Raw genomic sequence first — 72,089 nt, forward strand, 5'->3', positions numbered from 1 at the left:
AAACCCAATAGGAAAAAGTATTTTGTTAATGATCTTCACGATGCAATCAAACAGGCATGAAGTGAGCAAGTGACACCAGATGTCTATTTGATTCTATGCCCAGCCGGATCCAGCAGGTTTCGAAGAATAAAGGACATCATGGTAAATATTGATTGTTATAAAGCAAAAAAAAAAAAAAATATCTGAAATTGTCATTAAAACAGTACGTTTAATTTTCGTCTCAATACTTTTGGCCACCTCTATTTAGTGGTGGACAAATAATAACTATATTAGCTCGCGCACAGGACAAGCTTCAGTATAGAGGCTTAATTAGCTAGACTGAGTTTAAGATATACGTAGAATACATTACAGTAATTATGTGCATGGATATAGACAATATTATAAGAGGATACATGCAACATCATTATCCAACCCTGATGATGGTTTCTCTGATGAAGCAATGTTTGCCAACCTTGGGAAAAAATCTTTAAAAGATGTAATCTTTGGATTTATTTTGGCTAAGAGCTATGAATGTTCTTGCCTCACCAGCATCTAGCAATTTTCCAGATACAGTACAAGGTTATTTCAAAATAGACAAATGGATATTTGAACAGAATAATTACTGTAGATTATAAACACTTTTTATTTAGTTAATGTGTGGATTGCAGCAGGTAGTAAGAGTTTTTTAAAAGTTGTATGTGCAACAGCAAAGAGTTGCTTCACACCACTGAGAAATACTGTAGCTGAACATCACATCCATATGTATGTTGCCACAAAGCTACAAACACTTTATTGTATAGGATGTAGTATGTTGTATACTGTAGCGGTACATTATTCCTTCCGTTCAACTACTTGGCTCAAACATTTAGGCATGACAACACCATTGTGTAGGAAGTAAACTCCATGAAGACTTGGTTTGCCAGTGCTGAAGAGCTCACATCCCGCTATTAAAGACAGTGAACTCAAAGCCTCCTCACTCAACATCAGTGACTGATCTCAGTAATGCTCTGAAATTAAGTGTTTAAAGTCTTTCAAAATGAATGAAATGGTGGAATAACTCTGTGACATTTTGAAAGATGATTGAAACAGGTACACAGAGGAAGGCTGGTTAGTTAGCATTAATATTGAATTGTTTAATGATTCGGGCGACAGCCTGCATTCAACAATTTGTTTAGATAATTAGAAACATTAAGCCCTGTGACATAGCAAATCTGTTACCATGACTGATACACTTTCCATTCAGGCGGACCCGCTTATGATTTAGGAGGCTTTTCCCCAGAGTTTGAATTTTCCCTTCAATCACCACACTGCAGTTGGCCCAAACCAAACAAACTGTCCAAGTATTTACATAAAAGGCTTCATTAGAAGAGAATAACATTTGGAGGGCTTTTGTGAGCGTCTGTCAAGAGCGTGCAAGGATTTATGAGGCCGGGTAATGAAAAAGATAGCATGAGTGTCATCCAGTCCGCGATGAGCCAATAACACAGTATGAGTTAAGCAGCCCGACGGAAAGCTGCTTCTAATAGCCATGATCGCACTGAAGGGCCATTATGGGGTTATCGACACTGCATTAATTCCCCACATGGCCGATGAGATTTATGCTCATCCACAAGAGCAGTGTCTGGTTCTTTTCCTGAGTTGAAACATTTGGATGACGATGAATTAGCTAGCTCTTCATGGTTTGGATCAGTTTGGAGAGGACACAATATTTTGTGATTGATTTTTATTTTTTTTTCCTCATACATTTTTAAGATGTCGATGGTAGCCAGTTCTTAAACTTGTCTTCGCATTTCCAATCAACAGGACTGTACTACCGGCAAAACTGCAGCGAAAGGCACATTGATGGTCACAGAACAATCCCTTATACTTAAGCAATGGGCTGGAAATAACAGCATGCACTCAACAAGTACAATAATAATGAGATCCAGCTAGCTGGTGACACGAAAGAGAGACAGAGTCACATACCAAACAGAGAGAAAGAAAGATTGTGGCAAAGACAAAGAAATGCAATGAAAGTTGCAACCATGTGGAAAGAAAGAGGTAGATGAAGACAAAGCAAGAGACAGACAGAAAGAGACAGAAGAAAGTGATCAACAGAGAGAAAGAGAATGCAAAGGACTGAGACAAAGGCAGACAGGGAGGAAGACGGAGAAGCAAGAAACAGAAAGAGAGTAAGATGGAGCAAGATGCATAAGAAAAGCAGGGAGACGGGTAAAGCAAGAAGGAAAGCGAGAGAGAAACACAAATCAAGATTTTTTTTTCTCCTGTGCTGTTGATCATATCAGGCAACGGGTTCCATCGTTTCTATAGCAATGGCAGTTTTTACAAGACTGGGTTGCTATCCAGATGCCCAACCCTCCTACTTTTGGGCATCTGTGACAGAGCGATTTTTGTATGGGCGTTGACTTAAGGGCCTTGTCCAAGAGCCCAACAGTGGCAACCTGGTGGTGTTGGGGCTCGAACCCCTGACCATCTGATTAGCAACCCTGAGCCCCCCAACTGCCTGAGCCACCACTGCCCCATAGCACAAAAAAGGGGGAGATGAATAAAAAAGGAAGTTAAAACAGAGCAAGGGACAAAGCAAGCAGCAGAATGACAGGGAGACAATGAAATGAAAGAAAAAGCAAGAAATTGAGAGACAGTGACAATGACACAAAGGGAGCACAGAGAAACAGACAAAGCAAGGAATAGAGCAGGACAGGTAAATGAGGAGCAGAGACAAAATGTGAATGAGACAAATAAAGCAGCAGAGAGACAGACAAAACAAAAAGCAGAGAGAGAGAGATAAAGCAAGCAATCGTTGAAGAGAAAAAATAGAAAAAAACTTGTTCGATTTTTTTTTTGTCATTTGAATCAGTGGCTATACTGTTGGCCTGTGCACTTTGTACTGTACATACAAAGTTACAAACTGTAGCTCCTCTATTCTTTCCTCCAATACAAAGAGACATTGGACATTGACGCAGTCATGTGTCATTAACATGTGTAAGGTTTCTGCACTGGTGCATCAGTTGTAGCCATTTTAGTGGGAATCGCCAAAAGGAAATCTTTAGCCAGCAGGTTAGTGATTATACTTTATCTTACATTCATTTATAGAAGGTCCAACAAACCTGCACAATCTAGTGTGACATTCGGTTGATCAACCGAAGCAGAACAATCTTGTGATACACACATACACTCTCTTTTCTGATTGGATCTCCATTTTCCACCCAGTCAGCTGCAGCTTTCTGAACACCTGCTCATTCTACGTGATAGAAAATGGTAAAAGACATGGTGCTATCTGCCCTCTTCAGCACACATGATTTCACAGATGCCTACAAATGGCTAGTGTCTTTGTGATTGACTGGGAAAGAACAGAGAGAGAAAGGTAAAGAAAAGCCAGGGGTTTTGGACTCATAGCCACGAATGGCTGTCATCATCATCAATCTCATCAGACAAAACATCAAACTCATAATCTACACTTGGCAGGGCAAATCCTTTTCATTGTGTCGTGTTGTAGCCCCTACTATTTCTTCCATGCATTCTTTGATTTTCTTTCTGCTTTTCTGACATATTCCTACAGAATTAAGCTCTTTTTGGACATTAGCAAGCTACCTGTAAGGTATACTAATGGGTACTGGAGGTACTTCCCAGTCGGACATACCTAAAACAGCTTTTAGGAGGAGCCGACCAGGGGGGCGTCCTCGTAAGATGTCCAAACCTTCTCAATTGATTTCTTTTCATTAAAAGGATCACCAGCTCTACTTTGAGCCTTTGCCAGATCATTGATTTCCATCCATCCATCCATCCATCCATTACACATACAAATTATCCTGTGTAGGGTCACAGGGACTTGCAGTCTATCCCAGGGCACAAACAGGAATAGACCCTGAATAGAGTGCCAAAACAGCATATGTCACAAGCCCACACAATCAAGAATTATGGGTAAATTGGAAATATCAGTAAGCCCACTGTCTTTAGAAGTGGAACTGTAGAAGAAAAATCCTACCACATCCATGGAAAAAATCCACCAAGAATGGGAGAATATGCAAAATCCATACACACACAGATCAGAGGTGTGATTAAAGCCTATAACCCTAGGGGTGTGAGGCAATGGCTTGGCACCCTGACCGGGTTGTGTCCTGCCTTGTGCACTAGGTTCCCTGGTATAGGCTCTAAGCCTGTCTTGGGGCAAGCTATCTTGCGGCTAGAAATGTTGGACCCCTTGATGTAAATCGTAACAGCATTATTATTATGAAATGTGGACAAAATTAAGCATTTTCCTCTTGTGTTAAATTGAATGCAAACTCAAATTGTCCTCTATAGTTTCTATTTATTTTACCTTTCATAGAAAACACCTCTATGCTAAGTGAATTTACATCTATTTTAGCTATGTAAGTAATGAATGTTCACTTTAAACAAATGGATCTAAACTGGGTCAGACAGAAGTATTTTACGCTTTACATGTTACAAAAAAAATCCTTAATCATAAAACATGCTTTACTTAAACTTGAAAAAACAAACAAACACATCCTGCCATCTGTCGAGTTAGTATAGAAACACAATCTTTTCTGGTCGTGCAAGACGTTTGTCTCAAATGTCATTGACATCAAACCCAGCAAGACTAGAAGAATGTATTCCCTGTTCTTATGTCTTTCAACTCAGAACTGTAGGCCTAAAAACAGGCTTGTTGTCTCAGGATGTGGTTATCTTAGACAGAAGATGGACAGGTTTGGCTTTCTTCAAAATGTCAAACCCCAGGGCGGGAAAACGCAGGTCTTCTTTATTCATCTCCTGAGGAAGAAAAAAATCAAGGCCAAGTACTCTTTCACAAGCAGCCGCAATTTAAGGGGAGAGCTGAAAGCAATTCATGGCCATTAAAAAAAGCCGTACTCAGTTTGAATCCACATTATCAAAAGAGAACAGTAAAGCTGACAACAGGAGAGCAAAACTTAATTTGTTTCTAAATCAGTGCATTACTTTCCTCTTTATATGTTAAGGGCCTTCACGAGAGTGTGCTCTTAAATCAACCAGCATCAGCTGCTATATGCAACAGTAGATTGGATTAGCATTCCTTAAAAAAATAAAAAAAAAAAAAAAACTACATTCTTTTTTCATTTTTATCTGGTCTGTGTGTATGTGGTTCTCCCTTTGTGAGTTTCCTTTAAATACTTCCCACTGGTCCCAAACAATCAGGTGACAGCTGAAGTGAATACAATTACCTTATCACAATGGCACCTGGAAAAGGGTGAAATATATATTAGGCAGCAGGTGAAGATTCAGTTCTAAGTTGATATGTTGTAAAGATCTGGATCTGAGTGATCTTGACACAGGCCAAATTGTTATAGCTGCAGATTGGGTCAGAGCATCTCTAAAATAACAAGTCTTATGGTGTCTTCCCAATATGCAGTGGTTACAGTGGTCAAGAAAGTACATATGGTAACATGGTGACAGAATCATGAGTAATTAATGCACTTGGGAGCAATGACTAGCCCATCTGGTCCAAACCTACAAAAGAGCTACTGTAGCACAAATTTGTGAAAAGGCTAATGCTGGTTATGTAAAAAAAAGAGAGAGAGAGAGCAGGGATACCTTGCTGGTTAAAGTGTTGAAATTTGGATCAGGATTTTCCTGGTTCCAGCTCCAGTACTACTGTACTGCCACTGTAAGCCTCAACTTCTCAGATACAATCAGGTGTCAAGCTATTAAAGTATCCCTTTAAGAAACTTAAAAAAATTGTCACCTAATTTGTCTGATGGAAATGGACAGACCCTTAATCTCAATTATTTTGGCCCTGTGGCCTCACACCTCCAGGATCGAGGGTAGAAGGGTCCTCTAGTATCGAGGGTAGAAGGGTCCTCTAGTATCGAGGGTAGAAGGGTCCTCCAGGATCGAGGGTAGAAGGGTCCTCCAGGATCGAGGGTCCTGCTATTGGGCCTATGTGCATGGGGTTTGACTGTTCTTAGTCACGTTCCTCTGGGTACTCCGGTTTCCCTCCACAGTCCAATGACATGCAGATTAGGCTAATGGGCTTATTCAAATTGTCAGTAATGGGTGTACTTCTGGTCTGGTGCCGAGTCCCCTGGGATAGGCTCCAGGGCTCCCGCAACCTAGTTCAACGTAACTAGTATGTGTGAGTGAGTGAGATGATCGAAAGGTCTCACAACACACAGTTCATTACAGCCTGATACTGTACTTATGGGACTGCACAGCCATCACAGGTTCTATGCTAAGCCCTGTCTACTGCCAATAACACCTACAGTGGGCAAAGGAGCTTTATACCCAGAGCAGTAGAAGAAGTCCTGGTCTAATGAATCATTTTTTATACATCATGTGAATGGCTAGGTGTTACTTACTTGGGGAAGAGATGCCTTTATGGTGCACTATGGGAAGTATGCGAGCTGGCATTTGTTACTTTGACTTGTACTATATACATAAACATTGTTGTTTCATGTTAACAGTATTCCTTAAAAGCAATGGCCTCTATTAGTAGAATAAAGACGCTGTCACACTCTCATGTTCCTCCAATCATTTCTACACAATTTTTACATGGTGCTAATTTGGCCTCTGAAATGTCCGGATTTCGATCCACTTGTGCTGGACAAACAATTCTTGTGAAGACCATGCCGTGATGGGTCAGAGTTGTTTAGGTGGCAAAAGAGGAAACCTGGATACAATACAATATTAGGTAGGTGGCTTTAAATGTTATGGCTGATCGGTGTATAAAAAAAACAAAAACATGTTCATTATGAACTAGAACTACAGCATTATCTAAATATTATCTAAATATATCAGTAAAACAATCACATCATATCAATTTCCACATTCTTTCTTTTCCTGTTAAAAAGCATAAAGAGAGTGTATACTATATATGACAACAGTCGTATGAGCTGTATGATTATTGCAACTTTATTAGGACTAGCTAGTCTAAGTTCTGCGTATTCGAAACGTTATCACAGTTATTTGCACATTGCAGCCACGTATTCATTATAAATTCCATGGAACGGAGACCAGCACAGATGGCCTACAGATCCTACTTCTCTACTGTAGGAGCTGCAGCACATGTGGAGACGTGTCTCATCCAATATCACATGCACAATGTCAGCGAAAGTAAGGGAAATGAGGTCAGAGCCCAGACCATGACTTTCTGGAACAGTGATGAAATCCTGTCTCCATCGCTGTATGGAACCAAAGATGCTTCTGTGGTGATGTTGACAGCTGGGCACACAAGAGCTCTACGCAGCACACATTTAAAGCTCACATTATTTAAGTTTAATCTATATACAGTAGGAACAAAAAGTGTGGAGGAAAAGTAATTGTTTGGTGCTGATGGAGTATAGAGCTGTAGCTGAACAGCACATGAATGCATTATTGACATCATGTGTTCTAAACACATATAGGAGAAAAAAATAATAATAAAAAATAAAAAACTTGACAAAAAGGTTCAGGTTGTTAATACTAGGGGAGTGCACTGGGATTGGAATTTCAGCAGGACGAAATCAAAATTGTCTGAGACAATAAAAAGTGAAAATAAATGTGAACGTGCATCACCACATGATGTATGAACAGCATTCATTTATTCATTATTAGCAACTACCTGTTAAGCATCACTGATTTTAAACTACGCTACACGATTTAAAGTCACACCGCATGCTGAGGGTACCACCACCGTTTTACCCTTTAGGTTTATTTTCCCCCAGTGTTCATATTATCCCTGAGGGGAAAACAAAACTTTCTAATTTAGGCCACACCCACTTAGGGGTTAAAACATATACAGATGCATTACAGAGGAACAGTTGCATTTCTATTACACCCCTAACACAACAGTATTAAAAGGACAGAGTTATTTCGTGTACATTTTGGAGACTAAGATAAATAAACTAAGAGAAATCACAAAAGTTTAGTTCATCACCTCGTCAAACCATTTAAAATTACTTATGTATTTTCAAGTAGTGTCAAATACATTAATATTTATTCACCTAAGGAGCAAGATTGAACAATAACTGATTTTTTTTTATTGCCACTATATTTATCATGTACACAACCATACACAGTATGATATGTAGTGAAATGCTTATTGGACTGTTCAGAAGGATAGAACAAAAAGAAATATTTCACTACAATAAAAAAAAATTATTAGTAGAATACAATTAAACTAAAGAAAGAATTTCCAATTTAAAAAAATAATAAAAAGATAAATCTACAGATCTACTAAGTTTATCATTGGGGATGAAAATTGAATACAACCTGGACCTAAACAAACTAAAAATAGTCCTGTGCGCAAAATGAAAACATGGCTTGAAATGATTGGAGTAAAAATCTCAAGTTTTCTTGGGAAGCTTTGATCTTAACCCCACCCAAGACCTTTGTGCTTTAACTAGAAGACTGACTTCACCCCAGGACTCCGGATCAAATCATCTATGCCTGATCTCACTAATGGTTTCGTGGCTGAATGATCACAAATCCCCAGAGCCATGCTCCAAAATCTAGTCTACAACCATTCCAGAAGAGTGGAGGTCAAAAAGCATGAGTGTCATGGTCAGGTGACCAAAAACCTTTGGGAATATGATGTTTTTGGGTGGTAGGAGGAAACATCACATATACAGGTGTTTTTCTTTGCCACAGTCGCCCTTGGCTTGCTTATCATTATGATTCATATACACATTTTTACAAACTTTCATTTTTTTTTTTTTTTTTGTGTAAAGGTGCTTTCCTACAATGACAATTGTTAAAAGTGCTATACAAATAAAATTAAACTGAATTGAATACGGTAACCAGGAAAAGAAGAAGAAGAAAAAAACGAACTGGTATGCTGGTGCTACCCCTAAACACTACTGTGTAGAAATATGTTATAACATGAAGACAGTTATCCTTCGGTTAAGAATCTGTATAAGTGACCAAAGGGCTCAAAGATTAGACCCTTATCCAAGCACAGATTAAGTTCACCCATGTCTTGCAAAGTCAATATTTTAAGTAGGAATAAGGACACAACTTTTGGTGAGAACAATTTTAATACATGAGTCCAGCATACAGTGTCTAGTGACAAATTAAATCAGCGCTATTAAACACAGAAAGAAACAAATCGTCTCTGCACTCAGGCATTTTTTACACCCCTTAGTCTCGAATATAAAATTTAGTAAATTAGCCAGGTTTCAGAAAGTGTGAGCAATCTTCCTTAATTCTGCTTAACTTATTGTTAGCTATTCAAGCCTTGATTCAAGGCTCTCATATACCAAGTCCCAAGTCTCATGTGTTTCAATTAAATTTTTAGGAAAAAATGAATGAAATAAATCACGCTTATTAGGACAGGCCAAAAAACGAGTGTCACAGCAAAAAACTGCAGCTTATGTAACACACCCAGGACAAAGGAAAAGTATAAAAAGCAGGAGGGAGAAATAAATATACAGCTAGACTTTTCCACTAGATGCACTTTGTCTAAGGATACGGGTTAGAAGTTGTTGATTTTGAGCGCTAATCAGCAAGCGCAAGGTTTTTCTAATGCAGGACAATATTACTAAGGTAAAAACAAAATAAAAATGAACAAGACAATTTCTTATGTACTGTATTTAGGAGCTTGGACTTGGTACATGAAAACAATCAAAAATGCTGATAAATACAATCAAAATAAATGTCAGATAATTAGGCATAATTAGGACTGACAATATGCTTAAACATTTGCTTCTTTGGTTTTGAAGAATTTTGACCAGTGAGGTTACGTTTTATGTGAATGGAAAACCAGAAAGGCTAAAACACAAGACTAAACAATAAATTGTTAATAATTACTACAATTTTAAATTCCCCTTAGCTTAAAAACAAACCACAAAAAAAAAAAACCTTCACACAGCTTAATCTTAAATGCTTTAAAAGTTATTAGGTTAACTTAATTAGCATCTTTCCATTGTTGCTTAATACATGTGTAAAGTGTAAATCATAAATATGTTGTCTTAAATGTGCAAAATCTGAATAAGAATCGCAATTTGGTGTCATGATTAAAGTAAACATGCAAAAAATCTAAGAAATCTCATACTTCAGCAGGACGTGCTGGTAAGTCTTCGCAAAAAAAAAAAAAAAACACGTTAAACAGGTAATACAAACAAGTTAAATATATGATTATTTAAAAAAAATTAAAAATTTATAAAACCTAGCGTATGTAGGCATACAAGGGGTTTTACGAGAAATCAATACTGTGGTACCTGATCCTGCAATCTCCAAACAGATATATGATCAGATATGATCATTTTAAAGATGATTAAAAAAAAAGTACTGTTTTGTGAACAAAATCACTACAGAAATGTTTATTTGGTAATTTGATTATATACTTACCCCTTTTCTACAAAAAATTTGAACAAGCATTTTTTCCCCATTGCATCTGCCATATCTGATGTACACACCTCTGGACTATGAAAACAGTTCTATCCGAAGGCAAAGGATTATTTACAAAAGACGACTGCTGCATTACTGCCAAGGCAAAATATATAATATATATTAAAAATATATAAAAAATAATATACAAAATAAAACCCTGACATTCAGCTGCAAATACAGTATCATAGTTACATTTAATAAATGATGCCATTGTTTAGAGAATGATTCTTTATTAAAATATTCAGTCTTTATTTTCAGTTATTTTGAATCAAGGCATACACTCGATAATCATTATTGAAAAGTAAAAAAAAAGAAAGAAAAAAAAAAAAGACCAAAAACCATAAAACATGATCAAATCATTTGAAAACATATACTATGCTGTGAGTCTTTCAAATCATTTAATCAAAATCATGACGGTGACTTTTAAACCTTTGAAGGGGGAAACAAGTAGCGGATGCCTTCTGTGAGATGTAGGCATTATGATTTTGGCCATTTATGTGTCCTTGAAAGGGCAGCAGCTACATCATGCCGTATATCCTTACTATAAACCATGACGGACATAAAAACTGAATAATGTCAGAGTTTTGAGCATAAAAAAGATCAAAATCAGTATGACATAATAATACCTCCATGTCTAGGTCTGGCATGAATCTCTATAGATACTGAAACACTTCCTTGAAACTATCTCAAGAACATATCCATAGCCTCTTAACTCATTTCCATTACGTAGGGATACAAAAAGTTGTTCGGTTTTTCTTTGACGTCCACCGAATAAAAAGAAAAACAAGAGAAAGAAAAAGAACTCTATCAACCCTCAAATATACAGTGGATTAAACAAACAAACAAACAAACAATCAAACAAAAAAGTTCTATCCCTCTCAAGGTTTTTGGCTACCTCTTATGCTCATCTTGACTAGACATGTGAATAAGGGTAAAAACATTACAATTAATGTTAAAAGGCAAACCTTATTGAATTAAACAAGCCCATAATTGTTTGCACAACTGTACCTCTAGAATCATGTTTTTTTCTTTCTTATTTGTAGAATGTCACTATGAAACATTTGCACCTGCAGTCACTTTACTTATTGTCTTTATGTACTGTATTATTCAAAGAGTTCAGAAGATAAAAAGAGTGCTGTTAGGCAAGTAGTTTGATTTTGAAATAGGTCAAAAAGAAATATAAATGATGAACAAAAAACAAAATAAATCAAAACAGCCCATCTAGACACAAAAGCGCTAGGATCGAGGGTGCATCTTACAACTCATCTGCAGCCAGACAGCCAGAGGCTGAGGTTGTTGTTGCTGTCTTTGAGGATTATATAATTACACCCCTGCCATCACCACTCCAAAACAAAAAAACAAACAAACAAAAAGTCCAGTTTTACCAAAATCCACCCAACCCTACCAATTCAATGTCTTGAATTGTAATGCCCCTCCGTTTTTCCAAAAAATGCAAAGAGACAACACTGGTGTTGGAACTACACAGGTTCCCTGTCCTCCACACTGGAGGGATCTATAAACATTAGGGTGGAACGTATGGGGGTGGTGATCTGTAGGGGGTCATGTTCTTGGGACGGGACCCTTTACCCTCCATCGGAACGGAAAACGGGGGTGGAGGTTGGTAAGGAGGTGCGTTAGGGTCCTCATCTTGTAGGCCTGAATACTCTCCCAAAATGTCTTGGTTCAGCGGTGTTGTCTCTGGACTAGCCATGTTGGGATACTCGGGGGGTGGCAGAGGAGGTTTTTCCTCTTGAAGGATAAGGGGCATGCTAGACGACGGAGGCGGCTTAGAGTCGTCAAGTTCATCAGCAAAAATGATTGGGACTCCTTTTTTAATGAAGGTTGCCTGGTCTTCGATGGTAAGCTTGCCCTTGCGTTTCTTGCGGTAGCAAATCATAGCAATGATTCCTGCAATCAAGAGGATTGCTGCAACCACTACAGCTGGTATGACTGTGTGAAGATACACATCATCGTTGCTCTGTCGTCCTGCTCCCACAGCTGGTGTAACAGCAGGAGGAATGGGGTCCGGGATCTCAGCTGGTGGTACAAACATGTAGTTGCGGCAGCTGGCGGTTCCTTTGACTGTGATATTTATGGGTTTGAACTCGGGTTCCATGGCGTTGTTGAAGAATGGCGAAGGTTTACCTTCAGCATCAGAGATCCTTCGACTCATGGCCTGAATTTGCTCCTTGGGACATGGATGTTGTTGAAGGCTACTGTTGGTCCACTCAATTACAATGGATCCCTTAGTAATGTTTTTCAGGGTGATTGAACTCGAATTGCGATCACCGAAGGAATATGCCAATTTCTTAACCAGAAGGATTTTCTTATGGATATCGTTTGTAACAGAACGAGGGTCCCCATGGAATCGAGCAGCAAACAGGACTGGATGCTTAACGTTGTTTCCAAAGCGGCTTACACGAACCTCAAAGGCATCGGTCGTGTAAAGGCCACCTTTGTCAGTTGCCTGCATAAAGTATTCATGCTTGCCCTCGTGCTGCCAGTCTGGTAATCCATAAAGCAACTGGCTGGTGCTATTGAACTGAATCCAGGAGTCTTCTCCTACAATGTCGTTATCCTTTCTCAAAGTAAGTCTTAACTTGTCCGTTGTACCATCTTCTCGATCAAAGAACGTGTCAGATGGGATTTTCACCTCAAAGTATGTGCCGATGAATGACTTGACTTGGTCAATTGGGTTGCGTAGCTCTGGTTTCGTATTGCCATCAGGTAAAACAACTGAGGGTGTAGTACGCCTGGGTGGCTTGGTAGTGGTTGTCTTAGGTTCCTTCGGGACTGGGGTGGTCTTGGGTTTCTTGGGCCTTTTTGTTGGTTTCTTGGTGGTTGGTGTCGGGGGTGTTACAGAAGGCCCAACATACACTGGCCTTGTCATGGTGGGCTGTATTGTAATAGTGCTGGTAGTGTCCATAATTTTTGTGGGCTGAGGGGGTCCTATTGTGGGAGTATGAGCAATTGGATCTCTTGTGCGAATAGTCGGTTTCACAGGCAGAGGTACAGGGCCCCGCACAGGTTGCGAGGAACTGTCTGATGTTGGTCCAATGACTCGGGACGTTGGTGTGGGCACAATGCGGCTTGATGGCTCAGGGTATGTTGTTGGAGGAAGCAAGGAGGGCACAGGGGTAGGGGTATTAATCTGCCGCCGTACTCGTTTAGGTACATGTGGCTTTTTGTTAGCAATGTACCATCCCACCACCGGATATCCCAAATGGGCTGACATTGTCCCTTCCTTTGCTGGAACTTGAACACTGCTAATGTTGGGAATGTTGCTTTGATCCAGGGCACAGCCAAGTTTCCAAGACAATAAAGCACCATTTTCTACAACCTTTTTGGCATTTCCTGGCCCAGCCATAAAAGCAGACATATCAAACAAGCGATTGTTGACAACAGGCAGCACCTTCATATGCTGAAGCCCTACTCCTGAGAATTTCTTCATGCTGGACAAAAGCTCTACTCTCTGTTTGGAGCTCATCTTAGTGAGATCTGCATCCAGAATTACCGTTAGCACAGTAACTGGCTCTTCATTGCTACAGACAAAATGTTGAGAATCATTGTCTGTTAACTGGACTGCCAACTGCACAGGATCTGTGTCAGCATGTTCCTCCGGGTGGACCTCAATGGAAAATACTTCAGGATTCTGGGACATGTTGCTTTCAGTGGAATTAGAGACAGATATGTAGTGGACACCCTTGTCTATCTCCAAAGGAAGGCCTCGAAGGGTGCTGCTCAATGGATCCCAGTGCAACCATGATGGCAGTTTATCTTTGCCTGTCTCTGTAATCTAAAAAAAAAACAAAAAAAAAACAAAAAAAGATTAAAAAACATGTTCATTACTCCTGATTGGAGTGAAGGTACACTGAAATCACACATCTAATCATACATAAATACATAAACAACAGAAAAGGCTAGATCATGCAGCAATTAAATGTGTGATGTTAGGGCATGAATTTATAAGTCCATAAAATAAAGAACAAAACTTTTTATTTCACATTTCTATTTTGTAAAATAATGTTGAAAAACAGCAGATACTGTAAAAACAATTAAAATGTATATAAAATATACAAAGCATATGGCTTGAAACCCTAAACAGTTTAGCCGGCACAAAACCACGGACTATGATTAGGCTGTAGTAAGGCATCACCAACACATAACATGTTACGCATGCTATTCAACTGACAGACTAGTGGACTGCAATTGTTTACTGCGGCAGAAAGGTGCAACAATTTGACATTTAAACAAACGAATGTTTGTTTAAGTGTTTGTTTAAAGGTCCTTTGCCATACCTTTTCTAATTACTAGAGCAAATCGACTTGATACGATACAAGTTTTGAATTAATACAATTTACTAATGTTATTAAATAAGCATTTAAAATGCTATGTACCATGGTTTGGTTTAAATGTCGTGTTTGATACAAAACAATTATCTTTTTCCTGACAAAACGTCAACCCCCGACTCCAGTTCAATAGGTGGCGGCAAAGCACCAACTGGTCATAAACTCCAAAAAAGAAAACAAGTGATTATCTTGCAAAGCAGTTCATATTTTCTACAGATGGTATGTTCTATTTTTTAGGGTTAAATTTTAGACCATTTAACCTGTGCAAGTTTATGAAAAAAAAGCGTGAATCTAAACTAACAAAAGATTGATTTAAATTGCATAACAGATTAAATCGCACAGCTCTGCTAATTACAGTTAATCCATAACCCCATTTGGGAATTTTGTGAGCTTAAAACATCAACCCTGCTGCATTCAAAAAGGCTGGTGTCAAGTACAAACGTTGTGGCACATAACATGCTGTATGTAGAAAAAATAATTTCAGCTGATCAAACGATTTCTAAAATGGTATGGCGCTGAGATCAGTTTTACAGTTGCAAATCACAGGCCATATTTGTGGGAAAAGTTATAAGATGAATGATGACAACTTGAATAACTACCTCTAACATTTGTGTGTCTCCAGTATCTGTGCATGGTAACAGTCATAGGTAAAGTTGTAAGATCTGAACAGAAAACTTTTGAGGGTCGAGGGCTACAAACATTCCTCCCTCACCAGGGTCTTTTTTTCTCCTTATAATAAAAAAAAAACATTCGCGGCAAACCTCTGTGGTCTAAGATGAGCAAAATACTATAAAGAATAAAGTTACTGTAAAGGAGAAAACTGCAGAGTGGGGTGGTAAAAATAGCTTTATTGTGTATAAAATGACATCTGGCCACCTTTTCATTGGTTATTTTCCTACAACAGCATGGCTGGTCATTACATACTTTCAGTATTTAATATGGTAGGATTACAAAGTGTTATTGCTTCTTAGAGATGGTAATCATCGGGGACCTCCTGATACAATATCAACACAATACCTAGGTATTGCGATTCCGGCAGTATCGAACTTTTATAAATGTTCCGATTAATTTCTTTTTGTTGATTGTGTTACAATTTTAAACTAAATTTGCAAAAAAAAATCCTTGTACCACACAAGTGGTGTGCCGCGTCAATAGTTTAAAGCACACCACCTGTAGTATAATAGAGAAATGGCAACACTTTACCACATCAAATGTAAACGTAAATAAATTTTAAAAGTTTGATTGTGGAGACAGTGTGATGTATGAATTGCCACACAAAATAATCATGATACATAACTAAACAGATTATCCCCCCCCCCCCTTCTCTTTTGCTCATGGTGTTTTACAAAGTATTAAAATAGTAATTGTCAGAATTTGTATAAATTCAGTGATATTTGGTTTGGGCAAGATAAATAATACTAAGATTACTTTCAAGAGTATGAAACATTGCAAGTTCAATATGTTTTCAGGTATAAAAAGGTTTGGAATTGACTCACTGTATCTCTTAAATACAAAATATTGGCAACAAAACCAGAGCCCAAACCACAAACCCACTAACATTTAGGCTACCACAGTTTCCAAACTGATGATTCATGCAAGCCGCAAGAAGTCATTGCCAAAAAGCGAGTATTTTTGAATCAAAAGGGGCAAGAAAAAAAAATGTGAGAGGAGAGAAACATGTCCATATAACATAAACATATGGGTTCCCCTACACTATCACATTTTTGTGCTTAGCACCAGGGACTTAAAGATGCTGTGTTGACGAAGAAGGTAATGTATACACACGTTAATGACAAGTCTGTGATCTCCTGAGACAACTCTAAGTGAAGGCAGAGGAAAAAAAAAATACTCTAGTTGCCCTGACATGAAGGAATTAAAAGGAAAGAAATGAAAACTCAGCAGTCAAAGATGAAGAAAGGGGTCTATTGTTAGAATGCACGTGTGGGGGAGCTGCAGGGGGAAAAAAATACAGGGCTCCATTGTTATGGTGTGAAGACAGCTGAAAAGATAAGATTCATAGTTTTGAAGGAGTAGGCTATGGCATGTCTTTGAGATATGAGGGTGAAATGGAGACTGCGAAGGCACAGGGGGAATTGGCGGAGCGAAGGCTTTTCACCGGAAAATTTCAGGAGGCGGAACCTTTTGCTGTCAGCCGAGTAAATGTTTTAAAGGAGCCGAATCTAAATTTTATGTTAAACATTCACTCAGTATGAAGTTACAAAAAAGAGATAAACATAACATGCTCTTAGAGTGAACTACACATTATTCTGTGCAAGTGCCTTTTTCTGTATCAAATAATATAAAGGTAAATAAAACGTCCTTGAATCCTTTACTGAAAAATTCATCAAGAAGGCTGTGAAGCGCTGAAGAAGTAGTGACATTTATATTCCGTTAAAATATTAAATTAGTAATACTTTTGCTGCTAAAATTAGGACTCGAATATGATAGTAAAATATTAAATTACATTAAATTATTAAATTCCTTAAGGGAGGAATGTCATCCTTTCTTCCAAGTTGCGAAGTGAGGTTAAAGTTGAGGAAAAGAAAGCATAAGCGAAAAAGGACACACAAAACACATACCCTGGCTGCAGCGGGAGGGAAAGCTGAACAAAGTGCACTTAACCTATTAACTAATGCAGAATTTACACACCTTATATATCAAAAGGACAAGGACTAGAAGACTAGATGCCATTAAAGTCTTACATCATCCCAAATAGCTCACAATTGTACTGGGGGGGGAGTAAAAAAAGGAGCGATAGGGTTTTAGCTATAGAACTATTTAAAAGAAAGAGCAGCCAGTGAACACTGTAGTGAAGCCTGTTTTAATCTGTAAACTCTCGGCAGTGCACTCTTGTGGACACAAAGAATAATGGAGCAAATAAGCTGGCAGGCTCACATGCACACTGCAAGTTATTTTCCTCTTCCCTTGCCATTTCAAGACAAGCAAGACTAAAAGGCTGTGTGTGAATTAAATCAGTTCTAAAAACGACCATTCTGGTTTACTGAAATACTCTTCAAAGGCCACTGTAACATGACTGTAATCCTACGCTTTCATACAACACCGCACCGCAAAGCTGGTTGCTATGCGAAAGACATCACAACAAAAACACAAGGCATAACCCCTTGATACAAATGGTCTGACTTGGCAAGATTTGTATTTAACCATAAACATGGAATGAGTCACATTCCCAAGGCTTTTTTTTTTTTTTTTTTGTTAATGTGGTAGCTGCTGGAATACAAAGCTTTCTGCTACTGCACAGCCAAGGCTAATTAGATTTCAGTGCCAGTCTTTGTGTGGAAAAAAGGAGGGGCTAGGGAAAGTAGGATCCTGGTGTCGCAGGCGAATACGACAGTGCTGTAGAGAGTAGAGTATAGATGCAAAGAAATGTGCAAGAAAAGCGTAAAAAAATTCAGTATTTCAAAACGTGATAAACAGGGCAATGACAAAAACAACAAAAGCATCTGTTAATATTTATCATGTCCCAAGAGATTAAGGCACTTGTCAACTGACATGCTGTTTGGTTTTTATTTGAAATATGTGTGAAAATACAAACAGGGCTTTTCTAGCGTTTCTAGTGTTTATATGCTCTGTTTCACTCAGTCAAGGTGTTTATTTCAATCCTGGAAATCAATCAGGTGCATTTAGAGACTCGAACAGCTCAGTTCGCTCAGATTTTTTTTAACCCTTTTATGCTAGGAAACAAATAGTTTTGGCGTAAACAGTTGCACACTTAGTTCACTTAAGACAACAGAAATAAAACGATGCAAGGGTGGACAAATTATAACAATTCAATGCATTAATGCAGATTAAAATAAGGCAATAAATATATGGTCATATTAACTGGTTAATGACTGGTCCATAAACACTAGACACAAAATCTGAAGCCATACCAACACCAAAACATGCACGTGGATTTTTACATGTTCTCCCTGTGCCTGTAGTGTGTATATGTGTGTGCCCTGCGATGTATTGTCATCCTATCCAGGGTGTACCCCACCTCGTTCCCAAAGTCTCCTGGGATAGGCTCCAGGCCCCCACAACCTTACAGGATAAGCGGTATAAAAGATGAATTAATGTTTGCATTTGAAGTGGTAAATGTTGCCGTTCCTTTATAATCCTGTTGGCGGTGTGCTTTAAACTCTTGAAATATATTGGCAGACAGCACAACATCCTGTGTAGTATGAGAATTTTCTTTGGATATTGAGATATATTAGAAAACGCTGATGCTTATAGAATCGCAATCCAGATCAGATCGGAAGCTAAGTGTCGTGATATCATCGTATCGGGTGTGTGCATAATTGCTTGCGTATCTTATTACATAACACTGGACAGCACATCAGAGTCAGGACATCTCTGTACGTCTGGTTTCTATAGTGACCTGTAATGTTTGGTGATTTCACTTAACATCCTTTTTTCTTTTTTCCCCTAGCCGATACTTTAAACCGATGCGTTACTTATAGTTCTGTTCACCACCAAATTTATTTTAACAAGGTGAGGGTGGAGAAACGAGCCAGTCTCTCGGTTAAGGTGGCAGACTGAAAACAACAGCTGTACCCAACACAAACTGTTGAGTCGTAACATTCTTCAGTGCAGCTGTCAGGGGAGGTTTTTAAAACGTGCAACAAAAGTACTTGAGGTTCCAAACTTTAAAAATGCTCTTGACTGGGACAAATTATCCTATGAATATAGGATTACAACACATTCCATGGGAAAAGTTTATATGGGACAGGGAAACACAATGACATGTTATTTGCTGGGGGTCACGGTTTTACAGGAAGTGACACGGAACCAGGGAGCAGGGGGTGGGAGTGCCACCTGTTGGGTGGCAGCTAGGAAAATAAAACGACAGTATGAGCTGGATACAGAATGATTGTAATGACTGCTACGTAACCTTATGTTTAAAAATTGCAGCTAGCCATATTGTAGCCCTGATTATTATATCTATTTTAAAGCAAAAAGAACAGCACGTCCTTTCACCAGCCTAAACAGCATTTGCACATGGTACATGAGCTATAAAAAGGAGATGGAGCTGGTATTACCAAGACTGATCAGCATGCAGGGTGTGTGCATCCTCTGAATTCTGAGAGAGCGCTGGGCCTTAATGTGTGATGCACTCATGGGGTTCATAAGTTGTGTTCTGTTATTAGAGCGATTGCTGCCTTTTATGGGTCGCTACTCAGAAGGGAAGCATGGAATAAGTTTTCGAGAAGCGACGCTAGAGGCAATGTCACTTCTCCCGCTGACTAAGTTTACTGGTTGAATGATGAATACAAACGTGTCAGATATGCAAAATACGGAACAGCTGATGAAAGGCGCGGATAAATGATCTGGCTCACCTTAACTGCGCTCCCAGAATCCTTGGCTTTTGTGAGAATATGCATCTGGAACATCCTTCCCACTACTGCAGAGGAATCTGGGAAGCCGCTTGGTTGCGCCGCAGCAGACACTACGGCTTGCGCCTCCTGGAGGTCAGAGAGCACTGACGAGTGCATGGAGGCTTCCAGTTGTGCCATGTCCCCCAGGACCTCCAGTGTCCCCTGGGGTGATGAAGCCCGAGCTTCTGTCAGCAGCATAAGTGTCAGCAGGAGCAGCGTTATAGTCCTGCTCCCCAGCATCAGCTTGCAGCGACAGCCTGCGTCCCGGAACTTGGTCAGTTTATTGCGCATACTTGCTTTTGTTGTCTCGCTCTGGCACAAAGAAGAATGTCCAGTTGAGGGGGCAGCATGCACACCCCCCTGCAGAGCCCCAAAGAACTGATCCTTTTCTTTTTTTTTTTCTTCTTTTTTTTTTTTAAGAAGCCTCCCCAGCTCCCTGGCAAGCCTCTTCTTTTGTTCTCGCTGCTTTCCCCTCTTCCCGTGTCTTTTGTCAGAATCTCTTCAGTACTCCTCAAATCCCATTGTTAAAGGTTGCCTCTGAGACCTGGTGAAAGAGAAGAGAATTCATTAGCATGCATTTCAATACCAAAGAAGACACAGTGATGTCTAGTTAAGAAATCTAAAGCACGGACAAAAATAATGCGCTCCCACCCCCCAAACCCCACCTCAACATTATAACCAATTCTCAGTATGATGCTTCTTTTCCACCTCACATTCCTTTGGCTCCATAGATGCACAGTGCTCACACAGGTGGATAAGTCTAATCTTATTAACATTCACAGCTTTCTCTATCCTGGCACAGAAAACTCGCTCAGCCATTACCAAACATGTCTCTGAAAAACACTCAGCATCAAGCAGGTTGTGGAAAAAAAAAAAAAAAAAAAAAAAACGCGTTAAGACGGGGGGTCAGTCTACTGACCAACCAACCCAAGAATTTCTGTGGGGGAGGCAGGATAAATGCATGGCTTTTCCCCTATTGTTGGATGGGAAGGGAAAGACAAAACAACTGAACTCTGGGGGTTTATTATTCATACCGGTCTTTTCATTTTTAGCTCACAGCAAGAGAACAAGTGGTCTAACGGAAGGCGGTGGGCATCGGGGTTTATACGTTTGAAGAGGGGGTTGCAATTTTAAACAATACAAATGATTTCCCCAGAGGCCCTCTTCTCTCTTAGTGCCACTCTGGCCAGGATTCAGGGTACGAGGGGAGAAGTGCTAGAAGAGCCGGCTCTCACGCTCTCGAGTCATCCGGGCCCCAGCGAGAACAAACCAGAGCTCCTTTAGTACATTCATTAAAAAAAAAAAAATCCAATAAATAAATAAAAATAAATAAAACAAAACATATGGCCTTGTACAGTGATAGCTTGTAGGATTTTTTTCCCCTCTCAAGCCCTTCATGTAACCAAGACAAAAATAATCAATTTGTCTGTTTTTGAAGTCTGGTTCGTGTTAGCCAGCAGACACCTGCATCGTGGAATCAAAGAGATATAAACAGAAAAATACAGATTTACTACTGGGAATCTGTACTGAATAACATCAGTGTTTTTCAGGTTAGGATCCCCTTTGTGAATCCAGACTAAGAGACGGTGGAACATGATTGAAGCGATGTAACAGCCATCGGAGCCAAGAACCGTCCGGCCGGTCATCATCGACTACCCCTGCAGCTTGTTCCTGTTAGGATTTTAAATAAACTTACTGCTTGCCAAACCGTTTGTTTCCATGTCAGTCAACACAGACTCAATTATCGTTGGTGAATAACTAGCACTCTCTACTCATTGTCTATCAACAAGGTTTATCATTGTGATACTAGACAGACTCAGTGTGCAGCATGCCAGTTATTTCTAGATAAATAAAATCATCATCCGCGATTAATGAGGAAATCTGTGTCAAAAAAAAAAAAAAAAAAAAGGATTTCTAAAAACAATGTGCGGTTACAACAACAGATCAAAGTGACAGGACATATAGCTGGGGTTCATTCTTTTTTTCAAAACAAGCAGCTAAAAGCAATAAAACATGATATCAACTGTACCGCATGGACAGAGTTATTATCCTGGAGCTCTGATCGAGAGGCTTGGCAGTGGAAAATAGAACATTAGAGTCAAAAACACCCCACACCAAAGAAAACAAGACAGTCCAGGCAGCTTGTAAAAGCTGCAAACACTTTTCTCCAGTCACTTTAAATGCCTGAGGGTGCTTGACTGAAAAACAGCCTGCTAAAGCTATTGATTAACAAATAACACACTTAATTCAGGCACTACAGATGGTGGTAGTAGCAGTTGAAGGCGGGCTCGTCTGATAAACCTGAAAACTCAACTTTCTATCTTTTCATGCTCCGTCGTGAAATCTGCCAAATGCAAATTCTTGAAGAGCATCGCTGTGATGGACAAGGATGGGTCATGGTTTAGTTTTCCTGCCTCTTCAGGCTGATGAAATTATGGGCACATGAAAGAAAGGGTTTTAAACCCATCTCCAGTTGCAGATAAAGATTTCCTTTCAATGTGAAGGTATATATATATATTATATATGTAAAAAATTATAATGCACCACTAAATTCCTTAGAACAAATGCCTATAGTCAGTCAGCTGAGCAGAGTGGAAAGGAGTGGAGTGGACAAGTCTCACTCACATATTTTGGCAGTAAAAACAAACCTGATACCTGCTCGCTCCAACTCCATCTTCACCTTCAATGAAACATTAGGATAAGTTAACGTTACCACAGAGGACAAGCCACTGATGGTCAAAAGGTTTTTAAGGTCTATAAAAGCTGCTTAAAAACAGAAGTATTGGAAGCCGGTGAGTGCTTTCCCTCTGGCACCGTGGCAACACCCTTTGTGCACAACGCTTACGGGGCTCGGGGTATTTGATAGGATTATAAAGGCAGTGAGTCACTCTCTGTCTGCAAGCGCATTCCATTCACACAGGGCCACTGAACCAGGGAAGCTCATAGCCTTAGTTTCTGTAAAATCAGTGCAAAACAACGAATGCCTTGTTGAACAAATCTGCATCAACTTTAACCTTATTGTGGTACTAAAAAAAAAAAAAAAAAAAAAAAAAGTGCTCCACCTCTTTATTTGTCATTATTTCAAAATCTGCTTAAGCACACAGAAGCCCTAGTACTGGGTAATTAGAGAAGAACAATAGCGATTTTGTTACTGCAATATAGCAGTGTGTAAAGAGGTTAATTCAGTCCTAAGCAAGGTGGTGGTCGGGGGGAGAAGGGGGGGGGCATAGTGGTGGGTATGTGTGTCATGGGACAAAACCATTTTAATCACTTGTTTAGAAACCATCTGACCTTCTAAAGTGTATGCAAAATATGAACCTTAAAGTTGTAACAAGACAGCACTGAGTGCAAGCAGTTTAATCTCAATACCACTGAAATCAAAGTATATGATACAAAAAAAAAAAAAAAACTGATAAACTGTATTCACAAATGATGAGAACCGACCCTGATTTTCACCCACTCCCTTAATTTATAATAAAATTGCTGTAAAATGCTAAAGAAGTGAAAATGATTGCAGGCATGGGTCCACTTAACACCTAATGACATTATGTTGACCAAAATCAACGGGTCGAAAGAATCTCAATGCAACATTTCTTTACAAAAATACGTAACTAAACTACTACTTGATAGAACAAGGAAACTGTGGAGTAACTTGGAATAAATGTCAGCTTAAGATACAAATCAGTAGTTACAGTGCATACAAAGGTTCCTAGGAGGGAACTGATATGATCTGGCATTTAAGTTCTGGCGGAAATGCGTGTCTATAAAATATGCGCCATGTTTATTCCTAGCCGTGGATCTCGAGGCCATGATGCAGTCTAAAGTGATAAACCTGAGCCACTTCAGGTTGGTTTAGAGGTACCATGTCTCTTGCTTAGGGGCATGGTGCCATGAGCCATCATGTGGTTTTGAACCTTTAAAGGTCTTGAGTGATACCCAACTGTTAATGCACTAGCAGAATCCAGAAAGAGAGGAGGGAAAAAACAAACAAACAAACAAACAAACAAACAAACAAAAAAAAAAAAAAAACAACACACACCACCAGATGAATGAGGGTTTTCTCCGTTTTTAAATGGACCAGTATGGAGACAAATGCAGCCTAATTTTTTCGTGGGAGGATTTTAAAAAAGATCAAATAATATAAAAAATTCTTAGCCCACAGCTTACAAAGCTGGCTGCCAAGTTTTCAGCAGAATGTTGCTAGTACAACTCAAGTACTGTACAACACATTTCTGCTGCTGTTTGGTTTACATGGAGATTTTGGACAGATAGCTAAACTGTAGTCCTCTTGAAACAACACCCCTTATTCATTCATTTTTAGAAGAAAAAAACTAAAAAAGGAAAGAAAAAAAAAAGGGGAAAGGAAATTGTAATAGCAATAGAGAAAAGAAAAGAGAAAGGAAATTAAAACGGGAACGGAAAGGAAGGAAATGGAAAGAAAGAAAAAAAGAAAGAAGGTAATACATGGAAAGGGGAATAAAAAAGAAGAAATTTAAAGAAAAGGAAAAATAGAATGGTATAGAAAAAAATGGGGAAAAAATAAAAATTGAAAGCAGAATTATATGAAATATAAGGCAAAAGAAATAGAGATAAATTAAAAGGGAAAGAAAAGATAAAAAGAAAGAATAAAAAAGCAAAAAGAAAAAAAAACAAAAAAAGAGCTGAAAGAAAAAAAGGACATGCAAAAAGTGAGAGAAAAGGGGAAAGAAAGGGGGGGGGGGTGCAAACAAAAAAGGGAAAAATGCTGCTAAAGGAAACACCAGGAACACAGAAAGACAGGAACATTAAGCAAACTGTTGCGTTCCCTAACTGACCTTTTCTTACCCAGTGTGTGGTCTATACCCTGAGTGAGGACGGGGGTGAGCATGAAGATGAGCAGCTCTTTTACTGAAATTAGGCTTGCCAGTCAGTTTAAAAATGCAATATGCAATAAAAGTATAATTTCTATCGATAGAAATCCATCTTCTAATTAGAATGACAAGACATGAACACTAAAAAAAACAGGACTACTAGCATTAAAATCAGATGATCTCCAGCAACGACTTCTCACAGACTTCATGCTTCAAATTCATGAACTTCATGCTTTAGATTCGTATTTCAATGCAGAGCATGCGGGCACGGACAGAAGCACGTCATGTTCGAGCAAATCCTGAAGCGGACCGCATCTTGTAATTTCTGAAAAGGAAACTGAACTGTACATGAATCCCCAACACTTACGATGAAAGAACTGATAGAAAAATATGAGAGACAGCAGTGTGGGGCGGAAAAGTCGCACCCAGTCTGTTTTTAAATTGAAAGTGCCCTTGCAAACACACGGGTCCCCACATGCCTGCAGAGCAAACATGAACTAGGTGGCCTGGCAGTAATGGTGATACTTGAGTAAGGGGTGCGGCAGCCATCTTGACTCAGTACACATTCTTGCAACAATGGGAAGCTTTTACTCTCCCATGGTACATTACAAAAGACTCCTACGGTCTTGTGTTTCACCGGCCACCTGTGGGCTGAGGAAAATATTTTATAGATAGATAGATATAGATAGATAGATATATAGATATAGATATAAAAGCTTATCTACAAACAGATTACATTGCACTTTCTTTAGCAAATTCCTTCACTGCATTAATCAGCACAAAGATCGTCAATAACCTCTAATCAGGAATTAACTAAGTTTGCTGCTCATATCCTGCGCTTGGGAAATCACCTGATCCTGTCAAACATGTTTTAGAAGGTTATAGAAGCCCGTCAGACCCCACACATGCATTTTTAATTTGAGGCAAAGCTAAATGAACCATGGGAACTAGAAAACGTTTAAACGCAGCAGAAAATGTGTACACAATGATAAGCTCGAGGAGAGTTACAGCTTATACAGGGATTTACCATCTTCCTCCGTCAAGGCTCCTTAGATCTTTGGAATTACATCAGGGCAAAACCGTGGTATGGGCAGACACGTGAATTAAACCAGAGCTGAAGTAAACCTTATTATTATAACTGTAAACCCCTCTGAAATCTGTAGGTATCTCGTATAATTACATTTGAGAAAAATGAGAATGCTGTAGGTTTCAATCCTGACGTGGCACTCCGGGGAACTTATTAAAGATGAGCTGCTACCAAGACTAACATCTGGCCTAGATTAGGATGTAAAAATCGTTTCAAGCAGAGCAGAGCTTGAAAATTAGATTTTAACCTGCGGACAGGAACGGCTACTTCCAGGCAATAGCTTAAGCTTAGGAAACATGATAGCTAAACAGCTTTGCCAATCATCCGAATGCTTCCTGAAATAACTAAACTGTTGCCGTGGGGAATATGGAGATCAAATAATATTCCTAATTGTTTCTGAAAATTGAACTTTATTGACCTTTCTGGGTAACGGGATGTCCAAGAGACGAAAATATTTCGACTGCTCACTTTAAGATCCTCCCCTCGACAACTTGTCAAAATAAATTCTATTTGCCTCTAAGCACATCTCCTCAGACGATGAACAAGATGCGCGTTGTGACCTTTTAAATTATGTCTGAGCTGCATTCGAGGTGCGTTAATCCAGAAATAGCCTGTAATCAAAGTGGTAATGGCCGCTCTGTCTGCACGCCTCTTTTTAGAACCGTTACGAGTGCATGCTGACGAGCATGCTGGGATAAACGCTAAAGATGTTTATTTCACTTGTCGTATTTGGGATCTTGCATGTCATGTGAAGACCACCGTCAGCTCCGTGGTGCAGAAAAACAGGTGGCGGGAGTGACAGTTGGCACAATAGACTCCTGACAAATCACCGCTTCAGACCCAAAGTCTGGGCAACGTGACGCCCTTAAAGTGGGCTTGGTGTGCCTCTTGTAGATTTCCAAGGTCGACCTGAGTGTTAAAACAGCTCGAAGAGAATAACCTGTTAATCAAGGGATTTCCAGAAATCTTCCAAAACAGGTGGGGATGCATGGTCTGCGCAGATACAAACACCAAAGACATTCCCAGGGGTGGTGTTGCCAAAGCTCCATCATGCTTTTTTATCACTGAGGAGTATATAAACAGCCTTGCCAGCCCTCGCCTACGCCACCCTCAAACCACAGCGCTTTCTGCTCCTTGTAATGAGACAAAAATAGCCTCAGCAAGGTCAAGGCAAAAAGTCTAGACAGCGAGCGACACCTTATCTACACCACCTCGAACCAATGATCAACAGCAAATACGTCTACAGCCCCATAAGTCTGTTACAGTGTGTGTGTGTCCGTGTGTGTGTTTTATTAAACAACAACAAAAAAAAAAAAACTACAACTTGCTTTAGGCAGGCATTCAAGGACAAAAAATGAGTCAATCGCACTCTCAAATCAGCAGCAATGGAAAATCTCAGGCTGCGGGCTTCCTTGGCTTTAATCGCAAGATGGACGCCGTCTTCCTCAAATATACATGTTGGAGCTGCACCAAGTGGCTGCAGAGAGAAAGAGTGAGAGAGAGAGAGAGAGAGAGAGAGAGAATCCCTGATCCTGTGAATGAGCAGTTCAGCTCGCACTGAGGCGATGCTGGCGTGTTAAAGCAGGATTGACTAAACGCTGCCGCTTCCTCACTTTCACTGATCTAGGATGACACCGCTTAGGATGCCTGAGGAAAGAGTGAGAGAGAGTGGACTTGCTGTTGAGTAGAGACGACAGCGGTGGGGGGGTTGAGAAAGAAAGGGGTTTGTCACGTTTCCTTAACCAAGGGGATGACAACGGTATTCAGAGTGTGTTCTACAACTAGGCATAGAGTCCTCTTGGGAATTGGAAAAAAACACCACCACCACTGTCACACTACCTTATCCTTCATGTCTTCACTCTCTGTCTTTCCCTGTGTGCATGCGTGCATGTGCGTATCAGGGAGGGCGTTAAGAGGACACGACGCTACAGTGCTGAACGACTCTGGGCTGAAAGACAGCTCTTCAAAGATGATCGATGTTTGCTCAGAACAAACCGCAGCGCTGTGCTGTGGAAGGAAGCGGATCTCTTTCCACCCTCTGTGTGTTTGACACGCATGTATCAAAGCCGCGATACTCGGGGTGCAAGAACGGCGCTGCGCTTCTGAAGGTGCGTTTCGAGTGCCGAAAGCAGCGTGACGCGAACCCCTCCTCTCTCCCCACGCGCTCCGCAAACTCCTTGGGGAGAAGCAGATGGCTTCGCTGAGGCACTCAAAGTTGTGCGACGTAACCTGCTGAAAAGAAACACATCTGCCGAGCCCATCTTGGATTAAAGACTCGGGCCAATAAATAGTTCAAACACGCACAGTAGATGTCAACAAAGCTGACGCTAGTGTAAACTTCGAGCGCACGGTTTAAGATGTTTGAACAATAATGGCACCTGTTTCGACAGAAGGGAACCTGTGGTTGATTATGAAGGAGGCAAAAACGTGGCCCGAAGATATGAGAACCAGCACATGGAAGAAGGGAAACTGTTACCGTGTGTTGATACTAAATACAAAAAAAAAAAAAAAAAAAAAAACATTTGAGAAGGTTGTTCCTAAAGAAGACTGCCTTTCTGGTTTGGTTTCTCTCAAAACCTCAGAAAACTGAGTTTTATTCCTGGACAAATTTTAGACAAAATCAAAGATCTGTGGGCATAAGAAAGGACAGGGCCAGACAGGGTTTGCAAATGCAGGTAAAGACGTAAAAAAAAAAAAAAAGATACAGATCTAACCTGGTAATCTAAATTGACCGTGATGCGAAAAAATTTCAACTAACGTCACCAGACGTGAAGACACAAAATATGTTGCATGTGAGGTATTTTCTGCCTGTGACCACCCTGGGACAAAATTACAGCTTCCTTTGTAGAAAACAAGCAGGTGATGCCACCTGCTTTGAGCCTACAGTACTATACTGTAACTACAAGTCTCTGTGTCTCCACTATGGAGTTAAAAGCTTCAGCAAAATACATACAGTGTAGCAAACACCTGACAAATTGTAGCTTGCACAGGGATGTGTATCCACATCAGTGCCTGTAAATACTAATAATAGGGGATTGCATGATGTGAAAAAAAAAAAAAAAAAGAAAAAAAAAGATGTTGAAATTCTCAAATTCAATCCGGTAAATTAAGTAGTATTGTTTCTATCGCAAAAGCTCACACATATGGACTTGGAAGAGCTACAGTACATAACTTTAGGATAGTAACAAACTGACCATAACTTCAATAATGTATAAGAGAAAGGAAAAACATGTGCTCTTATTGTAAAATACCAAATAATCTGTCAAACCATTCTGTCCTTGTTCTAATATTGCTTCTTACCTGTGTACAGTCTACTCCAAGAAATCCAGCGTTTCCTTAAACTTGTGTGGTGTTAAAAAGGCCATGATGTACCTTTCAAACTTTCCAAGCATGACCATACTTCCTGTATCTGTAACCTTCTCTAGATGTTTAAATCTACTCTCAAATCATGAGGTTGTATGACATTGAAACAGAGGCTCACACTAGATCCATAGCATGTGTCTGCAGAAAAGCCTCTTACAAAAAAAACGTGTACACAGGTCAGGTCACTGTGAGCTGCTCGTGAACAACTATGAGCAGAACATCTCCGAAAGCAGGAACAAAGTCGCCAGTTCAGAAGCCAAGCCGTTATTCGGTGTGAAAAGCGGACTTTGGTGTTTAACTGCGAGAAGTAACATGGGTTTGCTTCATGATGTCAACATCCCAGGCTGTGTTTACTGGGTCAGCACTGCCAGAGAGTCGAGGGCCAGGTGGAAGATTTCACGGTTTGGTTCTGTCAGGCATACAAACATACAACCTCGTTTTGTCTCTGGAGGGTGAATCCTTTCACCGGTGGACTGCGTGGCGCCTGCGCGCTCTCCATCCAGGAAAGATCTGGATGTTGAAGTTGTTTAACATTTTGAGGGTTGCCATAGTAGATAATACGATGCAGGAGTTAAAAAAATTCTTTAGACAACAGCTGGATGTTTCAGTGTGAAAAGAATGTTGTTTAACTTTTCACTACGGTCTAAAAGTGTGTGGAATGCCTATGGAGGGGAGGTTGTTTGCACTCGAGAGGAAATTTTATAATCCAGAATGTAATAAATAACTACAAGCAGAAAGACTGGACTTGTACAGTTAAATACAATTCCATTTCTTAGTCCATAAGACCAATGCTTCTGTAAAAATTCAAAAGGTGGTTAAGATTGTTTTCACTGTTCAATGTTATAAAAGCTTTAACTGGGATGCAGAATAATTTCTTTAGCAACATTCAATCATGCATTGAGCCTTAAGTCTCTGCTGATCATCACTGTTGCGTTCTCACCGACTTTGGGGATCTCCAGGAAAACAGAATTTTAAACTTCAATCTCTCAACATGGATTCTCGTGCTTAACGGTAATAAAGCACCTCATCAAAAGTCACCACCTACACAGTAGATATTGAAGTCATATTTCCAACAAACACATGGTTGACGGCGCCACTTCAAAAGCGGGATCTTGACTTTAGCGGTATTCATTGATCTCTTTCCAGGTAAGACGTTTTTCGAGGAGTCTGGTTTCCCAACAGATATGCGTCAAGGACACAGCGTTTAAAGGATATCAGAGTGCAATCAGGTCAAGCGGTTTGCGCAGGAATAAACAGTTTTTATCTGTGAAGATAAGACCCAGCGTTTTTTCCCCCATTTACACAGTCATCCATAAAAAAATAAAAATAAAAAGACGGAAGAATAAGCTATTACATTTGGAATAAACATACTTCATTCAACCTCCAAAGCTTGCTTTGTAAGCGCTGGTATTCGCACGTAGGGAGAAAAAGAAAACGTGACGCCTAATCTTAGGCGTGTTAATGGGTTATCAATTAACCTAAGCACTTGGCAAATTCCTCGCTCTAAGGTAAATGATTGCGAAAAAGTCGGTGTAAACGCAGGCGCCATTCATGTGACTGAGTCTTTTGTTAGAGAACAGGTGGGGATGAACAAGCAGCTCCGAATCTGAATGACGTCCCCTCCTCTGAATAAGCACGCTCACTTTCTCTGCTGTTCCCTAGACTAATCTGTTAAGAAATCGCAGGTGGTCCTTTTCTTTTTGGGCTTCCAGTTTAGAGAAATGTGACTGCGCTGGCTCCGGGGGTTTGCTGGTTCACTGAGCTCGGTACAGTCGACTCGACAATTACCCTCTTCCTCACTCACTAACTCACTCACTTGCTACGGCTAGATCACAGTGAACACTCTCTTACTTCGGAAAAAAAAACCCGGATAATTTGCAGAGGGGTCAGAGTGCACCACAAAGTCACCGGGCTAGGGAGCTAAAGAAGAGCACTTCCTTCTGCTCTTATTCAATTCATGAAGCCACTGAACAAAAACTGGTTATGGGAAGAACAGCAGGTTAACTCTTTTTAATCAGATCACTCTGTGTTGGCATATGGAAATACAGAAGTAGCTAGTCAGGTAGCGATGTTGTATAATCCGGATTGACACTCCAACTATTTTAAAGTGTCCACAATAATTTTACAGTGAATGTACAACTATTTCTTTATACAGTTTCAAGTTTAACTTAAAATCTGCCAAAAAACACTCCAAGTCAATGAATTTCTCAGTATCTCTAAAAAATAAAAAAAAACTTTCTGAAATTCTATTAAATTAAGAAAGAGAGAGAGAGAGAAAGAAAGATGACACCACAGCAATCTTTCCTGCACCGAGTCCAACATACTGGCTATTGAAAGGCAGGTTTATCACAGAGCTGTGAGAACACGCTGCAAAGGCAAAGCTGCAAGGTCGTGTGTCTATTCGTGGCTGTTTTTCTTTAAAAAAAAAAAAAAAAATCGTCAAAGCTGAGGTTTTGGACAAAAGCGAGGCGGTTTCTGACGCAGCATAAAGTCTTAAATGTGCCTGAATGGAGAGCCGCACTGCTGCTTGAAGTTGATGATACAGGTTCACAGATTACTCAGACCTTGTCAAGGCTGAGTGAGTTAGGACTGATTAGGAATTTTTAAAAGTGCCACAAATTAATGAAACGTTGAAGAAACCTGTTATCGTCACCTTTTGCAACCAAATAAATAAAGTGTGATAAAAAATAAAAATTAAATAAAAAAAATAGTCCCTGGTGTTCACTGAAAATTAGCTTTTAGTTAAGACTAACAATTCCCGAAGTGTGATTAATTTTAGGACTTGGTTTATAAGCTGTTTTCTGATAAAGCAAACCATCTGCAAATTTCAACGCTTAAGCCGAAATAATGGAAACCTCTGAGACTCGGTTATAAGAACAGCAATAACAAGATGGTAATTGCTGTTGCAGGCTTTGACCCATTTCTAGTAGAGACCATATTTTAACATCAACTCAAACATGGAAGATGCCATGAAAGTGTCTTTTGGTTTTCTTCTATTCTGCTTAGATTGCGAACAGTTTAGAGATTGGAGGGGGGATAAATAAATAAAAAGAGAGAAGAGAGAGAGAGAGAGAGAGAGAGAGAGAGAGACACTTAACAGATTGTATAAAACGTTCATGATTTCGTGTCTTTGTATTTTTTTGTTTGTTTGTTTGTTTGTTTGTTTTTTTACCCCAGTGACTATCAGAAGATTTTATACACACTAAACTACAATCATAAGCCTTTACTTGGAACTGGGGCAACGCAAGTTCGTTTGTAGATTAAAGTCTCTATTCAGGCCTATTTGCTGAAAGAATTAGCGTTTGATATGTGATTTTCTTGTCTAGAGTAGTGCTGAGTGATTTTTATGATTGATTCTGTCCATATTAAAACTTTTTTTTTTATGTTCTAATCAAGATTGGTCTTTTTATATATAACCAAATGATCAAAACACAGTCTTCTTATATTTATAAATGTTTTAGATTTAAAAAAATAACAAAAATCAATCAATAAATAATAATAATAAAAAACAACAAACAGCATGTCGCCAAGAACTGAGCTTGTACCAAAGAAAGGTTTAAATATCACTTTAGAGGTACAGAATTGGTCCATGTTTGAAAAGTCAAATGGAAAAGTATAAAAATATAATGCTGAATTACATCAAAAGCAATAATTCGCTGCACTGTTTTTATCCTTCGCATGTTTAGCTATTGATGAAAAGATGTATATTTTCTCTCTTGAATAGTTGTGGTTTAAATTTCACAAATGAATACATCTGGATTTTGGTTAATCAAAAGCTAATACTTGTATATACAGTATAACCAGGACGTTTTACGTTGTTTATTTCTGATGTTGGGCGCAGCCATGTTGATTTGACGTCATTCTCTGAACAGCGATAGAATCCAGATTTGACAATCAACCACATGCTGTGGTATTTCACGTCTAGAAAAACATGTTCCTTATTTACTCTTTTGAAAAAGAAGAGTTAACAGAATGAAAGAATAGGAATAACGCAATTTCCAAGAAAAAAGGCAAAGAGTTTTTAATTTACTTTTCTTTTAAAAATTTACTTAAAATAATACTTATTATTATTAGAACTATTTGCTATAGATGGTGCAGTTACAGAATTTTAAAGTTATTTCTGAAAAACAAATAAACTGAATAAATTGTGTAATTTCTGTGCATTAAGTAAGAACCAAAAAAAACCTAAATAACCATCTATAATAATAATAATAATTATTATTATTATTATTATTATTATTATTATTATTAACAGAAACAACAAGCAGAACCAAGCCATGGATTAATGAAGCAATTAATGCACAAACTGCTAAAGTGCTCACACAATTTTTGGACATAACAAGCATAATTTATCATTAGAGACCAGCACTTAAAGTAGTAATTTAAAATCAAAATGATTCAGGAAAGCACTGATTCTTTAATAACTGACAAAAATAGGTAATTATTAAACAGCAGCACATCTCTAACAAACTGAGATTTGCTCACGTTCACCTATGTTACCTTCTTTAACTCTTTCAACAAGCAACAAATTGAAGCTTTAGTATATTACATGTACTTTGGCTCCTATGATAAAATGCTTCTTGCTTCAAATCTTGTCTTGACAGTGCAGTGTTATACAGTGAAACTGTACACGGAACGAGACGCATCCTCGCTCTGAAACTGAACCCCTGGTTATTTACAAGCGCCACTACAGAAATCTAGGTTAGTCTGCGGATTGAACCATGAGCCGCTGCGCGTTGCTGTGCTGCAGCGCCCGGAGCCTCAAAAGGATGGAGCGGCACGCGGGAAAACAAACAGGAGCTGTGTGTGCTTGAAGAAAGAGCTCCTTATGCTGTGAGTGCGGGTTCGCCCAGCCACGCCATCTTTCAATTAGGTTTCAAATCTGATCGTGACTCTGCCTTACGTGTCACGTTATAAAACACGACTCTAAAACACATTAACTTCCTGGCTGTTCTATTTCAAAGGCCTTTGGCGTACATACTGTATAGAAGAGACGGGATAGTCGGAGCTGCAGACCTGTCAGGCAAGCACATATGTATGTCTGATGTACAAAATGGCTGGTAGTCACTACCACCCTCTCCGTCCCACCCCAGCACACCCCGGTTTTCTATTTTTAAAACCAAGTGGGGCAAAGTTACATGGATAAATTTAGCACTCTACTGGAAAGGAGGTCGCAAGTCGCATTCTTGTACTGTTTTATATGAACTCAAATTATACGCCTAAAATAATAACAGTAAACGCTACAATACGAGATTTTTTATCACAGCACTGTTGGATTGGAAATTTGCTGTAGTATAGAAGGATTAAACCACTGTTATAATAAAATAATAAATTTCAGCCCATCTTTAATCAAACTTTATTTAATAGAAATTTCACAACACACTACATATACATGGGCACACCCATGGGCCCACCTTTCACTGCCTCATGTGTTGTATATACAGCCACCTCTAGCCATTTCAGGAAAACCAGAAACCCCTGGACATTAGTACTCATTTACGTTAAGCTTCTTTGCTTTGAAGCAAAAGGTCTACACTTGATCCCCAACAATTATCTCTTTGGGGTCCATGTCTCCCAATATTCTAGAAACTGAAGTATGCTTCAGATGCCATATAATCACTACTAAAGATGAAGAATCAAGCGGTTTGCTGTGCATGCCCAGGACAACCTGGAAACATGAGCACCTCCTGTTCCCCTCGTAAAAAAGAGAAAATTAGAACTAGAGGTGTGTTCATCGTCAGCATCGTGAAACAAGAATGCACATGATAGCTGATCAGCAGCAAACAGGCTCTTAAACTGCACAATATCGCAGTGACGGATAACTAAATAATACTTTCAGTCACTAAAGAAAAACTGTCTGAGAACAAGAATGCACTCCAGGATACAAAGTTCATAAAAAGCCTGCTGAGGTCTGGCACTTACAGACAGATGAGAGAAAGATTCACCTGTACCAGGGTGACACAATGATAAAAGTCTGGAGAAGGAGAGGGGGAAAAAAAGGACTGAAAAATCTGTAGCACTGCCTCATCGGTTGAAATCTTATTTTTATTGATAATGACTCTGTCAAAGGCAGAGGGGGCAGGATGAATTCTGGCACATCTAAATTTCTCAGATCCAAGTAAGCACCCTGAAACATGGAACATGCAGTTTTTTTCCTCCTGGGGTCAATGTGATGTTTAATGTTGTTTCTTAGTAAAAAGACAATTAGCTGTTCTGAACACTGAGCTGCAGATCATGATCTGAAGTCAAAGCCAAAAGAAGAGGAAACGGAAACAAAAAATAAATAAATAAGAAAAAAAAAAAAAAACACAAATAAACCAGGCAAAGCATTACAAGGGATGATGTGCAGCATCTGGTGATGTCTACAGGTCACAGCCTTCAGGCAGCCATTACAGCCACTGGATGGATTTGCTACTGAGTATTAACATGACATTATTTACTGTTATGTTAATCTGTCTAATTACTTGGAAAATAAGGACCAAGAACAAACGATGGCTCTGACTCCCATATGGTTCACCTACCACCCAGCTGCTTGTTTATTAATTATTAGATTTGTATTTTTCAAAAGTAAAAAAAAAAAAAACACCAACAACAAAAATCAGATTTTTTTTTTTCTATATGAAGAAAGCTGTTATGTCACATAATTAGGCTTACTTTTTATATAACCGTATACAGAAATACCAACAAGAAAGCCACAAACAAGTGCAATTACAGAGCCAAGAGAGCTGTTTTCAGGACGGACCTAATCAATATGGCTGGCTATCAGCTTCACTACATAACACCGAAGGTGATCGAGGAGCCTCGGGGACCGCAGCAATACCTACTATCGCAATTATACTCAGGACTCTGGTGGAAAATTAGACTCATTTACTATCCACAACAGCTGGCTGCACCATTTCGGGAAACAATCTGGACACAAACTTTGCAGGGCACTGGATGTCACAGAGAATATAAAGAAAGTATTCCACCCATGAGCTGGGAAAAAAATATATATAATAATACATTCGGAAATGTACGCCTGTCTTCTAATTTTATCCCACCTCCTCTAGTTCTTCCCCAGAGGCCGAAAAGGGAGTTGGCAGAACATGGCTCAGCCTACATGCCAAGGCAGAGATACCGCTCCAAACCAACAGCACGTACACACACTACTATATATACACGCATAAGCATGTATATACTAGTTCGAACACAACTATATACACTAATATAAAGAGGAAAAAAAGTCAACCCACTGCAGGGTAGCTAGAGTATCTTGAGGCCAAAAAACATGCTGATTATCTTAATGTTATGTATTAAATATGTGCATGATGTCCTGCAATGTCTAAAATAAATCCAGACGTAATTATACAGACAGACATGGACAGCTGAGGAGGGACTTTGGTTTCACTCCCATAATACTTGCAACAAATGTACAAAGTAATAGCTGACAGATTAATGTATCAAATATATGTCACAATCAGGCCCGTTTCTATACATAAACCTTTAAAGAGTAAGTGATGTGATTTTTCTCGAATTGAAAAGTGTGATCAAAATAGCTCAGCATGTCAACCACATTATCTGTCGATTAAGTTTGTGCAATACGGAAAAGTGTTCCAAGCTTTAATCAATTTAGCATTTTACATTATATTTATACTTTTCTACACTTTTAAGATTTGGTTATTTGAGACATGAAAATATGTGTAGTCTTGTGCATTAAGACTTGAGCAATCTGTCATAACTACACACTAAACACTTTATTACACATTCATCATTCTTGCTCACATGCATATCTCAATCAAAACGTGACAATGCCATGTCATCGATGAAGATGATCACATTGATATGTGCTTAAAACAGATCACATGAGTGTCTATATCTTTTTTTTTTTTTAAGTAACAAGCTCTCAGCCCCAATGCGTTTAGCAAGCTCTAGACACAGACTGCAGGAGATCGCAAGACAAATAACGCCTCCTGGAGCCGACAAAAAGGTGGCAAACATCTCAATACACACACAAAACGTGATGTACGTGATTGAACCAGACACACGCACCAACACACACGCGAATAATACACCGAAATGAGAAACGCGCTTGCGGTTACTGCGGTCACTCTTACATGTATCTTTACACACACACACACACACACACACCTAATCAACGATTACCTACCTGAGCTGTATTTACACACCAGTGCTGTGTTTAAGCTTGATCTTTATCTCTAAACAATTGTAATTTGTTTCCACTGATCTCTCATTCTCTTGCTCTCTCACACACTTTCTCTCTCTCCCACACACACACACACACAGCCAGTGATCTGACCGCAATGTCTCGAAATGTCAAAGCCCAAATCGGTAAAGGGCGCTGCTGCACCCTCTGTAAACATTCGACCTACGTCAACGAAAAAGTCGACTTGTCGTAGGAGTCGTTTACAAGAAATAGAGGTGAAAAAAATAATAAAACAACATACACTGGCTCCTAACACCAGCAAATCTAATGTAGCAGCATCTATAACCAAATTTACACCGCATTTTAACGTTACTGTATATTATTTGAACCTCACCAGCCACCTTGCTAACTCCCACAGTCAGAACAAACCAAAACTCGAAATTAAACACGCTTTTAAAACAATATTTGTTTGTTTTCCACTAAAAAAGCTAGCTTGCTAATTAATAACACCCGACCATTTCAAGTCATCCTGTAACCTATTTCACCCCTCTCTAACCTCACCACAAACCTCAAACCAGTCCGAGTCGTTAAAATTACCCAACTAACCTAATCTAGTTAACGTTTAGTGGAAATTCGAGCAAAATGTTTTAGCAAGCTAATTTCTTCGTTAAAGTCGTGCCACGCAAATGACGTTAGCCAGTAGGCTAAGCGTTACACATAACCTGACGCCTAATACTTAGCCTTCGAGTGTGTGTGTGTGTGCGTGTGTGTATTTGATAGAACATAAAAATATGTATTAAATTAGCACGGTTGTGCTAAGATAACGTGATGCTAACAAGCTAACACCTGTTCGCCAGGGAGAAGGGCTAACGTTATACACAGCTAGCTAGCGTCCAAACACCGGGCTAACGTTATGTACATACGTATCCACAAACATCGTAGAGGTTTCAAAGATAAAAGAAATGAGTTCAAATAGATTAATATGACACAATAATTTTGTTCAGGGGTCTTTTATCTCGTTGATGTACGACGCTAATGTGTACATTAAAGGTGGAACATAATTTCTATAGATAATTATATTATTATTGTTGTTGTAAATGTATTTACTGTATCTAGCGTACACACACATGTATATGAAGCGAAAGCAGAGCTCATTGTGTTTTCTTTTCGTAAAACCAATCCGCAAAGTCGGCCACTTTTGGCACAAGCCAGTCCTCAAAACATTGACTAGGATTTCGGAGAGATAGAGAGAGACTGAAATTCCCTTGCAATCATTAACACATACTGTAAATAGCAAAACCAGGAAAGACTAACCGTTTCCAAAGCTTGAGCCAAATCCCTTCGGTGTATATCTTCGCTGCGAAAGCAAAATAGCACACACCACACACACACACCACAAATGTCCCAGTAATGTCGTGATGGTTATTCAGGTTATTCTTGTCCCAGCTTTCAGCAACACAAACTCCCTGCACGTCCTTTTCTTTTCTCCTCACTCCTTCCTTCACATACTGTATCTCAAAGCAAAATCCACCATTAAAAAAATCACAGGCTTTTCACTTTGTCTGTGCAGAAATACCACTGGGTTGGAAAAAATAAAATAAAAAAACCTATACTAAAAACTCTTGGGAAAGGAAAATCACATGACAGAGGGGTCTCTGAGAGCCCTCTGTCCAAGCACTGCGTCTTCTTCGGACCCAAGCACCAGAGAGAATCAGTATTCCTCAGCTTTTCCCCAGCTCCTCCGCAGACGAGCTGTGTAATGGCAAGTAAAAGCAGCCAGGTTTGGATATACGAGTACTCTTTAAGTCCCCACCTCTGTGTGAGAGAGAGGAGGAGGAGGAGGAGGAGGATAGCGCGCCTTCACTCCTCCCCTTCAAACACTGGGGCTTCTGTGTGTTTTCCACATATACAGTAGTACAAGTCATGCCTTCACTCAAAGCATACTGATAAAGAGCTATGATTGTGCAATCTATCTATCTATTTATCTAGCTAGCTATCTGACATCCTGGTGGCTTCATATAAAATTAATTGTGGTGGTGTACAAAGTAAAAAACAAAACATCAACGTAATCACTATACAAATACTTATGGATCAGGCTGTATCTTTTTTTTTTTTTTCAAATTTTTTTTAACAGTATTATTTTTATGTCTTCTACCAAATTAAGTAGTAAAATTAGTATTAAGTAGTACAAGTCATGAGTTTGCTCAAAACATCTATCTATCTATCTATCTATCTATCTATCTATCTATCTATCTATCTATCTATCTATCTATCTATCTATCTATCACATCCAAAGTCTTCATTTTGAATCCATTATGAGGGTGTATGGAGACAAAAAAAAACACAGTCCAAATACTTATTTATATATATAGTCTTACAGCATATCTCTTAAATCACAAAGGTATCTGGTCTATGTATGTATGTACAGGTATGTATGTATGTATGTATCTATCTGCTTGTCTGTCTGTTTATCTATCAATAACATCCACTGTTGTTATTGATTGGATTGTGGCTAATCCATTATAATGGACAAGAACATAAACACACATCACTGTCCAAATACTTATGGACCTCACAGTATATATATTTTACTTTTGTTGCAGTAAGTATTTTTGCTGTTTTATTTTCATCAGTTTTTATATATACAATCATACACAATGTGTCTTAAACCATGCAGGTGCATGTATGTATCTGCTAAATCTATGTATCGATCTATCAATCTATCTATGGTTTGTGGTGGTGGACAAAGTAAAAAAAAAAAATCACTGTTCAGATACTTATGAACCAGATTATATCTTTTTTTTTAGTTTTTGTTACAGTCAAAATGTGTGCTAATTTAATTCAGTTTTCTATAATAAAATAGTCATACTAAGAGGGACTATCTTACAATTTGATTCATGCATACTTATATTCCATACAAACTTAAATAATCCTTCAATTGTGTAAAGCTGCTTTGCGACAATGACAATTGCTAAAAGCGCTATACAAATAAAATTGAACTGAAATGAAAATTCCCAGTCTACCAAGGTATCTATCTATCTATCTATCTAAGGATAAACACAGACTCAAAAGTAACTGAAGAAATTGCCAATCGTACAGTATAAGTATTTAAAAAAAAAAAAAAAAAAAAAAAAAAAAAATATATATATATATATATATATATATATATATATATATATATATATATATATATATATATATATTTGCTACTTACAGTATTTGTGGGTTTTTCTGTCTTTAGTTTAGACTTCAGTAAATAAAAAGCAGCTCAATTGGGTTAAGATTAGGTGAATGACTTGGCCCTTTAACAGTATTCTATTTCTTTGACTTGGATTGCTTTTGTGTTGTGATTTTGGGCCATTATGCATCTGTATTGTAAAATGCTGTCCTTCTACTTTTGCTGCAATCGATTGAATCAAAGCAGGAAGTATAGACCTAGTGTACATTCTGATACCTCTATCTGCAGTCACATCATCAATAAACACCAGTGATTCAGCTCCATTAGCAGCCATACATAACCATACCATCACACTGTCTCTACCATGTTTGACAAATGTTTAATGTGGTTTGCTTTGGATCATGATACCATTCCTTTCTGTTCCTAAATGTTACCAGTGGCTTGCATATTGAAGCAAATTGACTTTTTTTACATTAATGAAGGCATCTCTTGATTGTAGACTTTACCAATAACACACACACATACCCCCTCCAGAGTTGCATGTTTAATATCATAACATACCATCTCGATCAGTCCAGACTTTGACTAGGCCATTTTAGTGAAAGTACTTACCAATAAAAGAATTTAGCTTACATCATTGCAGTTTGCTATCACTTTATTTGTCTTCTGTGGCTTTTTGCTGTTGCTGATTATTATTTTTTTTTTTAGCATTATGATATCTTTCGACTGTATATTGTGAGTTCACATGTACCGCTACTATATTCAAATTCAACACTTGGAATCAACTCCAGGCTATTTATCAAGGTAATTTGAGAATAAAATAACTAAGAAACAGGATGCAACTGGCCATCAAACTTCTGTCCACAAGTAAAAAATTGATGGACTTTTTAAAAATGGATGTATGGTCAATGCAACTTTTTCTTGTTAACCTACTTGAAGTAAGGCTGAATGTCTACACCGTATTCACATCTTGACAGACTTCATGTCTGTCAGTTAAAAGTATAACCACTGTTTTATCATTAAAACAAAGGTTAGACAAGGAACATGTCTTTAGAGGTGCACTGTTTGACTAAAAATCTATTAGATCAATTTAAACCAAATTAATAAAAACAAAAACAAATAAATTCCAATACAATTTAAGCAATACCACCGCACACAACCACATCTGCTCATTTACACAGTTATGTAATCAGCCAATCATGTGTCAGCAATGAAATGCATACAAACATCCAGATATGTGTCAAAAGCTAGAAAGCATCTTAGCATGCACACAAAAAAATAAGAATTGAGGATTTGCTTCAACAAAAAAAGATCACATGTTCCTTACACAAACAGTAAACTTGTAAAATACAATTGAACGTAATTGGCTGTGCAAAGGTAGTAATATGGTATCTTTGGAACCGAATATTAGAATCGAGCAAAATAATAACGCAAGTACACATACAGCCCCATGCAAAAGTCTTGAGCCAACTCTCATTTCTTCATACTACTTAACTTTCTTTCAACTGCTCTCATCAAAAGGGCCACCAAAGCGAACCCTCCAATCCACATACACCTTAGCACAGGGTTTTTGCCCGATGTCCTTCCTGACGCAAACCCTCCGATTTTCCTATTTAACAGCAATCCATGCAGTGGCTGGGTGGTACAGGGTGTGGCAACCCACCAAGGGCGGGGCTAGAACCCTGCTCCTCAGATACCAAAATCAACATTTTAGCAGCTTAACCACCTAATTCAATGACCTTAATGTGCTGTAAATTAAATAAAAGAAAGAAAAACAAAAATGTTTTACTGTGACAGGCTGGAAATGCATAAAGATACAATATAAAAAATATAAAAAATAATAAGCTTGTTTATGTAACAGCCTTAGCAGCAACCTCATTACCCCTCTTGTCTGTTCCAACCACTCAGTATTCAGCATCACTAGTATACTAATCACAGGCCTGATTATCTCTCACTTGTCATCACCTGCACCTGGTTCTCACTGGTTCATACCTAAAGTTAGGTGTTTTTTTCATGCTTCATTGATTTATAGGTCACTGTAGGGCACTTTCCTCTGAAACTGGTCAGTTACAGGGACAGGACTGAAAATGAGTCTGAAAAGGAGCCAAAAAAAAGTCCTTTAGGAAGCCTGGAGAACTGTACATTAAAAATACAAGAAGGTCTGGCTCTTTGGAGGCAAAATATAAAGAAATGAAGGGTGGACTCAAGACCTTTGCACTGTACTATATCTTATAAAAATAAATGTACACATATAAAAATACCCGTTCTGCAAGTGACCCTTAATGCTTTCTGAGAAACGATCTGAGAAATTTCATTTGATCGCCAGTTTTAGTGTGATGAAGAAGACAAATGCTTTGTAAGAGGTTTTGTATCTGTAGCTAAAAAGTATAAACAAGGTCCTCTACGATGAGAAACAGAAGAAAACAGCAGTAGATCAGCACAGCCTGAAAAGTGGCAAAATTGGTTAGCGTAGAAGTGCCATACAACACAAACACGTCAATCAACTCAAGTATCTGAAACCCTGTTTCTACAGATAAAGCACTCACTCTCACTCTCCAACATGCAGGTCGATTCCCAAGACTCCTATCTTAGCGATCGATATTGCTGGGTATGAAACTGGCCATCTTAAAGAAAGCCCTGGTGACGATAGGTCAATAAGGATACCCTTTAATAAGGTCAACTTTCCTCAACTGTTCATAAGATCCTAGTTACAAGATATATTATCTCAAAATGTAGACAGTTGATTGATATAGGATTCCTGAAGCAGCTATAAGATGAAAAACGACACAAGTGAAAAATCTAAGGCTGAATGCTAAGACTGGACCTGAGATGTTTTTTTGAACATGCTTGCTGCCTGTAACCTGGATGATGGTATTTAATGGGCAGCAGCGATCAATAATTCAGTGATTTTCCACTCAGCAATTTTATACTTTTATACTCATTTGCAAGGCACTTTTATCAAATACAAGCAGGTAAATGTTTGTCAGAGATATAAGTATCAAATGCAAAAAAGTAGGTTGATGTGTCGGATGAGACTAATATTAAATAGATTTTCAAAAGTATAATCATTGATATGGTCTGTAAGCAGTAAATAAGTTTACATCAATGGGCAAGTTGTCAAGACAGATAAGATGTGCTTGCTGGTAAAATAACAGGCTGTGATTATTTTTTTGCCTCAAGAAAATAAAAGGGTGGTGAGGGAATGGCTGTTTATAGCTGTCAAAACATAATTTTGCGGGTGAAAATTATGTTTAATTTGCATAAAACATGAGCAATAGTCACACTGTAAGGCTTAAAAGCATAAACATGAACAATGGGTTAATGACAAAAACATTCACAGACTAAAGGGAAACATTTGACAACAACCGACAAAGTAAGACAAAAGCTAGGAAATGAGAGCTGTACAAGACATGCTAAGAGGGGTGTTCAAGTCAAACTAGGACTTTTGATCACGCACGATAACAGAACAGTTACGAGAGTTAAAACTACCTTAATGTTTCATATATAATTCCCTGCTACACTAATGCACTTATCGCAGCCTTTTACTATAGTGCTTGGTTAACATCAAGGTAGATGATGAGACTGATGATCAGACTGCCTGCTTCACATCTGAAACACTAGCCTCCCAGGAAATGATTTAATAGCCCAGTGTGGAGGTCAGGACTGCACGAGGAATGTGGCGAGGGATGTGTAATGTGCAAGTGGTGTTTATAAATGATTGTGTGCACTGTTCCCACAGATGATTTTCAAGGATCAGGCACTTGCTAAATGTTTACAGGAACAGCTGTAATGAGTTCTGAACCACCTCAGCTGGAATCGTCATTAATGGACCTATGACCTTTTTTAAAACGTTTGCACCAATCAAATATTTTACTGCATTTGAGAGTCTCATCAATGTACTTTTTTTTTTTAAGTCTTCTGTAAATGTCAAACGCCTTCATTCACAAGAAATTGTCACATTTCCTAATTTGGCTTGAATGCCCCTTATATAAATACTAGTGCTCATTAACAAAAACATGACTCAGGTGCAAGCAATCATGTTAGGTTAAGTGTTCGATGGGAAGTGAAGTCAAGCAGCGGTGTAAAAAAATGAATAGGCAATTTAAAAATAACAATTCAAATGGGTTTGCATGTTCTCCCCATGGTTGGTGGTTTTCATCTGGGTACTCTGGTTTCCTCCCGCAGTCAAAAGACATGCAGATTAGGCATTCCCACATTGCTCACAGTGTGTAAATGACCTTATAATGTTTTCTGTACATGTCTGTGCCCTGGAATGGATTGGCATCCAATCTAGGGTGTGTAGTGTCTAGTCTAGACGAAGGGTCTACTGCCCAAAGTCTCCTGAGATAGGCTCCAGGCCCCCCACGACCCTGGAAACAGGATGAGGAGGGATAGACAATGAGTGAGTGAGTGAGTGAGTACATAAATGATGTGTAAAATTATGCTTTCATAATAAGCTTACAAGTTAATGTCGTCTATCTGTTTCTGTCAACATTTAAGGGATTTAAAGTCAGAACTTTGCAGTCACTGGTACAGAACTACAGATGTTGGCCTGGTTGATTTAGATTACTAAACATTGATTCATGAGATGAGAGGTAGCCTATATGTCATGCGGCTCAGTACTGTTACAGGTTGGAGAAAATTCACTGAAGTGTGTTTAATTTAAAAGGACAAAGCAATGTCCCCAAGAGCCTCAGTGTTCACGGGGCTTCAAATCCTATTTGTTTTTGCACTTAAGGTATTAAAATGATGAAAATGGCTGAAAAGCAACAGCATTGCAAGCTCCTTGGGATTCTACTCAAGAGACTGCATAGTTTATAGGCGTCCAGATTGGGAATAAAGACGATCTGCTGTCAAGTTGAAGAATGATGTTAAAGCAGAAAGAAAATGAAGTTATTTGGGGATGCCATTTGGTTCTCACTGATAAGATGTTTTACAAATATTTATGTAAAGTCAAGGTAGATACGTTTTAAACACAGGTCAATAAAAGTGTCCTTTAAAACAACCTACTGTATATGCACTGATCAGATAGGTAAATAAAAATCTTACAATATAAACGTGTAAATCCATTTATCATGTTATGAATGAACCATGCATTTTCATGAGTATCCTATTATACTATAGGTCTTGTAAAATGTAAATTTTAGTTTGCCACTATATTCCCCAGTTTAACAAGAAATTGCATCACCCGGAATTCCTGCAGATCACTGGGAGAGGAAAAGCTGATTCTCTGATTTTTGTTTCTTTATTTATGCTGACATTAACTTGAGGTTATTATTAAAATTCAGCCCTGATATACAAATTAGAGATGGATAGTAAAAATGTATTTATGTCATTATATATAATAGAGTGGCCTTACACCATTTACATGGATTCTACTTAACCACGGAGTATACAGTATCCTAGGGGATTCAGGGCACTAGGCGGAGTTCATCCTGGATGAGGTGCCAATTCATCATACTGATGCCAAATCAAGCACACACTCACCCAATACTCACTAATGCCATCTAGACTATGTCTTTGGACCTTGTAAGGAAACTGGAGTACCCAGAGGAGACCTACCAAGCACAGGGAGAACATGCAAACTCCATCCACATAGACTAGTTGTGGGACTCAATCTCAACCCTGGGGCCAGAGGTAGCTCAGTGGTTAAGGCATTGGACGATCCCAGGTTCAAACCCCACGACCACCAAGTTGCCACTGTTGGGCCCTTGAGCAAGGCCCTTAACCCTCAACTGCTCAGATGTGTAATGAGATAAAAATGTAAGTCACTCTGGATAAGAGCGTCTGCCAAATGCCTAAATGTAATGTAAATGTAAACCCTGGAAGTGCAAAGCCCACTATAAAAAACCTCTAACCTCTAACCTCTATTCCAACATGGGAATCTCCTTAATCATATTATGTGTGTTTGATCATCTATGCATTGTCTATAGCACTGTCTATCACAGAAAAACTTGTAAACAAACATACACAAAAACACTTACCTGCCCAAACATACACTCCAGAGCAATTTGGAAACACCAATCAGCATACATGTCACTGCACTGAGGAAGGAGGTGCTCAAAGACTGGAGCTCAGACCAAAGACCAAAGCGAGGTGACACTGCTAACCACTTAGCCACCATGTCACAAGTGTTTAATCATTTTGAATAAAAAAAAAATAAAATAAAATAATCAACCCTCATTAAAGAAAACAATAAAAAAAAGTAAAAATAAATAAATAAATAAAATAGACTGTTACCATGTTTTTTAATTGTTGTAATCAGGGGTATTGGAAGACTCATTTTTTATAGTATGCATAAGGACCGCATTTGATATATAGCTTTATTGTCGCACATACCACTGCTCATCGAGCAAGAGCGATACACATTCATTCAGGTTTCTTACATGTGTCTGATGTGTTAGAACAACACCATAAAACTCTGATTACTCTACCTCATACATTTCAAAGGCCAGACCGTGTGCTACTTTTGCTTATGGCAGAATCTCCAGTGCATACACCAGGTCACTTTCTATCTTAAAAAGCTTTAAAAATAGTCTGTTGTTTTCTGGGCTACTTATTTACCTGCTATCACACAAGACAAGCTAAATGCGAACAAGTTAGAAAGGGGCACTGACCACCAGGCGCCAGTGACATAAAAACTGACCAAAATTATTTAAAAACACGCATGCACAGTGGGTACAGCATCACTGCCGCTGGTGCCCCTTGTTGTGATGCTTTGTTTTTGTTCCTTTTAAGTCAACTGTGAAAAATTGCACGAAATAATGAAAGAACATGTGGCAACTCATAAGTGTGTGCACATGCTCCACCAACAGCAGGAACATTTTTAGGAAATATTAATGAATTGAAACATGTAGGAAACATTTCAGTTAATACTAATGAATACCCCCTCTGTTTAAGGTGCAATATATGTATATTTGTATATTAAGATAATAATTGTGTCATGCTGTCAGTGTGTAATATGTGAACTGTGTTGAATCAATCATATTCTGTACAAACACCACAAAAAAAGGAAAGATTTCTAATGCATGGAAATGTCCTGTATATAGGTAATAAGATTATGGATTATGATTCTGATAATGCCAATATTTGTTCCTCTCACTTCTCAGTAAACATATGTAGTTAACTGCTCATTGTAATATACTGTATTCTGGATTCTGGATTCTTTACTCAAAAACTTGAACTCCGTCCAAGACAGACAGAATAACCAGATTACGCTATATGAGACGTGATCACTTCTTCAGCTGTTCTATCTTCAGCGGTCCATATGGAATTACGTCTAGTTATTATTTCTGCACTGTGGGAGGACTCACACACATACACACACAGTGTGAGGTAAAAATACAAATCCAAGACTCTCACAGTTAGAACTTGCTTCCAGCCATCCACGTTTTATTAGTTTCAGGACACAGAAGTCACTCGTTTCATTATATACAAAGTAAGTATTTTATTAATATTATTTGTGAAAATATTTTAATATATTTCTAAGCATAAATTCGGTTAAGGCTTTTTGCTATTTGTTTTCTGTAAGTAAGCTCGCAAAAAACAATCAATGAGACAAAAGTCTAAGCAATCAATAAGATTACACTATGCATTCAGTTTGACCTTCTGGACTGTTCAAGTTGTTCAATAATCTCATGGGCGCATTAGAATTACCACTTATTATCAGCGATCTTATCAACATGCATTACTTCGCAGTTTCGTGCAACTTTTCCGACGATGTTATGCATGGAATCTTTTCGGTTTCGTAACGCTCCCTGTGCGTTTCCTGAAATGAAGTTAAATTTATGCATTACAACCCTTTTTTTTTAAAATATAGATAAGCCATTCAAGGTCAAATGTTATTTGAGTTTGTTTTTTTATATAAATGATGTAAACTTACATAAGTTACTTTGCAGAAAGCTGTAAGTCAGTTTGTGGAGAATGAGTGAGAAGTGAAAAGAAGTTTGCAACTGAATGCAAATGTTTGTGTCCTTATGATACCTATATGATTACATAATTACAGTTGTTTTTGTTCATTGTGGTAATTTTTTCTGTCAAGATGGCAATAAATAAAATGTAATCTAAATTGTATATAAAGTGTTCACACATGCAATAAGTGGAATGGACAATGGATGGATTAATATACTATAAAACAAAATAATATACAATGCCTGGCTAAAATAACATAAAAAAGTGTCACACACTATAATATCAACTTTGACCTTTAGCTTTGAAAAATATTCCTCATGATTGCTGAACCACTTTTTCACAGTTTAAGTCCTGAAATATGCCTGTGACATCATACTGTAGCTCCATAGCTGTAAAACCCTGGTCATTCGGTATAATTCAGGTCATCAGCTGACTTTATTTTATTGCCACATAATGTTGCTGAGCCTGGACTTAACCAACTGAAGCAACCACAGACAATAACACTGCCTACAGAGGCTTGTACAGTGGCCACTCTGCATTATGGGTGCATCGCGGCATGTGCTTCCTTACTTACCCTGACGTGCCCATTGCACTGGAATAGGGTCTGAATTCAGCAGACCACATGAACGTTTTTCATTGTTTCAAAGTTTTTTTCAATTTTTATGCTCCTTTAAAAACCCTAAATCTTTTCCCCTGATTTTTTAAGTTACTAAGTTTTTTTTTCCTAATCATACTTATTCTGTGAAGTTGATGGCTGAGCATTATCCTTCAAAGTTTAATTATATGTTAGGCAATTCTTAAACCAATTCTAATGTTTCCTTTTTCGCTTTTCTTGATGCAGATCCATAATTTGACCCTCTTTAAAAGGCGTTTTTTTTTTGCTTTTTAAAGTTCTTGTATAAAATTTGTTCACTGTTTGTTAAACACTAGCCTATGATTGCTTAAAAACTTTACAGAGTTCATTTTAAAACCATGGTTTGTGCATGTTCAAGTAAATGTAGGCACAACTATATATACAGTATTTGGGATTATTATTTTTTTGTCTTTTTGGAAAGAATCTTTTGTTTTGTATGTAAGGATTTAATTATATCAACTCAAACACTTTTCACAATCTGTTTTCCAGAATGTAGCGCAGTTTACAAACATGAACACAATGGACGCAATGATCTCCCTACCAACATGCTCAAGTTCACCTTACTACTGATTCACACATCTGAACTCTATTACAAATGCATTCACAGAGATGCTACTTAAGGACTCACTGATTGTAAAGTCTACACCTGGTTTTCTTTTGAAGCAGTCAATATCAAGCACTATTTGCGATCACTGAATTTCTGATTTTGTGATTCCAGAGCCATCCATCCATATACAGTACCCGCAATTGCATCCTATCTTCTCATGTCTGACATTCTGCACAAAAATTTGCTCGTATAGCCCAAATTCGACACATTCTTAAACTATATGCTTTGGTTGCTCTGGTAATGCCATGAATTTCTCTGGTAATGCCATGTTTGTCTAAATACCCTTTCTTGCATTTAATGCAATATTTCCTCATATATCACCCTGCTCTTCTATACATTCCCTCTATCTTTGAATGTACTAATGCTTCCCCCAAAGTGCCATCAGACATTTCACTTTATCCTCTGTCCAGGAACTGCTGTTCTCCATTTCCACACCATTTCTTCCATTGCCTCCTGTTTATTTTTCAACCATAGACCCATGTCCATACCACGTGATCGCGAGGACTCTTCATGAGGAATTCTCCATCGTGTAGCGAATGACCTAATGGATGGTTTAAAATCGGATTTTTAGAGGGTAGAGCATAAAGACTGAGACACATCTTTAAGAAAGCAACAAAAGCAATTTGATTCCAATCTGAATATGCTAAAAATCTGATTGGGGCTGGCAGTCTCAACAAGGATAAAGAGTAATTTTTGGATAAATTTGGAGCCTCTTGTGCTGGTTTGTGAAATTGGAATTCAAAACATAATTTGAGAAATGAAGAGTATTGTTTTATTGGAGCTGTGGTGGCTCAAACAGTTAAAGCTCTGGGTTACTGTTCAGTAGGTCGGGGTTTTAAAAGCCAGCACCGCCAAACTACCACTGTTGAGCCTTTGAGCAAGACCCTTCAACCCTATCTGCTCAAGGGGCGCTGTATTCTGGCTGTGCTTTGACCCCAGCTTCCTAACTGTGATATGTGAAAAAAATGATTTCACCACGCTGTAAAGTACTTGTGACACATAATTGAATCTTAAATGTCATGAATCAGCAGAGGGGATCTAAAGGCTACAACCATAACTGTAGAGAGAAAAGCACAAATGTGTAAACAACACTTGATTGAAATGGTACTGGTGACTTCAGCACTGTCTACTGTGTCTAAGGATGTCATTCTTTTATGGGGTTATTTTAATACATTTTTATTTATTCTTGTTATAACATAAACACAATTTCTTTCTGTATATCCAACAAGATTTGATCGTATACTGTCAAAACCCTAAAATCAAACTTCAAGCTCGTATCCAAACTCAAGATCAAACCTTGAATATTTTTTTAATAATCGCATAAAAGTGGTTTCATGAGGTGCTGCACTTATAACTAACTTTTTGAAATGTAATATTCTATTCTATACCATGATGTATGATTTTTAAACAATATATTAACAGTATGTTGAGGTAGGTGGTTTTCTTTTTCTTGCTTTCTTGGTGTTGCATCAGAAAATCATATGCAGCACATTTATTAACATATTTCTCATATCACGGTGGGTAGTCGATCATATGCAGCTTTTTCAAGCAAATGAGATCCTAAAGCACTCAGATGAGATCCCAGACAAGTCAAGAGTAGTCTACAGGCCATAAGAAACAATTAACAGCAGGAGACCAGGTTAATTCTGCATAATTATCATCATATATTATATATGGAGTGGCATAATTCGGGTCTAATATTACACTTGAAATGAGGTTCTAATATTCAGATTTTGAATCACTAACTCATTGTCTATACTGCTTATTCTTTATAGGGTTGTGGGGGGCCTGGAGCCTATGCCAGGAAAGGGTGCCAGTTCATTGCAAGGCACACACACACACACACACACACACACTGGGTAATTTGGAAATGCCAATTATCCTCATCTGCATATGTTGGGACTGTGGGAGGAAACCCAAAAAAGCATGGGGAGAACACGCAAACCCCCTACACAGACACACAGGCAGGAATCTAACCAATGACTCAGTGACAGTGCCAACACCAGAGCTACACCACCATGCTGCCTATTTTTAAACTTGTATGCATGATTTTACTAGATAAAATACCATGGATTATTGATATCAAGGACACCATGGACAGGATTCCATCCACCATAGTTCACCATAGCCCATTGGTATCTCTAAAGGCATTTGGTATATACATTTTATTTTAAAGGGACAAAAAAAAAGAGAAATCAAGAAAGTAAAAAGAAATTAATTGAAATTTAGAATCAAATGCTGGCCCCTTGAGTTAAGCAGCAACAGTCAGACTTAGCTAGGCAGGGGACACCCTGGATGGGGTGCTTGTCCAAGCACACATGCACTTACTCACACACTACAGGCATTGTGGAAACACCAATTAGGCTAATCTGCATGTCTTTGGACTGTGGGAGAAAAACAAAGTACCTGGAGGAAACCCAGAAAGCATGGCGGAAACATACAAAATCCACACACACGCAGATCAAAAAGCAAGACACAAACCCTCGACTCTGGAGGTGCAAAGCAACAGTGCTAAACACTACTGCCCGTGCAACTATTAACAGTAACAATACCAGTGTAATATTGCATAAGATTGTTAAACAAACAAACAAACAAAATAAATAAATAAATAAATAAATAAAAGCAATTTCTATAGATACAACAAATTATTTTTTGAAAATAATCCGAATTGCGGCAAAAAAAAAATCACCATTTAATATCATAACCATACACCAATAGTTTCTTTAGTCCATAATGGATGCATAGGATAAACATATGATAGCAATATTTTGTGGCAATATTACCAAGATTGGTTTCAGCATTTTGGTTTTATTCTTACATGAATCAGTAACTAGTATGTGCTTGGAGTGTAATAAACTCATATAAAGCTCTGAAAAAAAAAAAGAGAGATCGCTGCGGTTTACTCCAGAAAACTTTGGGAATGTCATCAAGAGGAAGATGGACGGTCACAAACCAAGCAAAGCTGAGGATTTTTGCATAAAGAGAGGCATAAAGTTACCCAACAACCATGTGAAAAACCGGTGGAGACACATTAAAGCTGTTAAAACAAATTAAAGCTGTAATTGCAAATTGAGGTTATTCCACCAAATACTGATTTGTTTTTATTATGTTTTTTAGACAAAGCATTAACACAATTTGCTTTCAAATTATTTGCATTTTGTTTTATTTGAGTTATTAAAACTCTGCAAATACTTTATGATCTTTGGGTTATTTTGATGTGTTGTGATGTTATTTCCTTTAACTATGCACTCAATATAACAATAGTTATATTTTGAATTTAGGAGAAATATTGTCAGCAGTTTACAAAAAAAGAAATGAAACTGTTTATCTCACCAATACATGCAACAGAAAGATAAAAACATAAGCAACTGATTATTTTGCAGTGGTCTCTTATTGTTTTCCAGAGCCATGTATATAAACTCATTATTCAAATTAAACAGATAATGCTTCCTATACAGATATGAGCAGTGGGTAAAGTATTCCTGCGTGAGTCCACTATTTGGGGTTTACAATTATAAATATAAAGTGTCCTTCACAACAATCTATTGTTCGAGATTATTGTAGGCTCGAGATTAACATGAATGTTGCAGCCCACCATAAGTACACCTTTTTATATAACCACTACAAAATTTAATTTATTTATTTATTCATTTATTATCTTTACAATTTTTGCATTAGTGTGTAAACCCACTTAACACCTTATGCTCGAAACATCCTTTTCCGTTAGTCACCCATTATAGACTATTAAAAAAACCCTTGCACATTTTACATTACGCTCCCACGCCATTTACTCAACCCTGTTGAACACCTCAACCTTTATAACATATAGATTATTCTCATTCAGTGGGAATGTGGAATCATCATAATTTCCTGAAGATTACAAATGGCGTTCTCTCATTCATTTGTCTTCATTTTCTTTTTTTTTTCATATTCAAGAACAGCATAATATATATTTAAAGTAATAAATAAATCCTTAAAAAAATCTCAAATTTATTTATAGATCAATAAATTACACCTATATCCATCTATGTAATTATTTACAAAATAATCTACATAAAATATCTACAGAAGAATAATTAATATAAATTTTGTAGTTTTTAACTTTTTTCCTTTAAAAAAAAAAAAAAAAAACAGCAAAATTAGGGCTTTGGTAGATTAATACATTTTAAAATTTTAGTTTATTGTAAGGTTTTTTTTTTTTTTAGAGTAAATTTTTATAAATGAAATAAGAAATTTATTTCTATTTAAAGCCCAAGTATAAAGGTCAGCGTGATCATGGAATCATCCACGTACTTTTACTAAAATCTGAGTGACCTGTACTCACTGTAAACTGTTTCAAAAGCCAACTTTACAACTAATAGTTACTGAAATTTCTTTTTCTTTTTTTTAACCCATTGACTGTCTTGTAGCAAAAAAAAGCTAATTATTTTGTCTAAATGCTTAAAAGTTTGTTGCAGTGCATTGCACAGAATAACATACGGTTATGGCCAATTAGTCACAAGTCCAACCGTCAAGATTGTAAAACAGAGTATATAAAGATTTCGGACATGCTGTAAGTTCTGAGCTGTGGGTGGAACACCTGTGACAGACTAGGTCAACATTATATCAGGCTATAAGTTAGAACTGTAGACCAGCACTTTGAGAAGTTGCAAAAGTCAAAGGAACCACTTTGAGGCAGCACCAACTGAGATGGTTATTGAAAAGCAGCCCAGGAAGCAGGTGGGTAAACAGCAGGGAAACAATGGCCACTAATCTGCCTGATTACTTCTGTAACACATGCTACCTCATGCACACACACACACACACACACACACCTCATTTACCTTGTATCTATCATCACATCACATCCTGAACACACAATAAAGGATAGCTGTCCTCAGGTGCAGGGCAGACAGTACTATGATGTCATTCATCGCTAACTACGACGAGTCACTTGGTGAACATATGGACTGGCCAGACATATATTTGTATAAGGGAAAAGCACAATTTTAATTAAAATAACCTCATGTTAAGCCCGTGTTCTAAAAGAAACACGTTTTGTACAGTCTTTTAACCAAAGCAAAATGGTAATGCATCACATTACGTATTGTCACCACCTCGAAGCTCCAGCGTCGAAGCTTTGATCCTTAATTAGAATCAACATCTGTGTTATATTACTATTTACTTCAAACCTGCGTTTTTTTTTTATTTTTTATTTTGCTCTCCTACTTACAGTAAAACCTGATGGAAAGCCTTCCGCCTAGTGATTAGTACTGTACTAATAAGTATGCAAAAATTGCTTGTGGATGGACACTGGATTTACTGCAACCCTGACCAGGTTAAAATGCTTCCTGACAACAAGAGATCACGGTTAGTATTACTGGATTACGGCAATTACTGTTGTCACCTTACAGTACAGCTCCAAGAGGTGGCTTGTATATAGATATACTATACATACTTTATACTAATATAATATAATCTATATATAATTAATACTGTAGTAGACTGGCATTCCGTTCAGGGTGTATTCCAACCTTGCACCACTGTTTCCAGCATAAGCTCTGGATCCAATGTAAACCTAACCAGGATTAACTGGTTACTGTAGACAAATAAATGACTGAATTGAGCGTTTTGGCCCAAGAACAAAAATAGCCTTAGAAAGCCTTGACCAAGATTTGAATGGATTAAGCACTGGGCCTTTACAAGATCAAGGCACTTAGGAACTCCACCTATTTCATGTCCTCTGTGATCTTTCTCAATCTGCATTCAAATTCATTAGTGTCATTTGCAGCGTAAACAGCCGTTTGGCAGCGCTGGGGTCCTCGGTCACCTCTTTCACCTCAGGCTGTGGGAAAGTTGCCAGGAATCCCACTGACCCCTCCCATCAGTCTTACTCAGTCTTTCTCCCTTACATGCCCTCTGGGCGAAAGGATGGGTCACTACAGCCAGTGAATGGGTGACGTGCAAATTCCTGTCACTGATCTTTTGTGCTGGAGGCTAGTCTAACAACACAGCCCCGAAAGCTAAACTTTCCATCTACCCAGTGGAATTCCAGGATCACCAGAGGCCACCTGCAACTGTCTTCTACTACAGAGAGCATTTGAGTCTGGATTCCAAGACAGTCTCAACTTGCTGATCTCTCATTCTTTCACAATGAGCCTTGTTTAGCCCAAAACAAACTACCACTGCCTGCCAGAATACATAGAAAGGCAAAGCTGTACTATGAGGAACCACAGAACCAAAACAAGTTTGAAAGTGCAGTCCCTAAGGCCAGAGGCCATGGAGGCATTCCGAAAGTAATTTCAGCTGGGGGGAAGTGCCGTCACCTCTCACTGAGAATTATCAGCACTGGGCTTTATATCAGGATGACTCATTATTGACCACAGAAAGTTACTGCTTCTGCGCACCCGAGCGCGTTGCAGTAGAGGTGGCCTTGCAACTCTGCTATGCTATACAATACTTCTGCCTTTTGAAAAGAGGAGAAGCAATCCTGCTGGGATGCTCTGGCGTTTGCTGTGAGTTAAATGAGCCATAAAGTAAACAGTAAGTAAATTGGCTGCAGTGAACCGTTTATGGGAGTTCCTGGCACTAAAAGCAATGTCAAGAACAACGTTGAGGTAGTTACTACACAAGTAAGCAAGTAGAACCATGCGAAAATGACATTATAATCATAACCTTCGTGTTGGGAATACCGCTGTAGACATGAGTAAAACTTCATCATCATATTCCCAAGTTTGCCTTTTTATGCCTCAAAATAAATATCAAGTTTATGTTACCTTTACATAAACATACGGTTAAACCCTCACTTCCAGTTCCACCACTTCCCCTAATTTCACCAAGGTATCATTAGCACATCCATTCTTCAGCATTCAGAAGTCAGCTGAAGCTAGGGGTATTAAAAAAAGAAAAAAAAAATATCCTCTTCTTTCTTAGATCACATTATCTCTCCTGATGACATTTCCTCTACGCAGCATGCTGCTTGTTCGCATCACTTTTCTGATCAGTTCGCAGATCATTGGGCTTCCACCCTGGGAGAGGGCTTATTACTCGACTGCTAATGCTGTAGGATGGATCAGCCCCGTCTACAGATGCATTAGAGCTCTGAGGCCAGAGCATGACGCAAAGCTCTGAAAGGGAGAACATCAAGCTCACACAGACTGAAAGAGTGTCTGGTAAACAAGCTCCGGATGAACAAGGCTCCAGAAATTGCTATTATACTGTAATAATTATATAAGACATCTGAAGCCTGCACACAGCCAGCTGGCATTGATCGTTTTATTGCAAACATGAGTAATATGAAGAGGGGTGTCGCAAGTAACAAAGAATCAATGTTAGATCAATAATTTTTATTAGTTTGATGTAACATGCACATTGGGGTATCAGGATCTTGGGTATTAATATATTTGTTGATTCTATGTGATGAAAAACAGTAACTAAATGGTATATAAATTTAAATCAAAGAAATGTTATATTCTTGAGTATTTCATTGTTAATTGATGTTAACTTTCATAAGAACCACATCTCTAACAAACTATGTTCTTTGCAATATGTCAATAACTGTGACAGGAACTTGTATGGTGAATATTTAATAAAGAATTTTTTATTTTTTTTTATTAAAATGCATGTTTATTGATATGATGAAGCATTCGATAGACAGATATACAGGTATGTTTATTATTACTTTTGGAAGGATTAATTCCTTGCTACTACTACAACACAATAGGAATGCATCTATAAGTAATTATAAATATGACAATATGGGTAAAGTACAGCTAAATCTTAAAAAAAAAAAAAAGTATTATTGCATCTTTTGCAAGTGTCAATCTACATTCTTCCTAGCCAAATGTTTTCTGTTCTGTTTGGTCTATGACCTGATCTCTTATTTATACCATTACTGAGGATGATCACGCTTTTTCTATTTTCCCTGCACAGTTCAATACTGATTCTTTAAGCTTCCCTGGTCCATTACCTCTCGCACCCTCAATGCATCATACAAATCGATATTACAGCCTCTGTGCTGAAGTTTGTGGCTGCAAGACTTAATTGAATGAAACTAAAGTCTCAAAATCATTTGCAGTGCTAAATGCGTGACCCCACCAAGAGTTGCACATTCAACTGAGAATAGGCATGGGAAGATGAAACGGTTAAATACGGGACGTGTTACTAGGCAACTTACGCTGATCAGCCTTAATATTAAAACCATTGACCGATGAAGTGTATAACATTGATTCTATTGTTACATTGGCACCTGTCAAGAGGAAGGATATATTAGACAGCAAATGAACAGTAAGCGCTTGACGTTTGATATGTGAAGTGTGAAAAATGGGGAGGCGTAAGGATCTGAGTGGCAGGAGCCAATTTGTAATGGGTAACACACTAGGTCAAATGTTCTCCAAAACAACTCTTGTAGTTTGTTCCTGGTATGCACTGGCTAGTACATACCAAAATTGGCTGAACATTTCAACTGATGAACTGGTAATAAGGCCCACAAGGCTCACTGATGCTGAATTGCCAAGCAAGTTAATGCTGGCTATGATAAAAAGGTATCAGAACACACATTGCTTCACAGCTTGCAGTGTATAAGGCTGCAAGGACCCACGCTGACCCCAGTCTATCACAAATAATGACTATAATGGGCAGGTGAGCATCAGAACTGGACCATGGATCTATGAAAGAAGGTGGAATGATATAATAAAATGTGATTTCCTTTAAATAATGTGCACAATTGTAAGAAGGCAAGCTCTGGAACGCAGTGTGATATTCTGGGCAATGTTCAGCTGGGAAACTTTTGTGTAGATGTTACTTCAGCATGATCCCATGATGGAATATCTGTAGGATCTATAGGATGCTAGACAAACAAGTCCGAACCACTGGAAGTCTAAACTAAGCCCCAGTTACTTAATTGTGATTTTGTACCTTAATGTAAGACAAATCTGTTTTTCCGGGCTGTATGAATGCACAAATGCAATGTTTTTCAGATCAGACCTAAATCACTATGAAGTCCCAAGAACAGCTACATATTCAATATGCAGTCATATGACTTGAAAGAGAATGGGTAGATTGGAATTCATGTGACATTTTTGCCCCTGCATGCGTAGGGGACTTGTTGATGTCAGTCAGCACTGGCAGCACAGGGACTTCATAGCAGTGCTATCACTATGTGCTTAAATGTGTGTTAACCCAGATTGCATGAGCAAAGACATAATGGTGTGTGCATGAGAGACTTCATTTTAGAAGTCAGATAAAATTAATTTGTAATCACGAATGTGAACTGTCATGACATGCAAATCCGATCTAAACAAAAAAATGAAATAAAAAAAACGGAATTGAACAATACTGTAGTTATGTAGTAAATTTGTAGATTTCCCAAAAAAAAATTTAAACAAAAATTGTTTTTTTTTTTTTCATTTTTTCTTTTTTGAAAATTCCATCTTTAGTTCAACTACATTATTCTAGTGCACTTTTTCTTTTATTGTAGTGAAATCTTTTTATTTTATTTCATCTTTCCATTTTAGGTCATGGACAGTTGTACAAGTATTTCACTGCATATCATACAATGTATGTGACAAAAAATTTAATTTCTCCTTACATTTGTCTTATTTATTTCCATATAATTCTGTGACAATGACCACTTTTAAAAGCATTACACAAATAAAAATTAATTGAATTGAACAATACGGATTGTAATGTAATTATCATTAGATGTTACATCTTGCTGCTAGATCCCTTAAGGGGGATCTACAAAATATTATGCAGATGATTTTAATGTTATGGCCTGATTGGTGCATAAGCCCCTTCACTTATCTTCCATTCGTGTCATTATTTAAAATAAGGCTCATTATGAATGTTTTTGGTGAGAATGGAGATGGCGCTACATTAGCGCAAAAAGTATATCGACTTTCACAGAGGGGTCAAACCAACTGTGTAAAGACAAAGTAAGCTTAGTGTGACATCAAAATGACAATAATGGTTTTTATCCAGCTGAAAACATGTGCATCACCTTTTTTTTTTTTTTTTTTTTTAAAGAGAGCCATTTCATCTTCTATTAAATCTGAGATTTTTTCTTTAAACATGAGTTAATTTATTATGCCCTTATCTGGTTTTTCTTTTATCCCTGAGCCCCGCATTTATGAATAAAAAATGGACAATTATGGAGAATTACTATTCCATAAAGTCTTTTTTTAACTTTCCATGCCTCCTTCTCCCTCCCCATCCTTCCTGCAAATGTTAAAGTAGCACATGCAGGCCTAATTTTACATTTCAGCAATTAATCTTTTTTTTTTTTTTTTTTTTTTTTATTGACCAAGAGTTAATTCATCAGGACTACATTTACTCCATGTGTGTGTTCTGAAGATAGGGAGGAAAAAAAATGTTTAGCTCAGCACAATAATTGGCTGTCTTCAGAACAAGCTAGCTCTCCTTACGTACTGTGGAGTAAACTTTCAACTCAAGAAGCTGGGCACTTAGCACTTTGTGCTTCATGCAGCTATTTATTATTTTTACATATGAATTGAGAATAATTGGCTTGTAGTCGCCTCGGAAGCATGTGTCCTTGGAGCTACTTTCAGCTGAACTATGGAATTTGTTCGCCAGCTGGGCACACTGCAATAAGAATACAAATTAATGCCTATAGGGAAACTGATGCAATTCCACCTCCAGGATTGTCAGTGAAATTAATGAAGTTTCAAAAATATCGGTGCAATGTGCAGTTTTGTGAGCTGCTACAGTTACTTTCGTTTCTGCCGTTAGGTGTTTTATGTTGTTTTTGAACAGAGACAGGACTAGCAACAACTGCAGAATTCCACTATGGAATGTCAGGCTATATGTCATAGGGCATAAAATGACGAAGCCATTCATTTATTTAGACACACACAACATGTGTGCTTTGTAATTTATCTAGCCTACTTTCTTGCATGCAAGAGATGAAATACTAAAACTAAAATTTGCTTACTTTAACAGTTTCAAGTTTTTGGAAAAGAAAAAGGAAACATTTCCAAATTAAAAATCACCCTGTACCCTAGTACTAAGACACTCCTGGCTGTTCATTGAAGTTGCTTGGGTGAGAGGCATAGCCAAACATATGTGGCTCGTGTATGAGGAAAAGGGTTGATTTCACTTGGACGACTTCCCAAGTCTCAGAGGACACACAATAAGCGATACCAAATTTGCCTAAAAAAAATATAAGGGAAATATTTACAGCTGGCATCAAATGTTGAACCCTGATCTCAGACCAGGGAGGGACCAATACTACCATTCTATGACCCAAGACTGCTCACTCACTTCCATCTAATCTATAGTTGGCTTTCATGCCTGCGGTCATCAATAGCATGGGACAGAGGAACAAAAAAAAAAACATGGAGGGTTCCAACATTCCAGTCTTTCTTTTCCTCCAGCCCCAAGAGTCTTCCCAAACTGAATCCATGACGTTTGGCCAGGCTGACGAAGATCAATGGCGATTATCCGAAGCCTGGAGCTCTTTGAAATTGCAATGTGAGGAGAGATTGGCTGAATGCCACCAGGTCCAAGCCTTTATTGGGTGGTTATTGTTATTTAGATGTGCTGACAGGTCTGCATTTCCCTGGCCTTTTATGTCACGGTTCCTGATTATGTCTCTGCGCCCAAGTAAATGCCTCTCCTCCCTTCCCTCCCATTCATTTTTTTTTCCGGAACAATACAGTCTGTCTAGCAAGTCCTACAAATCAGCACTTGTCTGGGCTACTTCTTTAATGCTTGTTACACACTGGAGCACTCGGCAGTAAATTCTCCATCCGGACAAAGTGCACTGTAAGCTCAAAGAGAGAAGTATGTACATCTCCTAAAGAAAGAATGAGTCCAGCCTTAAATCCGACCATGTCACTTCGGAGCCAAGCAGACTGCTGTCCTAATCTGACGCCTTTCTTTGACAAGTCTGGAGTGAATGTTTAGCCAACAGGAGGAGATTCCCACTGGCAACCCTAACCAAGAATTATACTTACCTTTTTCACCTCAGGCTGTTTATTCTTCTGTGGCTCAAAATGTGGTGTAAAAAGGCGTAAATTGGTTTAACCTGACCAATAACAAGCACACAACTTCACATAATGTAAATGCATGACGGAGCTATAGTTCTGACTCAGACAACAAGCCCACAGTATCGATTTCCAAGAATGAATCCTGCATTGTTGCTCTCATGTTTGGTCTCCTTATTTTTTATGAGTCATCTGTAGCCCATAAAGTCTATCCAGTCAAAAATGAATGCTCTCAATACTCGGCTGACTATACAGTTGAAAAAAAATTATTAAGCGGCTAAAATAAGCAGGTGTAGAGTTGAAGGTCATCCAATTAATTGACTGTAGTATTTAAAAAATTATTACAGCAAACACCTTAAGAATAGCATTAAAAGCATACATAATAAATGAAAAAGAAGCTGGAAAACACCATTGTGAACCAAGTCTTGAACTACTCCTTTATGATACTCTTGAAAGTAAAGTGTTCAGCTGGGTCTTACCTTAATTTTCCTTCTGCAGTATGGGTTGTACCACTAGATTGAAATAAAGCCCTAGATATGCATTTATTTTAGGACTGCAGATGATAAATATATCTGACTTGATGAGTGATAAGGGGCAAAACCATATTAGTAGCAAAGTTTTCATTGACCGAACTCTGACAAAGACTAAAGTATGCACCAAGAACAGGGTCAAAATGTAAAAATGTGAATTTATGAAAAAGTAAATACCACATCCTAGCCACACCCCTGTCGGGTTCTCAATGCGTCCATCATGTTGTCATTAATTTCCTATCACGCATATGTTTTATATGCTCTACCACATGCTCTCCAGTCTATTGAGATCGAACAGAGTTATTACTTTCTTTGATTTGATTGTGCTTATCATGCTATCATGCTGTCATTGTGTCTGGCGGGTCAGTACAAATATCGTGACAAGTGCAGTGTTTTTCATCATGAAGGAATTGCATCCAGTATTTATAATACATTCTCTGAACATTGACGTGCCTATACCCTGCTGCATGTACGTCATATATGTGGTAAGCATCAGAAAAACATTATATGAACTTACCATGGTCTTCTACAATGTACATACCATGGTCATAGCAGAGGCCTAGCAACAATGCAGTGACATCCCAATGAGAACTTACTCAGAACTGTCCCATCTGTGCCATGCTTCGTTGTTACTACACCCTTATTAAGAATCACCAGGCGTTTTTTTTTTTTAATCATGTTTGAAAAAATCATGGTGCTTCATTTCAATGGAGACAATGCTACGTCCTTACCGGTTTCTGCTTTATCCATCTTTATTCTCAGGATAATTACTGTTTTAGACTTGCTTAGTATTAGCGCCTTTGTTCACTAATAGAAAATTTGTCCAAGAAAACTCCAGGATGACTTCACACACATTGTAAGAGCTAATTTGCTCATCTGGATTTTCTGTGTAACCTGCTTGAGTAAATATGCAAATACAAGCCTACAGACTGGATTCGAAAAACGGGTATCTTTTACAATAGATATCCTTATTCCATCTCATCCTCCATTCGAGTCCAGAGCCAGTCTCTGTAAAATCAACACTCGCGTATTTGCCGCGGAAAAATAAAAATCCAGCAAGATGGACACTAATGGCAAATCAATCGAGCTGAGCATTTGCAGAGCTAGCGATGCCATGTTCAGATTTGTGTTTACCAAAAGAAGGACGGCTCACTGATGCATGCACCGGCAGCTCTCAATGTCACGGGGAGCAGGCATTCGCATGAGTCTGAATGAAAAAAGGCCATTGATTCAGCAGTAAACCAACACACGATGATTCTCTGCCGGAGTTAGCTTTCACATTCCATTATCTTTGGGTCTAAACATGATGATAATAAAAAAAATAATAATAATAAAAAAAGGAAAGGAAAAAGAAAAAAAGAGATTGTTGCAAATGGTACAAATGGCAGTGTTGCTTATTGCTACCACTGGAGACACGGTCAAGGTCAGAGTATAATCTTGCTGTCATCTGGCTGGAAAATAATGCAGCTGAACTTTTAGCATTAAGTAGATTTCTGCTCTCGAGAGGTAATAACTCTCAGTCATCATCTGGATGGCTCACAATTTATTGGTGAAGTCACTGACCCTCAAAACATCAATAAGACGTTGGTAATAATACAATTCCTAGTACATCATCGGCTTTTTCTTTATTTTTACATATTACTGGCTGCAGTAGGTCAATGTGGAGAACAGTGCAGAATGCTAATGCGGTTCACATTTGAATACACTCAGAACTCCACTTCTCAAAACATACCATAGCCTACAAACATGACCATGGACTATGATCCTCACTGGCACTGAAAACTCATCATGCACATCTTTCACAAATCATACTCACACCCTTTTATACACACACTCCTATCACAATACTCTTTGTGAAGTGTGAAATGACCGGAACATTGAACTGACCCCCTTGATCTCATAATTCTAGCCCCTTTCTTCATGATTTCGGATTTGAATTTGATAATCTTTTTTGACCTTTGTTTTTTTTATTTGGTCATCCATTTTCGATCTGTTAACTTATGCTATTTTGATCAAAACTCTTACCTGCAGTGTCTCAGCCCCTCTTTTATTACTGATGCATATTACAGATGAAGGTTCACTATTCTTTTAGTTTTAAAGAATCTGGGGTTTTCTAATGAACGTACAGCACTGTTCAAAAGTCCTGAGTCACCTCTTATTTCAACATATTAAGTTAAAACCAAATATGTAGACTAAATTAAAGAAATGGGAACAATTGTTTTACTGTGACAGGCTGCAAAGTGCCTAAAGATTTAAAAATGTAAAAACTGTCTGTTTATGTAACAACCTCAGCAGCAACCTCATTTTCCCTCTCGTCTAGCATCACCAGTAGACTTATCATCTGTCATCATCTGCACCTGTTTCTCACTGGTTCATGCCTTAATTATTATTATTATTATATATTTAAAAAAAATAATAATTTCTAGATTGCCGTGTGACTTAAACAAAAAAAGAAATGAACATTTTTCTAAAACTGGTCAGGTACAGGGACTGGACTAAAAATGTCTATTTCTCAAGACTACATTAAAAATACAAGAAAGTCTGGCTCTGTGGAAGCAAAATATAAAGAAATGAGAAGTGGCTCAAGACTTTTGCCCAGAAATGTACATTTTGAAACTTTTGCATGGTGTATTGCAAATTGTGAGCCACAAATGTCAGGAATTTAAATCATAACTTACAATATGACACACTTTTAAGGTTTTCATTACGAATTCATTAAGGTTCACCCTCATATTCATTAAGTAAACTTTTAAATAAGGAAAGTAGCTTGATTTGGATTACATCCATGGGTGATTATATTTGTATTTTTTTTACCACATGACTATAATCAGTTTTTCTCCTGACATGTGTCCTGGAACATGTGATTAGAAGGCAAGGCACGTGTTTAAAAAATCAATGTATTTGTTTTAGAGGGAATTCAAAGAGTCATAGGGTCATGAAACATAGCAAGTGACAAGATACAAGCTGAAAGGCTAATTAAAGATATATCCATTATCAGGGATCATCCATCATCAGGAAGTAATGCAGGCCTGGGTCTACACATGGAAGCAAACCTGGAAACAAAGACCAGGGACGACAGAAATGCAGAGATCGGTAGAGCAAACTGCAAAGAGACAAAAGGACTTTGCTAAGAGACAAAAGGAACATGAGCATGTATGCGGACTAACTAATAGGATAAAATAATTCATGGATGAACCCAGACCAGGTGCAGGCATTAGATAACAGAGCAGTAATGGGACCAGTGCAGAGAAAGGACCAAATCACAGGCACAAGGCAATGAAGAAAGGGTTGTTTTTTTATGAACCCCAGCTGTACTTGTTACTTCTCTTCTGGTAAAAAGCTTACGCCACTTCAAGTTTATACCAAAAAAGAGGTTTTCACGGGTCCCCTCAGTTCTGATGACATGTAATCTTCATTAGGTTAGGTCTAAATACTGATCAGTCTACATAGGTTAGCTCAGGTCTTGTTTTACTGCTTCAGGTCTCTGGTTCCTGTGTCAAAATGTCCAGTACCTGAGTGAATCCAAATGAACCTGAGTCTGTGCTGGATCTACTGCTTCTGATGGTGCATGCCACCCAATTAAAAGCAAAGTCTCTCTCGTTCTCTCTGTTTGGATCAATCATATTTTGGACCAGCTCCATGTATTCTCAGGACAAATCGGGTCAGGTGTGGCAGTGAGTCCCTCTTAGATTATGCTGCCCTGTTTTTCTAGGATTAACCTCAGGTTCGGGTAGGAGTTCCACGGGTCTGTTTCAGTTCCAAGGTTTTTGACCCCTGAAGACCTCTGTATGCAAATACACATGCAGTTATTTGAAACACTAAACACATACAGATCACATTATCAGCCTAAAGTGACTCAATTAGATTTTTTCTTACCCTAATATGAAACAGGACTGATTTTTTTAGGGGTGTTTGAATGTTTTTCACATCAGATCGAAGTCACTTTCATGGTCCTAGATCATTTACATATGCGATACGCGGTCATGTGACTTAAATGAGAACATCATATTTAATATTAAGGGATTTAATAGTTGCAACAACTGCTACAGTAGCTGGAGCTGTCTTCCTTTTTTCTCAACAGTCAACTATGCTTGCCGTTCTCATCGCAAAACTCCAAGCACATTTTTTTGTTGAATGCATTGTTTCAAATTAATGAGTGGTCGCACAAACTCAGGATGTGTTTTAAACCCAGATGGTGCTAGCAAAGATGGATTGATGTACTGTATTTCAGAGGACAGTTACATCCACGTTAGAGTCAGATAAAAGTCACTTATAATTATGAATGTGAACCTGACATTACGAGCAATGTGGCTCGTAATGTGAACGTACCCATCATGCCATCACATTACATTCTTAGTACATATTGTATGGAATTTTTCTTTTCATGTTCAGATGGTTGTTGAGTGAGTGTTGGGCACTCTCTGGTTCTCTGATCTGTGTCTGTCAAGTACAAGTCTCTTCTGCCAGCTTGCATCTTTTTTAACTTGGTCTGACTTTTGGCCTGCATAACCATGATGATCCTTTTTACTCTTTTCAAGAGTGGCTTAAATTCTGCATGCAGCAGCTTCAATAACGAGAGCATGAAGATTGAAGGTTTTTGTTCCTTACCTTTCAGACCTCCCACTTCCCTCAGGGGCCAATTGTGGCGTGTTTCCTTTGATTTTCTTCAAGATGAACAACAGACGATGAGGAAAATGAGGAAATTTGCCTCCAAGCACCAGAAGGCGTTATTACACTCCTACAGGGGGTCATTAGTAACAGCTGTTTCAGTAGGAGCATAGCCAAATCAGTAAATCACTTGACTGTAGGAAAGTCACAAAAATACAAGAAAAGTAATCTCATCAAACAAGTTTTAAAAATGCTCAAATGTAGTTAACGGTAACCCAAAAAGTTGGTTCCACACCAAATTTTTAGCAAGTAAGGCTCTTTTGAAAATCTTTCATTAGGAATTTCATAAACAGTTTCTCTCTCTCTTTCTCTCCCTCTCTCTCTCCCTCTCTCTCTCTCTCTGTATTCTTATGAATGAAACAAAGTTAGCATGAAATCAAGCTACTTTCTTTCTATTTATTGGTTTAAACTGTTCAAAGTATTCCCTTATTCAGTTTTTGGTTGGGGGATGGGGAGAAGAAACTAGGCTGCAATAATACCGGGGTGTATGTTGGCTATATTTTTTAATGCATGGCTAAAAATCAGCTTTCTTCACAGGTGATTTGAGGTTAAGCCCTGCTGAGCCCACCAGAGCAATCTTCATGAAATAACTACAAAGCAGCTGCTGGCTAGATAAGGAACCCTATATATTTGAAAAAAAAAAAAAAAAAAAAGCAAGTGGGAACCGATTCGACCTCCGAGCTGCTTCTCTTTCCTTTGCCTCTTACTAATCTTAAAAAGAAGCAAACCTGGAATTATTAATATCCTCGGTACGGTAATCTCTCCAGCGAGGTGCAATTAATCACAGGGTTACAGCCTGGGCATGGCTGATGTCTGGCAGTGTGATTCAAAACAGAGGTGCGCAAAAGGCAAGGTGATGTGTATCTTCCTTTCATACACACCAGGACCTTCTGAGAATCAGAGTAATGCTCAATTATGTGCAGCAGCCAAAGGAGCGTATCTTTTTGACATTAAATTATGATTAATTGTAGAGTCCTAGGGAAAGGGGAACATGTGAAAAAAATGTCAGGGGAAACATTTAATTATGATTTTTACACTGCTTTAAGAATATTTTAAGTCCTTCAGGGTTAAGCCAGGAATATTCAGTTTAAATTGCTTGCAGCGGATAGAAAAAAAAAGAAAGAAAGAAAGAAAAAAAAGAAATGGTTAGTAGATTTATACTGTCTGGAATGTCTTTTCATGCCCCTCGCCTTTCTAGAGCTCTTCTCTCAAGAGTAGATTGTTTATATGAAGCATTGGGTGTGCATTCATACAACATCACACCCCACTCCAGATTTCTTATTCACTTGTCTCAATCTGTTTTATGCCTTGGGACACAAATACATTTTTGATGAGGAGGAGAAACAGGTCCGGCATATACCCGAGAATATTCTTTGGCAGGCTAATTGCGACTGATATAGTGAGACAGTAGATTCTAACAGGAGCCTGACTATCAGGCTGTTGCCATCAACTATTTACTCTTTGACTGCTAACAGCTACTGATCGCCTTCTGGGCTCCCCTGGCACTTTTCTGCCATAGATGTGCTACAGATGAGCAATCATCAGGCATGTTATTTACGAAAGCAAGAAAAACTCTTGTGCACTCTGAAGAATTCATAGAATTGCCTCTGAATAAAGCCTAAACCATGGCGAAGTACAGAGAGAATGAGGTACTTTGCCAAGATGCTTAAATTACAACAAATAATTTGATTCTTTATACCATGGTAATGTTAAATAATAATTTATTTTTAATGTTGCTAGATTTTAAAATTAACATACTCAAAACCTTTGAAAGGAAATGTTTACTGAATAATGATGGAAGGAGTTCCCAGTATCTGGGAAAGGGAACTGTGCAGTTCCAGGGTTTCTCTGTTCGATGACAAGCTAATTATTTGAGCCCTAGAAGAGTAAAAAGAGAGGACACGAAGGAAACAACAGTTTATAGCTGGTGTAACGTCAGAAATTAAAGGACCCATGGTCTTGTGGATGTTTCTGGGGTGTTGTCAATTAACGTATGAAATCACTGCAGGGCAAATAAAAGATTTTGAGGTGCACTGTTGTTTGATAGTAATCGTCTCCAGGCCTTCATATGACACCACTACAGAAAAAAACAGCACATCATAAAGTGTTTTATTTCTTACATGGCACTGCTATGAAACTTTTCCAGTCAGTGCCATAATGCAGCACCCATGGTGCTTGAATAGTCAGTAAAAGTGCTGCCCTTTTCTCAGATGGATCTGGATGAAGCGTGGTTTGTTTGCCTTGAGTTGAGTCCAGGAGAGTTACCTGCGGGAAGGTCGATGGGAGGAAAAGCAGGAATCCGGAACAGTGGAGTCAGGCTGATTTGAAAGAGCGAGCGAGATGCACAGGGGTGTTCTGCTCCACTAGTCTGAGCAAATAGTCGAGATAATATAGCAAAGGGGAATACCTGTCACTCCATGCACTGCTAAACCAGATGGTCCAAATTAGTTGCAAATTAAGCCATGGATTGATCCCTCTCCATTTTCTTTTTCCACACAAGCTAATTGGGTCATCCTTAGGTAAATTGTATTTGACTAGTTTGTACTCAGTCACCTAGGCTCGAAGAGTGTATGACTGAGAAAGACGAGTGCCTCGGTGACTGAGATGTTCTCCTGCCCTCTTAATTTGGACGCAGGAAAGCAACTTGATATGCAAGCATCGCGTGGCGAATCGGCATTTTGCTTCCAGCTCGCTTTGCTTGCGCGCTCTTCCCTCAGTCTGCTCCCCCTTCTCTTTTTCTTCCTCTCACTCTTTCATTCACAGAGCTCTCTGCGGTGTGACCTTGAAGTCCCTCCAAGATTCATTGTCAGTGCGGCATTCAGGATCCGGCTCAGCCCGCACGCCTCCGCTCTGCCATTGCTTACACATAGACATGGAAACACTGAATGTGTTTCTCAAACCCCCGACCCATTCCTCCATCCTTCTCTTCAAACAAACCCCTCCTCCCAAGGGTGTATTTTTTGCTGATTCTCCCATATTGGAAATAAATATTTATTTTGCATCACCATTTCATTATGGTGCATCTGCTTTGGACTCATTAATCAATGCACGTGTAGAGATCTCAGCACACACAAACACATTTCCTCACTGATTAGTGGCATTCTCTATACATATTGATAGACAATCCATAAGGCAGAATTGTAAATACAGCTATCTAGGCCTATCGTCGTGAAGGAATCCTTAAGACACACACACCTGTCTTAGCCAAGAGAGTTAGCAAACAGTTACCGTGTTGGATTCTGTCCACATGAGATAGCCAATGACGCAGGCTTGTCGAGTCAATAGAAAATACAGGATGAGTCATGCTCATGTCTCACACACGCTCACTCACATAGGCACGCACACACACACACAAACCTCAGTGCCATGCACAGAGAAGCTATTCAGCAATGCCAGAGCAATATTCTCCACCTCAACCCACCAGCAACACATACAGTGACAGCATCGCATGGCTGCATATCTAAGAAGGAAATTAAGCAAGCTCCACAGTGCATTTAGGATATTAAAGTAAGCCAAGCATGCCGCCTCGGAGAATATTTCCGTTATAATATCTAAAGAAGCCGGCCAGCTTTATTCAAAGGGTCAGGTTTCTTTAAGGACTTTCCATACCAAGGCAGTTTTCAATACAAGTCGTTTGGATCTTAACAGTGCTGTTCAGCCATCATAACGGCTTTGCTGTAGAATACATTTCAGCAAATCCAATCCATGAAAAATCCCTTCTTCTTATTATTAGCATTCAGTGTTTGATGGTTTTGAAGCCCTTATGCTAAAACCAAATGGCGGCACATTTTTTAATTAACAATAACTAGAAATGTATGGCACTCTGAGAAAGGCCAGAATTGTCCTATAAGCATCAGGCAGATTGACTATTTTCACCACAACAGACAGCCAATGCAAAATTACAGAACAGCCTAGATAACACATTAGAATGTTGTTTTTAGCCAAAAAAATAAAAAAATCACCATTTAAGAATGGTCAAATTATTGGGCTGTGTCAAGAAAAGGAACATCGTGAAATCATGAAAAGATATCATTTAAACAGTTCAAGTAAAAGTTGCATGGAAAAATAAATAAATAAATAAATAAATAAATAAACAGTAAAAACCATAGCTATGTTTAATAGTTAAATCATTTTTCACATTGTGATAAGAACTCATAGGATTGGGACTGAAAAGCTGCTTGGCTATAAGAAAACTACATGTTATTTAAGCTAATAAAAAAAATACTTCAAATTGCAAGAAAGTATAAAGATTGAACTTTGGTGCAATGGGAAAAGAAAGGTAAAAAGTGCATGACATGATGCAAACCGTCATATATTGTGGCCACTGTACAAGCCCGTGAAAGCGGTGTTATGATCTAAAGTTGCTTCAGTTATGTTGCAAGAAAATAAAGTCAGCTGATGACCTGAATGTATTGAATGACCAGGTTATCACATCTTTGGAACTTTTCTTCTCTGATATCATAGGGATATTCCAAGAATCAAATTGTGCAAGAGTGGTTCTGGGAGCATGAGGAGTTCTTTTCACACATGAACTGTAATCAGAATTAAAGGTGAGAACTGAATGAGAACTTAGTGTGTGCAACTTTTTCTTTGGCCTGGCACTGCCTGGTTTTTATATTTGTAGTTTTTGCCTGACTTTAGCCACAGGGATAGCACAAACCCTGCTCAGGCCTGTCTTGCAATTTAAGTCTGTTGAAAGGGTGTAACATGAATGAGTCATGCTTTAGTTGATGGGTGTTTTTCCAACTTATAACTACCCATTTGCAATTACAGGATATATTTTCTCAATCATGGCTCATCAATCCAGATTGGTCTTGATGTGTCTGCTTTTTACTCTGCTTGCATTACACCAAAAGGCCATTTTGGTATTCGTCAAAAATACCCCTTTTAGTATTGACTGAACTAGGTGCCATTTGTGAATAGGACACTTCATCCTTTTAAAAAAAGTTCACCTATCGTGTTGAGTACTCAGACATATTCACCCAGCGGGCAATACACATTGTTGTTGGTGCTTCCATCTTTCACATTAATGCTGAGCGAGATTGAGGAGAAACCATTCACAGTTTTCAGCTTACATCCTGAGCGGAATC

The 72,089-nt window shown here is 38.4% G+C and overlaps 1 protein-coding gene across 1 annotated transcript; it reads right to left on the bottom strand.

Annotated features, from left to right (window-relative positions):
* Window positions 1-10,187: 10,187 nt before the first annotated feature.
* On the bottom strand, window positions 10,188-39,266 carry dag1 (dystroglycan 1). Its single transcript, XM_053484062.1, has 3 exons — window positions 38,802-39,266; window positions 20,006-20,588; window positions 10,188-14,116 (listed from the first exon to the last, which is right to left on the bottom strand). The coding sequence occupies exons 2-3, from the start codon at window positions 20,333-20,335 to the stop codon at window positions 11,843-11,845; spliced, it is 2,604 nt and encodes an 867-aa protein (XP_053340037.1). The 5' UTR covers window positions 20,336-20,588; window positions 38,802-39,266; the 3' UTR covers window positions 10,188-11,842.
* Between the last annotated feature and the right edge of the window lie 32,823 nt (window positions 39,267-72,089).

This window comes from Clarias gariepinus, chromosome 23 (assembly GCF_024256425.1).
Source record: "Clarias gariepinus isolate MV-2021 ecotype Netherlands chromosome 23, CGAR_prim_01v2, whole genome shotgun sequence".
In the NCBI taxonomy this organism is placed as follows: domain Eukaryota; kingdom Metazoa; phylum Chordata; class Actinopteri; order Siluriformes; family Clariidae; genus Clarias; species Clarias gariepinus.

Excerpts from the sequence above, each read along its gene's own strand:
- dag1 (XM_053484062.1), bottom strand. The coding sequence starts at position 20,335 with ATGCGCAATAAACTGACCAAGTTCCGGGACGCAGGCTGTCGCTGCAAG. Across the intron at positions 14,117-20,005 it reads ATTCTGGGAGCGCAGTTAAG|ATTACAGAGACAGGCAAAGA; the intron begins GTGAGCCAGATC and ends TTTTTTTTTTAG.